This window comes from Miscanthus floridulus, chromosome 14 (assembly GCF_019320115.1).
Source record: "Miscanthus floridulus cultivar M001 chromosome 14, ASM1932011v1, whole genome shotgun sequence".
NCBI lineage: Eukaryota > Viridiplantae > Streptophyta > Magnoliopsida > Poales > Poaceae > Miscanthus > Miscanthus floridulus.
In genome coordinates, this window is record NC_089593.1 from 43412127 (window position 1) to 43484215 (window position 72089).

General features: G+C 44.1%; 1 protein-coding gene and 1 pseudogene across 1 annotated transcript; one reads left to right on the plus strand and one right to left on the minus strand.

Moving 5' to 3' along the window:
• Positions 1–18382: 18382 nt before the first annotated feature.
• LOC136503400 (glutathione synthetase, chloroplastic-like) lies at positions 18383–42489 on the minus strand (annotated as a pseudogene).
• A 621-nt stretch (positions 42490–43110) lies between these two features.
• Positions 43111–43842, plus strand: LOC136503401 (uncharacterized). The gene has a single exon (XM_066498491.1). It carries the CDS (start codon positions 43111–43113, stop codon positions 43840–43842), a length of 732 nt encoding a protein of 243 aa, XP_066354588.1.
• The last annotated feature ends 28247 nt before the right edge of the window (positions 43843–72089 follow it).

Consider the following 72089-nt stretch of genomic DNA (forward strand, 5'->3'; position numbering starts at 1 on the left):
TGAGAAGCATAGGCAATAACTCGACCTTCTTGCATGAGCACACACCCTAAACCTGTACCTGATGCATCATAGAACACATCGAAAGGCTTTTCAATGTCGGGTTGTGCTAGAATAGGAGCTATAGTTAGCAAGGTCTGTAGGGTGTGAAAAGCAGCTTCACACTCCAGACTCCAATTAAACTTTTCATCCTTTTGGAGTAGTCTGGTCATGGGCTTAGCTATCCTTGAAAAATCCAAAATGAAACGATGATAGTAGCCTGCTAGCCCTAGAAAACTCCAAACCTTATGAACCAAAGTCAGGACCTTCTAATCCATGACCTCTTATACTTTAGTTGGGTCTATAGAGATTCCGTCTTTAGATAAGATATGACCCAAGAAAGGTAATTTCTTCAACCAGAATTAACATTTGCTAAATTTGGCATATAATTGATGCTCCCTCAATCTAGATAAGATAATTCTTAGATGCTCTGCATGATCTGCCTCATTCTTTGAGTAAATCAGGATGTCAACGATAAACACGACCTTGAACTTGTTGGGCTCAGGCATGAATACCGAATTCATGAAATACATGAAGTAGGCAGGAACATTTGTCAGTCCAAAAGACATGACTAAATACTCATACAAGCCATACCTAGTGGAGAAAGCTATCTTAGGTACATCTTCTGGCCTGACCTTAATCTGATGATAGCCTGACCTCAAGTCAATCTTAGAGAATACCATTTGCTTTTGCCAGTTGATCAAACAAAATATCGATATGGGGCAAAGGAATACTTGTTCTTAATGGTGACAGCATTGAGTGGCTTGTAGTCCACACACATCCACAATGATTTATCCTTCTTCTTTACAAACAAGGCTGGACAACCCCATGGAGATGAACTAGGTCGAATGAGACCTTTGTCCAAAAGTTCTTGTAACTAGATTTTAAGTTCGGCTAACTTATTTGGTGGCATCCTATAGGGTCTTCTTGAGATGGGTGCTGTACCTAGCACTAACTCAATCTTAAATTCCACATCTCTATCAGGCGGTAAACCTGACAACTCCATCCGGAAATACATCAGGAAATTCACAAACCACTGGAATATCATAGAGAGTAGTGGCTTGGATAGCACAAGATAAGTTTTGAAGATCATAACTCTGGGGAAGTGGCACTAGAAAAGCATTACCCCCCTTTGGTTCTCTCAACATAATTGTTCTAGTGGTAGTGTCAATAAGAACTCCATGACCGCTCATCCATCACATCTATGGCTAGTTCGGGCAATACTATAAGATCCATAGTGTACTCCCTCTCTTGCATAGAGATGAGCACATCTCTCACTATTTGATTTGTAGAAATAGTAGCCGCTGAACTTATACTATAACCACCCTTGTCTACCTTAATTATCTTTTGATCATGCTTAGATGCAAATGTTTGGCTCATAAATGAATGAGAAGCTCTAGAATCAAATAAAACAATGGCGAGATGTTTGTTAACAAGAAACATACCAGCGGTGACAAGTTCTCCCACAGGGATTTCTTCCATAGTTGTGTAATGCATGTATCTAGGACATGCCTTAGGATTGTCTTGTTTCTAATTACCTTGGTTTTGATTGTCATCCTTCTTGGGATGGGGGCACTCCTTGGACTAATATTACACCGAAGTTACATCACTAGTATGAAAGTTCAAACTACATGTCCATTACATAAATAGCAGGGATACAACTAGCGCTTCAAACTAGTCACTAAATGGCTCTACTCTTCTACATGCTCGCTATCGAGGTCAGAGATAGCATCATCCTCATCCTCTAGATCCACTTCTTCTTCCTCCCAACCATCATCTTCAACTAACATCTCTAGATCTTCTTCTTCCTCATCAAGGAGTAGGTGCAGTTGGTTGTTCAAATCATGCACCTCATGCTGAAGATCAACCACCATGTTCTGGGTATGTACAAGCTACTGGCACAAGTCCCTTTCGACTCGGTCCTACTATGCAGCTAAGGCTTTGGCATTGTTCCATGCTGCTTCTACCATTACTACACGGTTGATTTCTTAGATCCACTGGCGCATAGCAGTGAGTGCCTCAGCACGAGCGGCCTCCAGCTGCTCTGAGAGTCCTGCTAGCATAGCCTAATTATCAAGTCTTGCCTCTTGGGCAGCAGCTCTCTGCTGATCGACCTGTTCCATCTGAGTGTGGAGATTTCCCAATGCTACATAAGCTTGACTAGAGTCCCAATGAGCCTCACTTGCTACCTTTTTGTGCTTGCGCACATGCTTCCTCAGTTTATGATGTGCAGCTTCAGCTGTCATGAGCTTGGCCCTGCAAGTGGTATAGGACTCCTACCAGAAGTCTCGTGTATCCTGATGAGTATAGAACATCTTCATCACGGTGAACATGACACTCACAGCGGGACTAGAACTATCTGCCCGCTCATCCCAGTTTTAGATCAACGCATTGTGGTTGCGCTGTGCCCATACTGCTATAGATGGATCCACCCGAGGAAAAGTACCAGCGGCACTGCCGGTAAGCTCATCCCCGTGCTGCTGATATATCTGACTCAACACCTCAAAAGCCACTACTTGGCTAGCTTCCCAAGGAGTTTTCCCTTCAAAATCCGCCTTCCACTCCTACCATATGGGTGCTTGGGTACGAGCATGTATGGATAGCTACACCTCATACCATGGCTGTCCCTCTAGGTATTCTTTATTCTAGAAATAGAGGGGCGGTTCGGCATACCCCACAAAATGCAGGACCCTCCAAAGTAGGGCAGGGGTACCAAACATCTCCAGGAAGGTCTCTCTCCCAGCTGATGCTGCCATCTATACCAACAAAATGGTGCAACTCTCATGAGAACAACGTTATAATAGAAAAGGGTTACTTAATCGAATAAGAAACTTATAAGGGGAGGAACAATGCAAGTATGTAATAATAATTTATCATGATGCATGCACGTTTCATACGTCCTCACAAACTTAGGAGAATTAAACTTCTAATGGCATACATGCGTTCTCTCATATATAACATAACTAGTCAGGCTACACGTTTCGCTGTTAGCATACCTGCACAAGAATTTCATTTTAGCCCAACCCCACAATTATATATGCAGAAATGAAAATTTGGGCTCTAGGTTGCAATCTAAATATTTCCATATATATATATACATACATATATATATATATATACATATATATATATACACATATATATATACACATATATATATACACACACACATATATATATATATATACTTCCGTATCAAAGCTACCTAAAAGTAAATACGTCCATATATACATATAAATATGCATATACAACCGTATCAAAGCTAACCCATAATTAAATACATGAGTATATATATGAGACATATATATACTTTAGTATCAAAGCTACCTCTCCCCTTAGACCGCACACTCACATCTTGCGGTCGTGCCACTCATCATCTTACCTTGGGCGTAGAGGCATTTGATCCATATATTACCACTCAAGTGAATGGCATCCATACAATAGCACACCGTATGGATGATGAAAGTAAAAATCCCCAAGTTAGTACTTAATTAGCTACCTAAAATCCTTAACTGGGCATAAAGGAAGTGATCACTAGCACACTCTAGATTCAAACTTTATATTTAAACACCTATATATAGCTATAAGTTTCTAAAAACTGGTTTTGGAAAACAAAAATCTTTGTTTTAAATACACATGTGGCAATTAATGTTGAATCTTGCTTTGATGCCAGCTGTAGCTAGAACCGTCCAATTTATAAGAGCACAACTACAATGGTGGCCCGCAAGCGGTCACACTATCATACTTGAGCCCATATAAACCCAGTAGTCCTGTCGAGTACCACGAAGGGTCTCAATTAAACATCAACATACAATCAAGATCGTACATGATTCAACAGACATGTCTCATGTTACATCAGTTCACAAATACAATGTCATACATCAGAGTACGATTAAGAGTTATTACAAACCATGTTCAAATAAAATAGTTGTGGAAGCAATTAAGTTTGGAAACCAACACCTCACATCATTGTTCCAATATAGTGCCAGTCCATGATCACAACCACAAAAGCATGATAGAGGGAATTAACGAGAGATGCCTTGATACTCCTCATCCATGGTGGGACAGAAGCAGTTCTTACAGTAGCCATGATAGACTATACCATCTGCAACAAGGGGGAAATAAACATTGAGTACAAGAAGGTACTCAGCTAGACTTACCCATCATAAACCAAAAAGAAAGTGACTCTAAGGATCATGCAAGGCTTTATAAGTGGAGCTAGATTGACAACATTTTGCATGAAAAGCTACTAATTTAGTTATACATTTATAATTTGGTCATCAAGTTTATTATAGCTATTTATCTCTAGATTAGCAATTAACCTATGCCAAACCTCGCCTTCTAGAGCTTCAGGCTGAGGTGCCTCTTGATGTTCCTCTTCTTCGTTGAATTTTAATAGAGTGATCCCCTTAGACGATCCTATATGCATGAGCATGAAATAAGATATCACGAATGCATATATACTAACATGCATGACATGATATGGTGTGATGAAATGCATCCTCATAAGTGTTCTAAACAACATTGCATTAAGGTGATAACTAACTTATATTTTACATTTTCTTTTACTGAGTAGGTGCATATCTCTTCTCTAGTAACTAAACAAACACTTACGTAAAATATTTCTGGACTATAAGACATCAGCCACTTGTTTTGACCATAACTAGCAGTTATACACATATAAATAATATGGTTGTGGACTTTCTAGAAAGCTTATGAAACTGGCTCTAACTTTATTTTAATCATCTTAAGGTGATTCAGTAGTTATCTAGTCTAAACAATTCCATCTTTCAGATCTGTCCAGAGAACAAGTGTTTCTAATAGCATACTTCTAATAGCTATAATTCTCAAAACATAAGGCCTATGATGATGCAAATTTAACATAAGGTAGATAAGTAAGTTATCTACAACTTTGTTATTAACAAGTTCCTACATAAAAATTCATTATCATCATGAAATTATTACCACAACAGAAACTATACATGTAGCCATCTAGTTGAATTATAAAGCAATAATTAACTAGCTGCCTATAACCAATTACTTATAAGCCTAACTAATAGCACCAATATATCATATGCATCATAGAAAACATCATGGTTATGCCTAACTAATTTATTTATATTCATTTATTAATTTCCTTATATAATAAGGTGATTTAAAGGATAAATATTTCAATTACTCAATAAATTCTGAGAAAATGATAGTAGCCTACAAATGACCCTTATAGTCTACTGTACAATTTGTGTTCCATTTGGATAAGTATAGCCACCTCTATAAAAATGACAAGCTACATATGCTTAGTTTAGCAAAAAATAGTTTAGTATAGTGAAAAGTGTCAAGCAATATATTTAATATTTTTATTACTTTCCTCCTAGCACAAGAATACTGTAATAAAAACTTTGCATGATCACATGTTATGTATTTTTACTCCATTTACTTTTACTACAAACTAGGAATTAATTAGGATTAAATATGAAGACCATATTTCAATTATGCCTACTGTAGGTTTAGTATTTTCCCTAGCTAGAGCATGTCAACACAAGACTATAAAATTTGGAATCACAATATTATCATCTTCCTATCTCAAGATATGCATTTTATAAGATATAACCTAATTTAAAAGCACTTAAATTGCTCAGTTTAATTATCTTAGAAAAAGACCCTAACCAGTAGATTTCATATTTTTATCAAATAGTACACTTCAAGATGAATCCAACAAAATTTGGTTCACCCCATTTGGATACTCCTAGCTCTAGATATAATTTTTGCTAGTTAGCAACCAAATTTGTGAAATAAATAAAGAAAATCAAATTTACTCGGGCGCTACAGTTATCATCACGTGCATCTATGGGTACCCTAGGTTTGGTTGGAGGATCACCGGAGCTACCTCGTCGGTGAGCATGGTGGCTCAGCGGTGGTGCTTCGACCATCTCCAGCGATGGCATGCTCAAGCGAGCGCGGCTACTACATCTACAAACCCTAGCGAAGCTCTACGACGTGGATCAAGTCACGGTGAAGTGGCAATGATGATTGGCCGCGTGCACGGCAGCGTGGGCATGGCGGCAGCATGGTGATGTTTTGGCGGGAAAGGGGGTGCAAGCATGCATCTGTCTTCCCCATGAGTTTCCCCATCCTAAGGCTAAACCCTAACACCTACTACAAGAGAGAATGGCGACTAGATAGGCACGGCCACGTTGACGTGCATGGTGGTGGCGCTCTCGGCTCATGGTGGTGCGGCTCATGTTCCAGCAACGACGACGCGATAGAGGCTCTATGAGCGACGGCTATGGCTTCTAGGGTTTATAGCGAATATGAACCAAGAGAGAGAGGTAGGAGGAGTGGTGGATAGGGCTAGCCACGGTGAGCTCGGAGAATGGCGATGGCGGCGACGGCAATGGCCTGTAGGCCTTTACCTTGGCTTGAGCTAAGACAATGGTGGGTCAGTGAGGTGGAGGAGGTAATGGTGGAGCTATGGGTGCGAGTGATTGACCAATGGCATGGCAGCAACGGCACGTGAGCACGACAGAGGTCGGTGGTAATGGCGTGGCGCTCGGCTTCGTTCGGGCGTGGCGAGGCAGAGAGAGTGAGCGTGAGAGAGTGAGCGAGCGTGACACGGTGCCCTTTTCTACCTGCTCTGGCCTAATCGGTGAGTCCATCGCCAGCAGATGGCCTCCATGCGGTGAACGCGCCCTGGCGCTAGTCGGCCACGACGGTGCGCGGCGCTCCGTTCAAATTCGGCCATCAGGCCGACTGACAGCGCGTCTTCACGCACCTATAAATCCTAATCCATGGCGAATCAGTGCAAACTTCGTTAATAGAATTTGTAGAGCTATGTGAGTACTACAACTTTGCTTTAAGGAGCATGGTCTAATTTGAGCTGGTTTTTAAACTACAATGCTCCAAAGTAGGCTACTTTGAAACTGAAAACTAGTGCCACACTTAGAAAAATTTTCTGAGTTACAAACAGCATTAAGTTGAAACTTGTGAGCTCTATTTGACTAAGTTAGGCACTGAGTTAGCACATGACCCTTAAATAAAGTTTGTTACCCTTGATGTGAACTACAACTTTTATTTAGGTCACATAGCCATGCAAACAATCTAAGCTATTGTTCAACTTTGGTCAAACTAGCATCACGAAAATGGCATTCCAATGTAACTCAACACCTCGAAGCAAAATTGGTTCATGTCATGAATACAAAAGTTGTTCCATTTACCATCCTAGAAGTATCTAAGGTATTGTTGTGACCTTACAACCATTTCATACATTGGTCATACATGATTACAAGCATAAGCATATATATATATATAATCAATATTTCATGCGATAATGTATAAGAATGAGATGAAATTTCATATGCTCATGTTCATGAATGCTTGGATGATGCTTGTGCTCATGAAATGCAAGTGCCAAATTCCATGCTTAACACTGGGGTGTTACATGCACCCCCACCCCACCGTCTGCCCTCCCTCCCCCCACACACATAGCTTATCTTTTCCTCATTGCTACTATTTCATCATTGTTGGCTGGTCATTACCGATCAAATCCGAACGTCAATTAAGACATAAAAAGAGGAGAAATAAGCAATCTTGATCACATATGCATTTAATACTTACAAAGTTCCACATGTATTTGGATAACATTATTTTGCAGGTCACAAATACAAATACATGGAATAATTCACCGAAAGGCTCTTTCCGACGCTGATTTGCGCAAAGGAACAAGGGAGACGCCCATCGACTTAGTGCAAACTGGGCAAAACACAATGGAGTAGGGATTTTATCTCTCGATGAATTCTATTTGCACAGACTAGATCTCTTTAATGCCACCTTTTTTATATGAATGCAAAGCAAGTTCTTTCCAATACTACTTCCAAATGCTAGTGCACAGATTTGATCTCTCGATGAATGTTTTTTAATTTTTATGTATATTTGTGAATGAAAAGGGAAAAAACTATCATGTAGGCTTGCGGTTGTTTCTAGGAGAATCTAAAAGTAGTTTAACCACTGACAATCGCCATATTATAGCATTGGATTCGTGGGGCAATAGGTCGGCTTAATACAGACACTATTTAACTTATCCTGTGCCATCCATTCTCATCATCCGATCAATCTGGACCATTCATTTGGCAACAAACCTAGAAGCGCAATGGCCCATTCCCAACTACCCTTGGGTCCTATCGGCACCTTGGCGGTGGTTCGAACCAACTAAAAAACCCAATACGAATCCATTAGTTCTCCCCACCCGTTGTTGCTTCATCTTCATTCTCCCCACCCATGTGCTTCATCTTCATTTTGACCCATCACCTATACTTGCCCTACCTCGAGCACCTTGCATTGTCATCATGGACAATGCCCCAGTGAAGGTTAGATGGATTCGGTCACCCCCCTATTTGCATTTAGTTCCAATTGGTTTTGGGTTCAGGTATCAGTTTTGTTCATATTAGGCATTTCTTCATTGCAACAGATGTCTTACTTCGGAAAGAAGCCATTTCAATGCAAGCAACCTTTCATTTTGGTGGCTAGGGGTGGCACTAGGACCCTAGATGATGTTGTTTGCTACTTGGGGACAAAGCATTCACTAGGACCCTAGTTTTGTTTGTCACCTTCTCGGACCACAAAATTTGACAAAATCATTCAAGACCCTGTTTGTGGAGAGATTTTTGTGCTTTGTAGGACTGGACAGGAAGTAGACATACTTTATAGATACAATATGTCCGTGGATGGAGATGATGTCATCTTCACTATGGTTCACTACCTCTGGCTTTTAGGACCGCATCAACCAATTGAGTACTTTACCAACTGCCTACCCATCCGATATTAAGTCTTAGAATTTATGAAACTTTTATGTTAATGAAGTTTATATATACTGATGAAACCTCTAGATTAGTATGTATGAGTATTGCATAATCGTTGAACTATTACTTCAGTTGAACTATTAATTGAATCAGTTGGTCTTGATTGTGGTCCACGTGTACACCTCTATGAGCACAAAGGATCCAAAATAGGCCTTCTTCTATAGGTGGATAGTACCCTGAACCACCGGTGACATAGCATTTCATCTTGGCAAGAGTGCGAGGGTTTTGAAGAATGTTTTGGAGCCTTGGTGGGAGGCAAAAGCGTAGACAAAAGACCTAGTCCGACATCTTCACTTAGAGTGTGCAACACTTTGAACCCTAACTGCTCCATGCCTGCATCTAGCTCCAACTCTTCCTAGTGGTTGGCACCATCCCAGGGCAGCCATCGTACAAGAAGAACTACTAGCTTCCAGCGGAGGAGGCTACAACTGGAGGTGGCCGCCCATCCCTGTGCCGTGTCGACAACCACCCCTACGCATATGAGCCACCACTTTTGTGTTGCTATGGCTCGAAGATGCCTCGGTGGAATTCATGGAGTGATGGAAACCTAGGACATTGGTACCACTAATGTTGTAGCGTAAATAATGTAACTTGATTTCTTTCTTGTTCATTCTGTTTTTCGCAATGCAAATGCTGAAATCCCGCAGTACTTATGGTAATTTGGTTTTTCATAGCCCGACTTAGATTGCGCGTTCTTTAAGTGGCACGATTCGCCATATTAAAATTTCTAAGTACTTTGATTTTGAATTTACATAACAAGATTTGGGAGCTGAAGGCAGAGGCCAATGTTATAACAAATGAAGAACATCTGTAGGAGGAGGAAGAGATTTCGCCACAGATTGAAGAAATGGCCAGGGCTACAATGAAGATGATGGGAGATTTCATACCTTTGAGAAAGAAATGTGCTTCCTGTTCTTGTTTCACCAATTTTGCACTTATCTTGTTTCTTGGTATGTTTACTGGCAAGTTGCTTAGTTCACCGCAGTAGATTCAAGTATCAATTTATGTATCGGACTAAAATCCGTCACTTTTGTACAACCATTGTGGAACTAAATGCAAGGTGATTAACTAGGTGTTCCATTTATTGAACCGTATATGATAGTAGATCCAAGTATCAATTGATGTGTTGGAGGCATTCGACTTCTCTGGACACTTGGGCCCTAGTATAGGGGCAACCGATTTATTGAACTGTATATACACTCTCCTACGGTCCTACCACACCTTCCTCCCATCCATTCCCCACTCTGCTCCCTTGCTCTGCTTCACCCTTGCTAGCGTCAGATGAGAGGCAGTGTCTCACTGTGCTCACTGCTCCTTCACGTCTAGCCTAGCCAGCGCACAAATCTTCAAGTGCATCAGTCCCTGCTTCTCTGCTCTATCTAGATCTAAGGTAACTACACTGGATCTGCTACTTCACCAGATTCTATATTCCTTTGTATTGCTCTCTCATGCTCTCTGCTCCTTCACCTCCAACCTAGCTACAGTAATTTTGTTGGATCTATAGATGAAAATGCATCTTCTTGTTCTAGAGTTTGTGGCCTTGTATATCCGTGGAGTGTAGCTTTTGAGCCTTATTGTCCTTAGTATCGGTTCACCAAATCAGTGCTTTGTGAACAAAGTCGATGAGCTAAATGAAAGTGTACCAATGGATGTGGATAGGGTTATAGTGGTCAAGGCTTGGGATGACTTGGTGATTAACAATGATCCCATTGAGGTCGACAATGATCTGGAGGATCTTATGGAGATTCACAATGGTCTCATGGAGGTCAACTTGGATCTGCATGGAGAATGATTAATTATGCAACCAACGATGTACATATGAAGGCCTTTTAACTTTTGTATAGTGTCGGCCTAATTAGTATCTGCATTTTATCTTTCGACATGCTTGTTAGCTTGGTAGTGTCCACCTACTTATTCGGTACGAATGTATGCAACTCAAGTTGGATTCCTTTCAATCCAAGAGTACTAGCATTGTGCTTTCCTTATGTTTTCTAAGTGCATGTTACAACTTCCTTTCAATGTAAATCTGTGTGCCTTATTATTCACCATCGAACTCAAGTTGGCTTCCTTTCAATTTGAGTACTAGAATTGTGCTTTTCTTAGTTTTCTAAGTGCGTAGTTTTGCTTTGTTTCAATGTCAAACATTTAGATTGTGTGCCTTAGTGTTCATCACCGTATCATATGGAGGTCTCCGGGTGGTAATAGGACCTAGCCACCGGTGATGGTACTGTGCATTCACCGCCGCTTAGTTGCAAAATTTCCAATCTCATGTTTGAACCCTCCCGCGTGGAACTAATGAAAGTTCAATTCCCGCGTGCCATAAAAATTATGCAGAGAGCAAGCAACCCCTACACCAACATCCCCCCTAACCCCCACCCCTCCTCCCCCCCCCACACACATAATTTTTCTTTTCCTCATTGCTACTGTTCATCATTGTTGGTGGTCATTACCGATAAAATCGGACCACCAATTAAGACATAAAAAGAGGAGAAATAAGCAATCTTGATCACATGCATTTACGACTAACCAAGTTCCACATGTATTTGGATAACGTTATTTTGTAGGTCACAAACATAAATACATGGAATAATTCACTGAAAGGTGCTTTTCGACGCTGATCAACTTAGTGCAAACCGGGCATCAACTTAGTGCAAACCGAGCAAAACACCATGGAGCAGGGATCCATGTCTAGCCCATGGCCTGCCAGACGAAGGCGATGGTGAGTGGCAACAGTCAAGGGGCAGATGACCCCCTGCCAGCGCTGCTCAGCCGTGCCTCGCTCTAGTGGTGGCATGCCCCCATGCTGAGGCAGTGCATCCCATGCTTTCGCACCAAAGATAGATAGAAGCACTGCCTTGCCCTTGTATAAATAGAGGGGTACCCCTCCCTCTCTCAACACACTTCACTTGAGCATCACCTCACACACCTCACTCTCTAGTAGTAGTAGCTTTACTTTTTAGTAGCTTTAGGGCAGGGCAAAGCTACCTTGGAGAGCTTGGCTCCTTGGAAGAAGAGACCTTTGGGTATGAATAGAGATATCAGTTCTTCCAAAGTTATGCTCTCATATGATATTTATTGTCATACTTATGAACTAGAGTATAGTTATTATGTTATAATTTTGATATATGAACTAGTCTATAGTTTATGTATCATGAAAGTAGCACACTTAACTTTATGCTTAAACACTCATATAACTTATATAATCGAAATTAGAGCAAAGTTGAGGTGGCGGTTCATCGTGCCATTAGGTGTGCCCAAGTTCTTTATCTGTCGATCCGTAGGGTCGGAGACCCGGAGGGATTTGGGTAGTTTTGTATATGCAAGCATGGTGCTTGGGTATGGAGAGATAGGTGAATGCATTGTCCCTTTCCATGGTTGAGGGGTAGGCAGTAGGTGGTTTCAGCCCTGTCCATCCCTTGTAACCCCCCACGTTCGACTGGGGTGTAGGAGTCTAAATTGTCACATGAGGTTGCTGGCAGACTGGTAGTCGGTGGCCTCCCAACCTGCTTCACACTTAGCCCTAAGACTAATTATGTAACTTGTATGATCATTAACTAATCTTTGTATGACTATACTAGACCAATGCCTGCTCGACTAGGATTATTCTTTTATTCTTTCTTTTCTATTTTATCCTTTGAGGCATGCCAAGTGTGTGGCCACTATCTTGAATCACCATTCTTACCCCTGTTATAAACATTGGTGCACTTGCAAACATTATTATTCAAGTTCATATCCATACAAGACTCTTAATCAAATGCATTTCTTTGGGAAAATATAAATAATGATATCTGAATACATCTAGGTGAAATGTTATAATGATAGCTCCTGGGCTTGCGGATAAATATCTAAAATTGTTAAGGAACTATCAAGGCTATTACTTAGTGGCATTGCTAAGCATTAGTGATGACGCTAAGAAATACAAACAAGCATTTCTGGCACCGTTGTCGGGGAAGGATTCTATCTCCATACTTGGTGATTGCATTTAGAAATGCCAATAGTCATCGCCGCTCCTGCTCATCAACACTGCTCAGCTCTTGCTCCGCACTAGTGAACATCGCTGGATTGCCCACATAGATCCACCAGCGAACGAGTTGCTGCTGTCACCGACATTGCCAATCATGCTCACCACCACCAAATCCAAAGGCAAGTGTAGTAAGGCCTTACTTGCATCGTCTTCCCTTCTCCTCAAAACATCTCCTTACTAATGTTTATTGATGTAATTCCATGGTAGGGCGGCCTCATCTCTTCGGCTGGTGGTGTCCTTCCAAATGAAGGAGGCCTCCAATATGAGGAACGCGGTGGACAACCTCTCAGACGATGTGCCTACTGACATCTTCTACTACCTCCGCGCCTGGTCCTTGTGCTACTACAAGTGTGTCTGTCGCTCCTAGAATCGTGTCATCTCTGACTCCTATCACCGTAAGAAGCTTTCATAGACTATCATCGGCTTCATCTATGGCAACTGGTGGAAGGGCAATCGCCACTTCACTAGCTTCACCGGTGAACAGCCCTCCTTGTCCTTCTTGCCTTTCCCCATTCAAAAAGTCCTAGTCTCAGATTATTATAGCAGCCTCGTCCTTTGCTGGTGTGCTAGGCCTGATGGATTACGACACATGTATTGCCATGTAGCATCCATTCTATTTGTCAGCTCGCTTAGGTTTCGACCCAACGTCCTCGCACTTCCATGTGATTGAAGTTGTTGTGGATATGGAGGGAAAGACATGGAGGACAATTCATGAACTAGGTGGTGCTAAAATGTCTATCCATCAAGTTCAGGGTCACCTATGTGTGGGATGTGCTGATTTTCGCAATAGGTCTTGGCTTTTAGTGTGGATACTTGAAGACTATGGTACCAATAACTAGAGTTTAAAGCATGTTGTGGACACGGAGGAACTGTTTGGACACATGAATATTAAAGTTGGTTCTAAGCTTTATGATGAGAAGTACAAAGTGATTACAGTTCACCCCGAATGGAGTTTCATTTTCCTTGTTGGGAAGGATAGAACATTGATTCCATATGACATGGACCGCAGAAAGGTTCATGTCCTCCATGCCCATGTCATCCGCTTTTGTAGATCAAGAGGGCGTTTCTATATGAATAGGCCTTACTATCTTCCTTATGTTCCCTTATTCATGGAGTCATTAGCAAAGCAGTAAAGGTGCATTTCCTGCATTTTGTCGTCACGACAGTCTTTGTTCAGGTAGGGAGTTATTTTCATTCTATGCATGTATAGGCCAATTTTGGCTTGTTAACTAAAGGAATGATATGTTCAATATTATTAATTCTGTTGCTTTGTTCAGGCTGTGGATCAGATATGAATAAGAGGGGTTCCATGGTGCATTGGCTACCAATCCGAAGGATGCACTAATTATATTCATTTTGCCTTGTAAGCAGGAGTACCACATAGAAGGAGCACAGCTATGTCATTTCGTTATGTAAGTCTGTATACATCAGTACCCTTAGTATGCTCTATGTATTGCTTGTGTTTGGACATCAGTTGAGAAAGATCTTATGGTAGCGTCCATTGTTATTGTAAAAAGTACTCTTGTTTGTGAACATGATCTATGAATGTAATGATTATATATCTATATGATTTGTGTTCATGAAGCTATTAAGGGCCCAGCTGAATTAGTAACTATTGTGAAACCGGATGAAATTCTATCACCGTCGGATGTAAGTGTCATTCATTGTTTTGTTATCACCACTGTCCCTATACGTATGATGCGACAGGGATCAAAAGTATATCACCGCTGAATCCTTTAGTAACCCAACACTGACTAAATGATCATCAAAGGCGGATCATGGTGCAAGGCGATGGTGACCATGACCTTTGTACTGGCGGATCATACGTTGAAGCGATGGTGGTGTTAACCTCTACACAGGCGTCTCGGATGTCGAAGCAACAGTGAGCCCACACCACTGACAGTTGGGTCGATATACAAGGTGACGGTATTAGTGACCACTACACAAGCGGTTGAGGTGCCCACACGATAGTTTTGATAGCCTCGACACAGACAGATCACTTGCCAATGCGGCGGTGTTAGTGTACATCCATAGCCGGATTATGCTCCAATGCGATGGAAGTAAGGACCTAATCACGGACGGATCATAAGCCAATACGGTGGTGTTAGTGTACACTGTAGTTGGACCTAGATGACGACGGTGAAGGCTATGACCATCATTGTCCACAGCTTACCGTCAAGGCTGAAATGCGACTATGATGGGGGTTACAACGTGGCTGTGAAAGGTCCGAGTGTAGTAGTGTAACCTTTGGCCACATGCCTTGCCTTCTACATTTCAATAGTACCATCAGGCCTTAGCTTCTTATTGAAAATCCATTTACATGCTACAAGCTTCACCCATAAGGATGATCAATGACCTCCCAAGTTCAATTAGACATAATAGAATCCATCTCTCTCCTTACTGCTTCCTTCCAATAGTTAGAGTCATGAGAAGAGTATTCCTCTATAATGGTTCTTGGTGTGTCATCCATGAGGTATATAGTGTAGTCATCACCAAAGGATTTTGTAGTCCTTTGTCTCTTACTCTTTCGAGTAACTTCATTATTATCCCCCTTAGGATTTTCCACGGATGTTTGCTCAAAGTGTTCTATCGGCACAAATGGAACATGGGAACCTACAGGTTCTTGACTCGATGTACCAAGTTCATCACCTTTCATAAGAAATTCATTCTCAAAGAATGTAGCATCCCTAGACACCATGATTGCATCGACACACATGTCAAGTACTCCAAATTTTATGATTAAGAATCTATAACCCACTGATAGGATCTATATGGCTATAGGGGGAGATGAATAGCCTATGAATTTTTTTCTACAAAACCACAACACTATTGTAAAGTGATTAGTATAACAAGAGATCCTAAAATCCACAACTTGCTCTAGCTCTACTAACACCAAAGCAAGCCTCTACACAATCCTAGTAGCTTTGAGTTCTAAACTAGAGCACAACACCACACAAGCTACACTAGAGAGCTACTAAAAGAGTGCAACTAAAAACTAGTTACCACTACAACTACAACCTAGCTACTCCAGCTTGCAAGACAAACAATTACCACACACTAGCAAGTAAAGGAAAGTAATGAACAAGTGTGTAGAGAGCAAACCAACGAGGGCAAGTGATAGACACAAGATTTATCCATGAGGTTTGGTTTGCTTGTCTGCAGCCTATGTCCTTATTGTGGTGAGTCCCCAAGTGATGATTCATGTGCTAACTAGCATGACAAACTAGACCCACAATTTGGGTGCCACAAGAATTAATCAAATGGTCCACTCTAACTGGCCACGAGCATTCCACTAGAGTACCCCTTTGCACTCCGCAAGGTGGGATCAAAACCTCTCACAGTATCACTGGTCAGAGGCGAAGAACAATCACAAACTCTTCCTCAACGACCACAGCTGCTCCAAACCATCTAGGTGGCGGCAACCACCAAGAATAACAAGAAATCCGCAGCCCAATAGAAGAACTAGTGCCACCATATGCAAAACTCCAAATCAAATGTACTAGATCTCTCCCAATCTCATTTTGGATGAAGCACAAGTCAAGAGATGAGTGAGAGGTGTTCTTGGATGAACACAAGTGTGCTGTTTTGCTTAGAATGCCAAGAGATGTCACCAAGAGCTGGCCAACACCTATTTATAAGCCCCTCCAAGCAACTAGCCGTTGGGCCTACAGACTAGGCACTCTGCATAGGCATCAGATTGTTCCGATGCGTACTAGAGCTTGCCATTTGATTATGGGCTATGGCAAAATGGTGTGGTAGCTTATATCCAATGCTTCCTTTTGAGGACTCATTTTTGGCTTCACGAGCGCCCACTTAGGAAACTAGCCATTGGGCTCCTCCAATGGCTAGGGTAGAGTATACTCCGATGCCATGCTACAGTCAACCATAGGATGAATTCCTTCTCAATCTGATGGTTATGCAGAGAATTTTAGAAATGAAACTTCGCCATCGGAATGTTCCTATGCCGAGCATTAGAACAATCCGATTACCTACGACTATGCACTCTCTCTGGTACAGCTAACACATATTTCGATGGTTTCCTAGGGTTAACCATCGTAACAATCGGATGCCTAACCCTAGGCACTAATAGAAACCTCACTACATAGCTTGTATTCTGATGGTCCCTGAGTGGACCCATCGAAACAATCTGATGCCCCACCAGAGTCTGTGTTCAGCTCCGTTTCAACCCCTTTTTCAAATGTGCCAACTCAAATGTGTCCAACATATGTGCAAGTGGAATTGGAAACCCCTGAGCCATCACCATGTTACGACACCTTCCTCCCCTCCTCCAGTACTACTGGCATCAAGGACAAGATGGTGACAATGGAAGCACCGACGTCAACTGATGGCTTTAGAATTGAAGAGGTGGTCCAAGACATACCAAGCCCAATTACCCCCAAGCACATTGGGAAGCCTAATGCTCAGTTGCATGGCCCAAAGTGGCTCCGAAGGCGAGAAGGCATAACACAGTGCCTGCATGCTCCTTCTTGAACTCGTGCTCATCTGTGGGAGAGGATAGGCTGGAACTACTTGGCCTTAGGGTCCTGGGCTCCTGGCTGCGAGGTGCGGCTCGATACAGGCTAGTCCGGCGATCTTGTACTAGATACTCTAAACTCCTGTGACCTATATGTAGTACTATCGTAATCAAGTATCTATTTTCAGAAGTCGTTTCAAAGTCAGGTTGTGAGTGGCGGTCTTGGGTAATGGTACAATGGGATTGGCCATGGAGAAAAGGAACAAGAAGACACGATTGTTGTTAAATTGTTCATCATAAACCATTTTGAGGTATGTTTACTGTATGGTGGCAAATGCAACAAAGTTTTGGTCCATATGCTACTAATATAGTTTCCTTCAAGAGCTTGATCTGTTTATCTCAAAAAAATTATCAACCATTTATTTTGTAGTGCATTGGTTTTACAGACATTCTTTTAAAAATGCTTTTATTGCAGTTAGAATACACAGGGTGCGTATTCATCTCCTGTCGCAAAAGCTGAACTTCCACCAGCAGTTTTCTCAGGTAGCATCTGTCTCCAATTGACCAATTCTAACACTATACAATTTATCGAACGAGGAAGGAGAGCTGCATGTCAATCTGCAGTTTGTAACTAAATAAAGTTGTTAGAATGCATTAAGTAGAGTCAGATTAATAATAAAACTTTATAGTAATAGATGTGAGCATTTTCTATATGCTTGTTTAGTCCAATTGTAATAGATAAGGAACTAGAAAATTTGAGCATTATTATGCATCTAGAACTTAAATGATATACAAAAGAAAAATTAAACATTTCATGTCATAGGTAAAAGGGATTTAATTTTCTATGCATAATGCTCACGTTTTAGATCTCTATGCTATGGCAACTAAATTAAACTTTTAGGCTTCCTTGTAAAAAAAATTGTATGGTGTTAGCATATTTCCTTTCCTAAAAGTAAACAACTTAAATATTAAATGAAGCCATCTATTACCTCCTCATGTCAAGAAGATGCTGTTCAAAAAAGCATATCCAGAAACCACACCACCTTCATTTAGTGTAGCTGCCTTTGTTCTCATCAAATAACCACACTGGTCATTTATGATTACCTTGTCAGCCATAAAACTCTCACTGGACAATACAACTATATGAACTACTAGAGTGGTTTGTTTATGATTTTGTTACCGCAGATAGGCTCCAAAAACCCCAAATTCAGAAACCGCGTTTTCCTTGGCACATGTACCCTCGGGAACAAGATAGCAAGGTGATGCTGGTGGAAATATCCTTTGCATTAGGATGTATGCTGCAAGCTCAATTCCTCCATCCTTTCGCAGATGAACCAATGTTTCACGGACATTATCACCATAAATATTATTCCCTGTGCATGGCATTACACATACCTATTCAGTGATGAATGCAGAATAATTTGACTACTACACATTTCAGACAGAGGCCATACCTCCACCCTCCCTGTGGGGTTTAAGGACAAAACAACTCTGGAGATTCAATAGCAGACATTACTATACTATCATTTTCCAAGTTCCAGAGTCCTGCGAAGCATTGCCGTACTTTTTTTATGTCACCTTTGTTGTCAAAGAACCTGGTAAGAAGTGCATGATGATAAGAGGAAAAGAACTACTGTTGTATGAAGACTGAAATCTTAGACGGGCATAATGAATAGCTGCTACATATTATTTTGATAGTTGATAATTACAGAAATATAAAGGATTATCTCTCATCGAAGGATTTTTTTTATTCCATTTCATCTGTTTGTTCATCTGCAAAGAGCAAAACAACTTACCTTTCAAGCACGTATTCCTTTGCCAGTTCCTGTTGAATCTTTTTTGTCCCAACAAGATAATATGATATTGAAGGGCACTTTATTGCAGAAGAACGCTCAATTAAAGTTGTTTCTCTCCATTCCTACATATCGAGTGATACTTTTGTGAACCACAATAACCTCAATTACAGTTTATTTTTCGCATTGTGATAACAGCATTCCAAGGCAATTGTTTTAGCCAACAGAAGGTAAAGGTGATATAGTTCATATATCGAAATGATTAGAAAACGTACTGCTCTGCTCTAAAGTAGACAAGAGCAACCGGGCACCCATTTCTACATGGAAAAAGTTGAGATGGTCACTTTTTTTTTGGAAAATAGGTTTCCCCTGCTTTATTTGCATAAAGCGCAAAATATTTAGAGTACATTACAGTGTATTCTAGGCGCGCCCGCTGATCAAGAAGGTCACTTCAATCATCCGATCTTACATTCCATATAAATTTTCATGAAGACAAAGAGAACGTACTTACATGACTAGTGTTCCATCAGGTTGGAGGTTCCCTTCTGCTTCTATTGCCGCAACAGTTTTGCGGATAGTTCTCACCCCGTACGTGTGAAACAGAGTTAAGAGAGAGATTTTTATTTAACTGCTTGGTGTATATGTATTAGATTCAGATACAGGATTTATAAAGGTTTGAATGCTATTAAATTTTCCATATCAAATTAGATCCTCAAAAAAAGTTATGTTTGGTTATATTTGAAGGATATGTTTCTTTCAGGGCAACAGTGATCCAATACTGATCATACATATATCTCTCTTCTTGCTGAACAACCACCAGAACTACTGCACTGATAACAGAAACTTTAGTTAGTTATAAGACTTAAAGACTTGTTTTGCATCATGTCATAGCAACCTTGGATTGTTGTACTCAGCCCATGCTCTAGCTAACGCTTCAGCATGCTGGGTGATTGCTGTGTTTCCAAGGACACTTGCTTGATCCAAACCAAGTTCCCTCTCGTGCATCCTAACCAGGTTTCTGCACATTGCACATTACTATTTTTTGAAACGAATTGCACATTACTATTCAAGTTATCTTTTGGCAATAGGGAAATGATGAGAAAATAGAAGGCAAAACCTTTCTACTAAAAATGACAATCAAATAGAACTCTGGTGAATGGTGATGTGTAGACTTTTAGAGTTCTAATCCAAGTGAATATTTTCACTCCCGTCTGCCTGATTGTGAAATCAATGAATAACTGTGTTGACTTTCATAAGGTTGTAGCCAGGATGACAAACAAACCATGATGTACTATGTGCTTACGGTGGGGAAATCGCTCTGTGACTTTGACGTGACACATTCAATTATATCAGTGACAAATTTGCACTTATCATGTTGTGTCATTCCAAACATGCATGACTGTAATTCAATAGAATTTCACTACTACAGATAGCATTTGTAGGGGCGGCTTAAGACCATTTATAGGGGCGGTTTGGCCAGCCGCCCCTACCAAACCGTCTCTACAAATCATGTATTTGTAGGGGCGGTTCCCAGACCGCCCCTATAAATCAATTTGTAGGGGCGGCTGGTGCTACAGCCGCCCCTACAAATCAATTAGTAGGGGCGGCTAGTGTTACCAGCCGCCCCTGCTATTCGATTTGTAGGGGCAGCTGTAGTACCAGCCGCCCCTATAATACCTATTTGTAGGGGCGGTTCTGTCTAGAACCGCTCCTACAGTACATTTTCCGGCAAAAAAAAAATCAAATTTACAATTCAAATTCGACCAGAACCGCCCTGTTTGTTTCCGCGTATTCCCACGTTCGTGTTACGAGTGAGCGATACGTTCCGAACCGCATTCGCTCAACGTCCTACCGAACACCCCACGACCAACGTTTCGAACCGCGTTCGCTCAAGAGTATTATATAAACTACAAGCATAAGAGTATTATATAAACTACAATTACAAGTCTAATTCACAAGAATATATACAATCCATCATTAAATAGACATAATTCACAAGGTAAAACCAATGTCAAATTCTATACACATTGTTATCAACGGCCTAGAGCTAGCCTTTCGGTCTCATGAAGGTGTTGGTACTAAGGATTTCTACCTAAGTTAGACTCTCGGTCGTGCCTTTGACGTGTACAATCTGGTCCAATATGAAGTTGCAAAGGTCGCCGACGAGCTCTAAGAGTTGGTCATCCTTGTATGGGTCTCTTTTCATTTATTTCTCTTCTTTCCACCACAAGAGAACAAGTTTTGGTTTAGTATTTCATACCATGTACGAAGTTTTTATACTACGGGTGAAGAGGTTCAAACTTACCCTTAAGGGGTGTCTCCTGTAGGCACCGGTGTTACTCATCATAGAACATACATAGTATCCACAATGTACACTTTCAGGCTTCTGCTTGGGCACTGTGTGTTTTGCATATGAAAATGTTAAGTAATGCTTTTGACAACCATGTAATGGAGTACTGAAGAAGTAAGTTACACTTACCGCATATAGTGTTTTTATAGCCAGCTTTTCCTTCCTTGTTGGATCATGCCTTTCGTGATGTTTAGTGACATAGAACCTAAACGTCTCTGAGTAACACCAGCCCATCGGGAGTTGTGTAGTCTATCCTCCACTGCATGAACTCAGGCTTCACGGTATGCACCTCGACCCTAGTGTAGTCCGGCGATATCTTATTATTGTGGTGTAAGCCACCGGGAGGATGTGCCACACCCATTGCCACCTCCATCACAATGTTTTGCCAGCCACTGAGAAACACCAAGGTGCACCTAGTTGGTTCCCGTATGCGATCGACAGGGGTTGTGGCTGCAGTGGAACCTTGGCTGCTAGGAACTTTCGGAGGGCTGCCAACTAATGTCAGTTCTCCTAGCAGCGTCATTAATATCCGTGGCTCCGTAGACAGTCCTTGCTCCTCCAGCACCTTTGCAACTAGAGCCTTCACTTGGAGCTCAAGATTAGTCTCCCAGTCTCTACCATGTTTCTTATACATATGCATGTCCTCTTCGAATGCTTTCTTCCAGGTCATCCTTTTCCCTAGCCCCCTGGTGCGGCTTGTGTGCTCCTTGTTTCCCAAGCCAAGGCTAAGCTCGTCCCTCTCTCTGGAATGATTGAATGAGCCCTTCTCCTTGTCTTTAGCATATTTTAGTATCCTTGATATTGCCTCTTGGGTCTCCGGCTTATCAAACTTAAAATTACCGTCGGATGATTCTGTACTCCTCGCATATATCCAATTCCTTGAGCGTACCTTCAAATTCGTCACATCAATATTCCCTGCAGCTGCGGCCTCTTTGTCCATCTTCCTAAACTGCTCTTCCTTGGCATAGTAGCCACCGGCCTAGATGATGGTGGTGTTTGTTCCTCTTCGCCAGCTCGATGTTACGGGCACTGAGCTCTAATGCCCCTAGTGAAGTCTTCTGAGCCACGAGCTCCTCCCATTGACTAGGAGTTATGTTGTCGAACTCGTTGAAGGGAGTTAACCCCTTTTGGATATACTTCTTCTTGAGCTCCGACCTCCAACGTCAGAATGACTCCCATCATCCTGAAAGCATTTTTTTACCAATTCGTGCTTACCGTCCAGAAATCTAAAATTGAGCTTCAGCTGCCTATCCCATAGTTCATCCTTTTTCTTCTCTGGTACCTCTTTCTAGTTAGGGATTACTGGGTTCAATCTATCTCTAACTAGGGCCCCGATCGCATTACGGAATCATCCTCTTAATTCCTTCGGCTCAAGGATCTCCCCTGCTGGCCCGACCTCCGTTATCACATAGCATGCCTTATCTGGATATTGATTTGCTTTTCTATCCCCTCGTTTCCTCTTAGGCTTGGTAGTTGTGGTTGTGTCTTGAGGTTGTGGAGCAGAGGCCTCAATGTCCATCTCTGTGGCTGTTGCCTCTGCTCTCCTTTCCTCTACTCCGTCTTGTCTTGTCCAGCGAGATGTCGCGGACGTCGACGTCATCTTTTCTGAGTTTTAGAAGGGACCTGTATATACGATAGGTCAAAGTGTTAGCAGAGGTAACACGGCCAAAGCTTTAGCAAAATTTATAAGCTAAGGCTTTATCCCTACCTCCTCATTCGGGTCAAAATCCTTATCCAAATCTTCCTCTGTTGGCCTCCTTCTGGCTTCATATGGGAAAGGATCCTTGGGACTTATATATCCCTCTTCTAAGTCATCATCATCATCCTCCTCTTCTTCTTCGCCTTTAGCAGCCTCTCCTGCTCTTCTTTCTGCTCCCCCTTCCTCCTCGTCACACTCCTCCTGAGTAAGCATCACTTCTAGATCCTTTTCTAACTCGTTATTGAACTGTTCCTGAGTAAGTTGGTCCTCTAGTGCTTGCTCCTCATAGGTTGGCTGCTCATCATGCTCAGAGCATCGGGCTGCACTGTCTGGTGTCCGCAACATTATTTCGCGCTTTGTTCTAATAGATACAAGAAAGTGTGCTTTAGGTATGCAAGAAGGTATAAGAAATCAAAAAGGTCTATAAACCAAAGTAGTCCTATAAAACAACAATATATTAAAAAAATGAGTAGTAGCAGTAGTAGAGGCCTTAGAAACGTGTCAATCATCATTTGATCATGAACTTGGAGCATCAAGGCATCATAACAAAGAAGAGAGGAGAAGGTAATGTAGGGGTCGCTGCTAATGATGCCAAGTTCCTCACAAGTTCTTGATCATCAGCTCATATTTCATATAATGTATGGACTTAGACAATTTCATCATCGGCAAAACAAAGGAGAGGAGAGGAGAGGGGAGATTTGGCAAAAAAAAGCAACAGCTGCTTAACAAACATAGAGAGGAAAAGGTGTAAAAAAAGCAGCTGCTGCTTCCCAAACATAGAGGATAGGAAAGGTGGTAAAAATAGAGGAGAGGGGAGATTTGGCAAAAAAAAAGTAGCTACCGCTTCCTAAAAAAAGCAACAGCTGCCATACCAAGGGGACCAAGCAAGCAAAGCCCACAGCATGCTCTGCACAGCCATCTGCTCAAGTTATTAACTGAACTGAGATTCAACAAAAAAAATTGAAATAGTTCACACTTGTACAAATGAAAGCACAGTCAACACACACAGCCACATCAAAAATGGAAATGAATGAAACTGAACAAAAAAAGACTACTAAAACTAAACCACTAATAACTATAAGCTAATGGAAACATTTCAATAAAATCTACAAGACCAACTTAAGAGATAACACAAAGACTACAATAATTAACAATATCGAAGACATGTGAGAAAATAGCCAAAGCAAGCCATTCTAGGGAAGAATAGGGGTTTGATTCTAAGGGCAACAAATAATTTGTAGCTAGGGAGGCTATAGATTCTAAGGGAAGTTGAAATGTCATGACATATTTCAGATTCAGACCACTAAGGGAAGTTGAAATATCATGACATATTTGCATCAGTATTGTAACACCCCCTGGTGTTTAGCTTCCACATTTGCACTACATTTCATGAACATGAGCATCATGCATCCCTTCGTGAACTTATAGCACATGAAACATAATTTCGAAACATTGCAACATGTTGTATATTTCATGTGTGTTGTTCTTTTATGAAATGTAAAGTGTGCAACACTTAAGTGCAACATGTGCCACTCACTTAGTGAAACAAGGTTAGTTAATACTATGCAACGAGATCATGAAACGTGTGAAACATGACTATGAAACATTTGTAACATTTCTTGTGTTTTTCATTGTTTCAGTACATACCTTGATTGATTCTTGTGTGACCAATGCGTGGTGTGGCTAGAAATGCTTGTAAGTAACTTAGTTACACATAAAATGTCTTTTGGAACATTGTTCATGTTGGTCACTTTGACTAATTAGGTTTCCAAAGTCATGGTTGACCAAATTTGACCCCTGAACCCTTTTGTTTGACTGCTTAAAAAGTGTGGTTTAGGATGTTTGCATGTCGGAGCAACCTAAAGCAAAGATTAGAGAATTATGTAAGGAACAAAAGTTATTTTATGGCCATCTCATGAAAATGTGCACAACATGTTCAATTTGGACCCACAAGCCAGAAATCAGGGCTAATTCTTCACTTAAGAATTTTTCTAAGTATTGATTGCAATTACAGTTTGAAGGAGCTGACTTTGGCTCGATTTTACTCTGTATCCATTGGGAATTAGTCCTTGGCACTTAAATAGAAATTGAAGATGGAAGTACGGGCTACAACTTTCATGTTCATTGTTTCCTCTAAAATGTCACGGTTTAGGAGTTAATCGGTGTCAATGTTCGCCTGTCAGTCGGACTGGATGAACTCTGAATCGCGTTTTCAGAAAACCTTCAGTGATCATGGCCGACCGGTTTAGAAAGGCGATGACGCATGTGTGCCGCGTGTCGCCGCTCGCCTGAGCACGCTGGCCACGCGCCATGGACGCCCTGGCACGGCCAGCCGCGTCTTGAGCACCCCGCGCGCCTGCCCGACGCACTCAACCGCTCTAGTTCGCCTTTCTTCGCCTCCACCCGCGCGTTGCGCCAAGCAAGCAACCATCCGCCATTGCCAGCCGCACCTTCGCCTTCGCCTAGCTTCCATGCCTTTGCAAAAACACGTTGCCCCGTTCACCTAGAGCTTCGCCGTGATTCCCTTTACCATCTCCACCTCACCGTCGAGTCGATCGTGCCTCGGTAAGGGCGTATTCACCATTTTTCCCCACCGCAGCCATGGTAGGACCTCGCCGGCGTTGTCGCTCCACGCGGACAACTGCCACCGTGACCCTCCCATCCCTCCTCTGCCTTACGCTAGATCCTAGGTGCACTGCTGATGCTCGTAGCGCCTTCTGTTCTGGACGTAGCACCGTAGCCTCGCCGGAGCCAGCCGTGCCGTGGCCGAGCGCCGCCGTGGCCATCGCCACCCCCGCTAGCGGCGTCAGTAGCTGCAATAGAAGGTTCCCCTAGGTCCGCTTAGGTGAGGCGAACATGTTGGCACCTTTGCCTTCGCCGGAGAAGCCACCGGCGGCGAACTGCGCCACCGGCCGTTCCTTCTCCCCTGCCCTGTCTCGCTGACGCGCGGGTCCCTCTTGTCAGCGCCGCGGCTGAAGCGGGAGCCCAGCGTGGGCCGCGCCATTGTCTGGGCCACGCCAGCGCGTGTTCTTGGGCCGCCATTTCCTCGGGCCAGCCCAACATCAGTGAAATGGTTTCCTTAATTGTTTTGTTTAATTGTTTTTCATAGTTTGGTGTATAGATTCAAAAATATGTAACTAAAGTTTGGTAGATCCAAAGGATATGGTTCCAATTTTGTGAAGTTCCTAGTCATGTCTAGTATTTAACAAAAATATTATATGAGCACATGTTTTAGAAATTTTTGATGAATTAAATAGGACTTTGAAATGTTTTTTTGGATACATGCAAACTTGTTTGAATTTTATCTTGAGTTTCTGTGATCCAAAAATTGTGAAATTTTGTGGGTAAGCTAGTATTGCTTAGTAGAAGCTCTGGTTAAAATTTGAGAGACATTGCATGTGTAGTTTTTGAGTTATAGATTTTTCCTCTTATCATTGGTAGATACTTGTGTGAATTTTTGTAAATTATCTATGAATACTATGGCCATGAAACTTGGTAGGTAGTATCTTGGTACCTTATAGATGCTAGGAAAAATATGAAATCTGTTGCTTGACACTTTTCACTAAGGTTTCCTAATTATGTCATTTTAAGTCATTCTGCCTTACCATTTTTGTGTAGGTTGTTATACTTACTCAAATGGTGTGAAATTTTTATGGTAGTCTACTTAGAGTATGTAGTGTCTACTGTAATTTTTGTAGAATTAATGGTGTAGTTTTCATATATGTTTACTATTTCCACTAATTAATTAAATAAATTAAGAAAGGTATTAAAAGAAATGTTTTGGGGATGAACACCCTACTTTCTGGTGTGCTTGTGATATGTGTGATATGTCAGTAAAGTTGGTTTTGTCCAATTAAGTGTTTATATCATAAGTTAATAATTATTTGTTGCATCATGTCCCGCTGGACAGATCTGGGGACTTTGGAAAGTTCCCCATGATAATTTGGTTTTATGTGATTGTGATGAATACAAAAGCTGTAGATAACTTATGTATCTAGCTCCTGTCAAAATTTGAGGGCATTTGGCCTAGTAGTTTAGAAACTATAGCTGTTTAAAGTTAGGTTCCAGTCTTTGCTTGTTCTCTGCCTTGTGAGGACAGAGTTCTATTGATTTATGAGTTCAACCTAGTAAAGGTTAGAATCATGCTTTGAGGTCTGAAAATGTTTTGTAGACAATTTTATAAGCTTTCCAGGTTGTCTTGTTGCATATCAATTGGATTTATAAATCTCCAGTTATGGCTAGTTTACTGTACCGATATATAGTCTCCATTTGGTTGTAATACAAATGCTTGAGTGTATGCTTGTGCAATGTTCTCATTGATTGTTTTAGGGATTAGCCTAACTTGAGAATATGCTTAGGGGCAGGTGCTAGGTCATTAATGGAAGATGAGCAATTATACCTTAGGTTATATAAACGTGGTAAGTGAAAGTGATTTGAATAGGGCTTAAGTTGGAATATGCAAACTACAGCGAACATGTGCATTCCCCGAGCATCCCCGACATTCGTACATGTGCATCCATGATATTTATCTTGCGCATTCATGCAATAGGTGTGCCGGAGGGAGTGACATTGCTGGAGTTCGAGGGAGCCAACCAGGAGGAGGAACCCGAGGTGCAGGAAGCCGACGAAGCAGTCGCCGCGGAGGAATTGCCCGAGTGCCCTGACCACCAGCCTTCCTCGTTCCTGAAAGGCAAGCCCCGGAGCATATTAAGCCTCCTATGTTTTCACAAATACATTGAGTATCTTTTCTTGTTGATGATGCATTAAGTATAGGAATTGGTTGAAACCAATTGCTGCATTATATATCCTTCCTTGTCCAGATATCGCACTGGAATCCTATTTAAGTTCAGGAACGGGTTAAATGCTTAGCCATGCTTAGTGCGGTAGAAGTCAGGTGATTTCCTGTCACCTGCGAGCTTTAGGATGAGGTGGATCACGGTTGGCTATATTTGCTATCGTGGAAAAGAACCATGTGAATAATGAATTAAGACCGGGATGGGTCTTGTGTAGGTTTGAACATAGTGACTCTGTCTGAGTCGTTTAAGGACCGATACGCTGTACGTCCTCATGTCATGTTGAACGCAGCCTAACACTTAGCTGCCCGGATAAGTCGTTCCGACCGCGAAGCCTAGTAGCTCGATTCAGGCCGGGAACGCGAGCAGTGGCGACACTCTGGAGGTAGTAAGGATGTGCGGAGAGCCATTGGCATAAGTCCAAGGCGGGTTAGAGTCCCGAACAACCTTGGCAGAGTGGTTCTCTGAGAATGCCGATCTGTTCAGATCCGCGACTCCTGAATTGTACCAAAGGTGACTTGTTGCGACCCTGACGGGGGAAGCAGGGTTTGTGTTTAGGAATACCCCTCCAGCTGGATAGGAATCGATTCGAATCGCCGTCTCTCCCGGATAGTGAGAACTTGACTGAGCAGCGGCAACGTAGATTCAATTAACTTAACAATATGGTTAAATGGATGATGATAAGGTTGCCACAATGAATACCTGATATGGTTATTAATGTTTGCACCCTAATAAAAATGATTGCTTAGTACAGGTGCTAACATAGATGATAGGTTAATGGCTAAAAAGTCACTGCTAGTTAGGTTAAGAGTTGATCATTATTACTTATGCCTTTCTGCAAAAAGAAAGTGTCAGCCAGCTCCACTACATTAAGCTATGCATAAACCTTGGTGTCATTTGTTTGGTTTTCGATGGGTAAGTCTAGCTGAGTACATTCCCGTACTCAGGGTTTATTCCCTCTTGTTGCAGATGACCTCCTATATCAGGGATTCTGCAAGTATTGTCTCCACCCGGCGGGTGATGAGGACTAGATCATGGGCATGATCTCCTTTCTCTTATCTGAATGCTTTTGCGGTCTGTGATCAGCAAACCAGTATGTGTATTTGAACTCGGTGTGTGAGTCAAACTATTTGCTTCCGCATGTTTACAAGACTTGTTTTGTAATAACAATGACTCTGTGATGATGTAACCTATTTGCGAATGTATGCGAAATGTTGTAACGTACGATATGTTATGTTGAATTACTGTGATCTTGGTTGCATGCAAGTTGGTTTGAAATCCTTCGAGATTTCGGTTGACTACCGGGTTTATATGGGCTCAAGTTCGAGAATTTGATCGTTTCGGCGATTGTTTTTGTACTTGTGCTCTTATAAATTGGTCGGTTCCGTGACAAGTATAGTAGGGCTACTCAACTCACAAGCTAGCTCACTATGCTTGATTTGCTTGTTGACGAACTGATGCATAAATGGATGCAATCAGTCTTAAGCAGTAGCAGGCTGTGTGTTGTAGTGATTATTTCAGATTCAGACCATGCACTTGTGGTTTACACAATGGGTTCCTTAGTATACTTGTGTAGGCTTAACACAAATTGTGTGTGCCCTTTGTAAGCAAAGGAAGAAGATCAAGCGCTGCTACTACGAATTATTAAACATAAAAGATGCTCAATTCGATACATCAAAATATGACATTGTCTTTACCACCTATCATTGATTTTACTGCCTCTTGATATTGCATAGATATAGTTCTACCTCTTGATATTACATAGATATAGTTTATGTTAGAGCATACTATCTCTGCCTGTTCTGTTCCTGATCTTTTGTTTTTTTGTTGTGCTGCAGATACATTCCACTGCAAATCTACTGGATAGGAACAATCTAAATAAAGTATGACACGAAAACAGGATACTTTCAAGTTACTGACCTGGGAAGGATTGCCAGTTATTGCTATATTAGCCATGGAACTATTTCAACATACAATGAGTATCTGAAACCTACAATGGGTGCTATCGAGCTGTGTCGACTGTTTTCTCTCAGTGAAGAATTTAAGTATGTAGGTGTTAGGCTAGATGAGAAAATGGAACTAGCAAAGCTTTTGGACCGTGTGCCAATTCCTGTCAAAGAGAGTTTGGAGGAACCTAGTGCAAAGATCAATGTTCTGCTGCAAGCATATATTTCTAGGTTGAAACTGGAAGGCCTTTCTCTTAGTTCGGATATGGTCTACATCCAACAGGTAGGGTTATTTTTTTCCACACATACTCTATAAATTCTATCTGTTTGACACGACGCAGTTCAAACAAAATATTAGGAGTTCATACAAATTACTAAATTCAATCAATCAATTCTCATATGAAATTTAAATTTCAAAAAATATAAATAAAGTATCATCCCAAGGCAAACGTAGTCTCAACGTAACTATAGTTTCACAAGCAAAGTTCATCACATCAATCAAACTGGACCTATGAATGGACCACAGTACAGTGCTCAGCAACAATGAGGTCACGATTGTCGACTCCTCTTCTACCCAATATTGCTTAATGAGATCATTATTATCATCGGAAAAATATCATCTAGAACATTCAAAATGATAATCAGAAGTTCATTCAAAAATTAGGTTATAGTAGCTACAATTCACAATTCCAGCAACCCCTCCACAGATTGTTACTTATGCTGAAAAATCACAGTAATGACTCAGGATTTTGAGAAATATGAAGTAAGTACCGACTCTGCTTTAGGATACATCTGCTGTAGTGCATCTTGAATAAAGCCAACAACCCACATTTTTATAATGCTTTGATGGCCCCAAGGCAATAACTAGAGCTATTTGTACTGGCTCACAAAAATGCCACTACAAAAAAAAAGTGCAGCCCATATAAAGCTTTTGTATACTAGTGTGGTTTCTAGAGGCGATGCTCTCCTCAAATTGTTTTTGTACTAGTGCTGCCAAGTATGAGCTTGTTAAGCTTCTCTGCTATGTTTTGATTTACAGTGTTTATGTTTCAATTAGCACAACTTTTGGCGATCTGTATGTCAGTGAGATGGAGTGGGTGAGGGATAGTCTAGGCCAGGTGAGAAAAGCCTAAGCTGAAGAATTTGAGTATTTTAGAAATTGGTTTAACCACTAGCAGAACTTGAAATTGCGTAACTAATTATAGAAATTTCATAAAATAGCAAATCCAATTTCGATAGCATTTTTATGTTGTTATCTATCTTATAAAATCCATAAATCACCACAACAGCTTACTATGTTATTTATTTTATTTAGGCTAAACTATTCACCTAGAAATGCTGGGAAATTCAGCATGGTATAATGTAGGTAAAATCATGTTGCCAAAAAAGATTTAAGGGCAACAAATAATCTACAGCTAGGAAGGCCGGGGAATGGAGAAGGGGTTGGGAGTACCTGTAGAAGAACTGACAGAGAGGGACGTCGGCGGCTATGCGCGGTGGCCGGGGATCTGGACGCCGGAGAGCACGGGCAGCAGGGCCGCCCGTCGTTGGAGGAGCGCGGATGCCAGAGAGCACGGGAGGCAGCGGCGGTAGAAGTAGATGCCAGAGAGCGCACGCGGGCCAGCGAGTTCGGTGGTCGAGGTCGGAGAGAGAGCGCCGGTGGCGGGGACACCAGCTAGAGCACGTGGCCGAGCCGGCGGAGCTCAAACCCTAGCTGCCCCGGGCCATCGAGGTCGAAGAGAGAGCACGTGCGGGCCAGCGAGGTCAGAGGTACAGGTCCCAGATAGGGAAGTGGCAGGCCAGCCGGCGCTACGAGCTCGATCTGGCAAACCCTAGCCGCCCCGGCAGCCTGCGGAAAGGCGGTGGTTGGGGAACGGTGGACGGAGGTGCAGTTAGGTGAGGATGGAGGAGGTCAGAGAAGGCGGTTGTAGGCCACGGAGACGGCGGTGGCGGCAATGGGGGCGGCGGAGAAAAAAATCGGCAGCCTGCCGACGTCTGAGAGGAAGAAAGCGCCTAGGACTTAGAACAGTGGACGGAGCTCTTGCTTATATACCACAGGTTATTTCTAGGGGCGGTTCCTGATACAGCCACCCCTACAAATCGATTTGTAGGGGCGGTTCCTGAGTAAGCCGCCCCTACAAATATTTTTAAATTTATTTTAATTAATAATTTTGTAATTTATATATAAAGAACACAATGTAAATTTATATAATACTTTTTTATTATTCTATATATGTATAAATAAATATAAATATAAACAATTTCATGATATATATATACAGATATAATTTATATTTTCTTCTTTACAAAAAATAATATTTTAAAAATTTAAAATTTGAATTTCAAAACAACAAAGAGAATTTTAGGACACTAAATGACCTCAAATAAAAATTTTGTAAACATCAAAGTTATAGAACTCATCAAGATGTACAACTTATATTTTGGTCATCTTTTCATTTAACCAAATTTGAATAGTTCAAATTTTGAATTTCAATAAATATCAACTTTAAATAAGATTTTGAAACCTTAAATGGTTTCAAATAAGAAAGTCATGAACATAAAAGTTGTTGAACTCAGCACTATATACAACTTTTATTTTGGTCACTTATTCATGTGACAAAGTATTAGTAAACATTGTTCACAAATTCATATATGACTCATAGTTTCATGAAGTATACGAGAGACATGTTGATTTGTGAACGATGTTTACTATCACTTTGTGAGATGAAGAAATGACCAAAATAAAAGTTGTAGATCTTGATGAGTTATACAACTTTGGTATTCATCACGTTTTCAGCTGAAATCATTTAATTGTTGAAAATCTCGTTAGAACTTATCATTTTTTTTAAATTTAAAATTTTGAATTGCTCAAACTTTATCAAATGAAAAGAATGATCAAATCAACACAGTAACTTGATAGGGCATGATTTTAGAAAATTTTAGGAAAAAATCATCACATTTGGAGTTAGTATGAGGGAGAAAGACTAGTTACAAATTTTACTCAGAGATTAAAAAGAAAAATCACAACTGTTCGTGATGATGAATGATGAACAAGTGTGATTTCTCCTTTTAATCTGTGGCTTAAACTTGTAACTAGTTTTTCTTCCTCGTACTAACTCCAAATGTTATAGTTTTTTTCCTAAATTTTTCTAAAATCACGCTCTATCTTTTTAATCTAGTCATCTATCTTTGTCACTAATTTTGAACAATTCAAATTTTGAATTTCAGAAAATGATAGCTTCAAACCTAAATTTCAACCACTAAATGATTTCTACTATAAAGGTGATGAATATAAAAGTTGTTGAACACGTTACTATCTACAACTTTTATTTTGGTCATCTTTTTATTTGATAAAATTTGAATAGTTTAAATTTTAAATTTCAGAAAATGACAGCTTCAAACCTGACTTTTAATCACTAAATGATTTCAGCTGTAAAGGTGATGAATATAAAAGTTGTTGAACACATCACTATCTCCTACTTTTATTTTGGTCATTTCTTCATTTCATAAAGTGTTAAGTGATTTCATAAAGTTTTAGCAGTAATAGAGTGGATATTGAAATAGATTCATCTAGATGTTGCAAAGGGTAGTCTCACACACATGCATAAATATAGTCTCACACACATATATAAATATATAGTCTTACACATATACATAAATATATAGTCTCACACGTATGCATAAATAAAGTCTTACAAACACGCACTTACACAAACACTCCACGTTCAACAACTAGCTAGCCAGCTGTAACGATTTTCCCCTTGACACCTTTTCGTTCCCATGGCAATATATTTTTGGGTAAATTCTTTTCCACAACACTGATCTTCTTAGGAAATTCTATGAATAGTAACATCTCATCGTAGTTATTGTAAGCTTCAACATCATCTACGCCATCAACTCTGATAATGTGTTGTTTCCTGGCGGCAACCACGTGCTTTATCTTCTTCTTCGGGGGAGGTTACTTTGTGGGTCATCTTGTGAGACACATGAAGCGAGCATCCAAGGGTCATCTTGGTAGCCTAGATTCTTGAGGTCCAGGACTCTCAATCCAATCTCGTTCAGTTGGTGTTGTTTGATCCAGCGGCATCGAAACAGGGCCACCGTTATATCCCTTCCATAGTCAAGTTCCCATATCTCTTCAATGATTCTAAAGTATTGGATCTTTCTCCCCAATCCATCGAGAGCCTCTATTCGAACGCTGTTATTTTGGTTCACATATTTACTATCCTTTGCGTGGATATAGTACGTATACCCATTGATGTCAAAAGCATTCCAAGATGTCACTTGTCTCGGTGGCTCCTCCGCCATCCCACCGATGGTAATAGAGTCTATGGTTTCTCTAGGCGGTATGTTTTGGTCCTTCAACCATGTAGTTAGTCATTGCTTATGCTGTTTCATGACCCAATCATCCAAACTACCATTTCTCTCCGCTATAATGATAGCCAAGTGTTCATCAATATATGGTTGCATCAGTTGTGTACTCTACAAGACACTATAATGCACCTGACTCACCTCTTTGTGATCATGGTCGATGAACACTTTTCTACCATTGGTGCCCTTCCCAGCTAGCCTACCTTTTTGATGAGAATCGGGTTTACCAATCCCTTTCTGTACTTTTAGGTACTCTTGACAGCACTCGATGACTTCTTCAGTACTGTAACCCTCTATCATGGAGCCCTCTGGGTATGCTCGATTATGTACATATCGACTTAGAACCAACATGAACCACTCGTAGGACCATATTTTATGCAAGTAGCAAGGGCCTAGCGCCTGTATCTGATGAACCATGTGAATCATGAGATGTGGCATTATATCAAAAAAGCAGGAGGTAAACACATCTCTAGTTGGTTTTGTGTCTCCACCACAAATTCATGTAGGTCACTCAGCTCTTGCTTGACAATCATCTTCTGTGAGATCTTCAAAAAGAAGTAGCACATGCGGGTGATGGCCATTTTCAAGAACTCTGGCTTTATAGCCCTAATTGCAATAGGTAGAAACACTGTCAACATCACATGACAATCGTGAGCCTTACAGTGTGTTATTGACAAGTCCTTTATCGACACTAGCTTCTTCACATTTGCTGAAAACCCAGTCAGGACTTTGACCCCCCTTAGGAAAGTGCATATAGCTCTCTTCTTGTTTGGTGTTAGGTTGAAGCACACCACGGGCAGAGTGTATTTTCTATTAGCCTCAGGTACTGGGTGAAGCCGTGGCATCACGTTTAGCTGCACCATGTCTTTTTGTGCTTTCAGACCATCCTTTGACTTGCCTGTGTCCATCAAGGTAGCAATGAGACTCTCAAAGATATTTTTCTGCACATGCATAACATCAATGGCATGGGGGACCTCCAAGTCTGGCCAATAAGGCAGATACTGAAAGAAGATTGATTGTTTCTTTAAAGGTACGCCTTCGACAGGAGGTGTGCTTCTATCTATGTTCGTCCCATCTAGATTCTTCTTTCCATAGACGACGCGTATGTTTTTCACCATTCTATATATGTGTTCTCCATTATGACGTCTCTCTGGAGGGGGTTCAATCTCTGGGGTGTTGTCATAAAATCTAAAGAATAATTTATTGTGGTACTTGTGACTTGTCGTTAAGAAGCATTGGTTCCTTAGGTAAACTATCTTCTTGGATGCATCTAGGTACACCCATGTAGTACCATCCAAGCAAACCAAGCATCCTGTCTTCCCTTTGATTTGTCTGGACAAAGCAAATAGCGCGGAGTAATCATTGGTAGTAACAAATATTATTTCTCTACATATGAAGTCCTCCTTTCGGAACACATTGTACATCGGCTCCCCATGCCTCCATAGCCTCTCCATTTCTTGCATCAAATGCTCGAGGAACACGTCTATATCAATGCCTGGTTGTTTAGGGCCAGAAATAAGAATAGTGAGGAGAAGGTACTTTCTCTTCTGATACAACCACGTTGGGATGTTGTATATGGTCAAGATCACTGGCCAAGTGCTATGGTCGCTCATCCTCTCATTGAAGGGATTCATTCCATCGGTGCTCAAGCCAAATCATACATTCCTTGGGTCATCGCTGAATTCTTTGTGCTTCTCATCAAACCTTTGCCACTGACTACAATTAGTCAGGTGTGCAATCTTATCATCATCCACCTTGCGCTCATTATCCCACCATGTCATGAGTGCGACTTTTTTAGGGTTTAGGAAGATACGTCTCAAGCGGTCGGTCATTGGCAGGTACCACATTACCAAGGCAGGAATTCTTCTCTGCTTTGCATCGTTGTCTAATGGAGTGCCCTCTGGGGCTGAGATTCTTGTACCACCTTTTTTGTACCCTTCTTATTCATCTTTTTTCTCGTGGTGGCTTCATCCCCACCGTAAAGGTCATTGTTCTTGTACCGACTGGCCCCACACTGGGAACATTTATCCAGTGACTTGAACGTTTCGCCATGAAAAAGTATATAGTGGTTGGGGCATGCATGGATTTTTTTCAACCCCCATTGTCAATGGACTTATGACCTTCTTCTCTTGGTATGTGTTGGCGGGAACTGAGTTTGGTTGTGGCAGCACCCATGACAGGAGATGCAATAGATCATTGAAACTATAGTCTGACCAGCCGTACTTAGCCTTCAGGATGAGTAGCTCAAGCACAAAATGTAGCAATGTCTAATATGTCGGACAACCCTTTTCAACACCATACATAGTCTCCTTCGATGTTTTTGTCACACTTTCTAATTTTTCTAGACTTTTTGGGCTATTTAGTAAAATCTCTGGTCCAAGGGCTCGAATCATGTCCTTCAAATCATCTCCATCCCCGACACGTGCTCCACCATCATTATTGGCACCACCTTCGTCATTACCATCCCAACCACCAGCATCACCACCTTGTTCATTGCCAAACTCAGAATCCATTCATGCATCAAGCTCTGCTGAATATTGGGACAGGGATTCTATGGTTTTGTCATCGTATTCCTCCTCATTCTTGTCGTTAACAATAACCGTTTCACCATGATGAATCCACACTATATAGTCCTCAACAAATCCTCGCATAATCAAACGTGATCTGATGATAGTCACATATGTCCATGCCATACGGTTCTTGCAATCTTTAAAGGGACAAATAATTGTATCATTATTCTCTGTCAATGTCGTTGCATGCTTTTTTGCGGCTTCAATAAATTTATCCACCTCTTCACGGAAACCTGCCTTGAACCTTAATGAACCATACATCCAAGAGTTCCTGTACTCCATCTTTTACAACAACAATAAAACAAACATTAAAGGACTAATTCAGATATATATAAAAATGAATCAACTTAATAATTTTACTTGAGAATAATTGCATATACTTCAGATATAAATGAATATAAATCAAATATAATTACATGAAGCATACAAACACACCATGGTAGGGGAAAATTAATTAATAGCCCATTTATCCATAAATAATTAAAATACATATTTGTTGATTACAATAAATAATTTCAAAGGCAACAATTAGCAACAATTATATTTTACCTAATATCTTTCATACAAACCCTAGTTCAATTTCATCAAACCTAAATTTACAAAAATAAAATTAATAAAAAAACCCCTAGATCTAGATCTACATGCACATGAAACATCTATAAAATTAACTAATTGTTCACTAAAATCAAGAAACATGGACAAAATAAGGGTAGCATCTTGTTCCCCTACCTAATTTACCCTAGTACATTCAAAATTTGGGTCTAATTTGCTTTATAAGTAGCTCAAGCACCATAGAAGAGAGAGAAAAACAAAACTCTAATTACTCACTAACCAACCATTAAAACTTTTAAAAAAGTGTGGAATAATATTTTCTTACCTTCTACAACCTCTTCACCAAAGGATTTGAGACCAAAACATTCTCCCTTAGTAGAGCAATTTTTGGGAGGTACCCAAGGCCTCCCCACCTTTCTTTTCACGGGTTGGAGTGAGTGACCCAAGGAGGAAGAAGGTGCTCTAGTTTTTTTTATATGTGGATTATTTGTAGGGGCGGCTGGTGATTGGGCCGCCCCTACAAATAGCAGGTAATTATACGCCGGGCATTTGTAGGGGCGGTTCAATCACTGGCCGCTCCTACAAATAGAAACACTGGGGGCGGCTGGTGAGTGAGCTGCCCCTACAAATCAGACCCATTTGTAGAGGCAGCTCCATCATGAACCGCTCCTACAAAAAATTTGTACCGTTGCTATAAACCGTTTTTCACATAGTGTTTGATATTATTCTCTTATTAGACCTGTGAAGCTCTGATACACCACAAGCAAGCCCATTGGAAGATGTAGAAATGGTGTTGAGCTCCACTTGAAGAAGCAAGCCAGTTTCTCCATCTATGTAGTCTGACCTGGTAAGACCTAAACGTATTTCCTGAAAGATTTATACATAATTAACCATTTGTTAAGTTAGCAAGAATGCGAGATTATGAATTTCTGTTAATTGATGAATGCAACTGAAAAAGGCCATGTTTACCTCCTCCTTCAGTTCCATCATCTCCGAGTGAATATCTAAAAGCCTTTTAGTGAATAAATCGACCTCTTTCGTCCTGAAAGAATTGTGAGTTCCAAGTAATCAGAGTAGCACTGAAAGAGTTGATATCTTCAAAAGAACAGTTTCAAGGCCTTTTTTTTGGAGAAGGGTGGCTTTTAGGTAACTTTCAGAGTTTTCAGGCACTTGAAACAAAGCATGCATGCTAGGTTATTACATCTTTTGACTACTTTATGATTACATTGTTCTCCTAAAAAATGCACTTCATTGACACATAAAAACAGGTAAAAGTAATCATGTTTTGATTTGGCACTGAACTTATATCCAATTCAAAAAAATTCGAAGTTTCATCCATCATTACTGAACTATTTGACGTTTCAGATAAATCATTTTATGCAGATTTTTTATTGTTGGGATTAACCATTTAAGTCCATAAGAGAATAACCTTGCCAAAGTCTGTTGCAAGAACTCCCCATCCAAGCTCACACGATCAACAAGCTCGTTGAAAAGAGGAGCCAACTCAAGCGCCTGATCCCAATAAAATTTTGGAAATGACATTGGCAAAAGAGAAAATGGAGCGTGTAGTAGACCAACACCGGGTGCTTTTCCAGATCTCTGCAACACACGGTTTGTCGATAATCAATACAATTTGCCATGATCACAATTATAAAATTGTATTCAACTGAAATGTTCCAAACTAGATTTTTAGGACTCAATTTTTTAGATATCCTCCAGGATTTACCGGCCCAGTCGGCGAAGATGCTCATAGGGGGTTAGGGTATACGTGTGTGCGTTCATAGGAGTGAGTGTGTGTGTTGTGAGTGTCTAAGTTGTATTGTGCAATCGCCAAAAAAAAAAAAGAAAAATACACTCCATCAACAGTTCTTTCTTATTTATTCTAAAATATATATAGGACATCATCTCCGGCATGTACCAAGCTGCCGACCATGTACTAAATAAGTCGCCCCTTTATTTTACGGCATCTTAGCTAATATATAGAACCTTCAAATGGGAATCTTAATTGCCCTCTGTACCTCCCAAGATTCTCATACATGAAAATAGTCAGGTTGTGGCCATCCATCTAGCACCATAACTTACACTCAACATCCAAACTGAAATAGTATTTTCATATTTGAAAATAGTGTCCGGAGAGATCCAATTTCAGGGAACCTCCAGATGAAAACGACAGTAGTACTCAGGAACAGGGAGCACCAAGAAAAAAAAGAACAGCACCAGGGAGCACCAAGAAAAAAAGATCGGTGGCGCGGCAGACCCTGCCACGTCACCGGTTAGCAGCCCCGGTCGTCGCCACGTCATCCTCCTGCCACCATGCATGACTTGGCATAGGCGTTTCGCTGCGCTATGGCATTAGGCACGGCCAAAAGTGTTAGTTTTGAAGAAAAAAAAACAGTGTTAGATTTAAAATTAGTTTACAAAAAGTGTTAAAAATAAAAAAAGTTCTCCATATATGTTTCAGTATAATAATTCAACTTTTTCATGTATAAAAAATTTAGAAATTTTGCCATAGCAACAAGCACTATTCCAAAACAGCAAAAAGCTAAGAAGACACCCAGTTCAGTCACGTGGAGATAAAACGTGTCTCTAATGTTCGACCACATACGCGTCCTGTTGAAATGTCTCTATGATGTGTTAACTTGGTAAATGTAGATCTTTAGGGAGCATATACCACAGACGTGGATGAAGAAAACGTGTCTATAATATATACTCCAGACCCATCTCTAATGTAGGTGCTAATTCACAGACTCGAGAACCAAATCCGTCACCTGCTGAAGGGAACGGACCCAGAAAAAATTATGCAAGGGGCCTTTGTTGAGGAGAGGGGCGCCGTGTTGGTGGATGCAGGTGCATAACTAAATTGTGATGTGAGAACTCCATTCAGAGAATACGAGCTTGGTGTGGATGTGGAAAATCCCGATTAGGGCATCACAAACTGATTTTTGGTGGGGGCAATCAAATCTCAGTTCGGGAAGCACGGGTTTTTGTCTTAGATACGAGCTCAATATGAGTTGTGATTGACAATCAAGCGATTTAGATTTTGACAATGAAGTTTGATCTCATGGTGGCAATGCTCGAATAGGGCATCTCGTGGATTTGATTTGGTAGCATTAGAGCTCCATTAGACTTCATTTGTGCTCAATTTTGAAGGCGTTAGAACCCGTTTTACCCTCCTGCATGCTTGATTTCAGAGATGTTAGAAATCGATTTTGGCAACTAGATGACCTAAACTAGTGGCTACCGTGAAGGTCCAGATTTCAGCTTGGACACATGCGTGCCTTGGAAAGAGGAAGAAGATATCAGCGAGTGAACCTTGCTTGCGTGAGAGAGCCAAATCGGCTCTCCTGCTTGAGCAAGGACTTTGTTACCGAGTTAGCGTGCTCAAACGTCTAACTTTGCCTTCCATTGGCAAGCTCTCGTCAAGGAACCAAGCATGGTCAAGGTATGCTTACATTTGATTGTTGTTGCAGTGAAGGATAATTCCATACAAAGGAAGATAGCACATGGTTGCTATGGGTTCTCGCACTAGAATTTTTGGTCTCGTGTACGTGGTGATGATTTTCGAGTTATCAATTAGGGTACTAAGTGAAGAGCTCGAGGAAAATGATTGTCCAGAGATACGATGCTCCTACATTTCCAAATTGTCCCAAGTAAAGCTTTATACTATTCTTCATGGCGTGTTCCAGAATGTCTATTTTATTTTTCCTTGTAGTTTTGAACTATGTGAATAGATTTATTTTCTTGTTGAATTTTTATTGTCCCCTGTGAATTATTTTTTATTTTAACTGCTCATTTGTGTCGCTGTCAGCCAATCAGTGGCCGTGTGGTACCGGGCTATAAGTTGTATTTTATCTGTTCAATTATTATGTCACTGTGAGCCCATCAGTGTCGCTGTCAGATCACTAGACTCCCTTTGTTTCTAATCCACCGGTACCAAACGAAGCGTGAAAAGCGAAACGTAATTCCCGTGGAGCACATGCGTGAAAGCGAAACAAATGAATTTTTTATAACCAAAGTGCGGCCAAATTTTTTTATGGTGAGGACAGGACAATCAAATACGTACAAACATATGTCCAATGGGCCTAATAAAACAGTAAAATACACCGGAAAGCAAATCTCGTGACCAGAATGTTTTTGGCTCCCAAATTCAACAAACCTTTCCACTTCTAGCAAACAAGATTTAAAGAGATAAATATATTACCTTTTTTTAATGAAATGTGCAGATGTTTTAGAACTTATTTTCTTTGTTAGTTAATATTTTTATTGTTAATAACACAAGTAAAAAAAAAACAAATTTGGATCAGACTCAATGTATGAAAAATATTTGTGGCCCTGGAGCAAAACAAAGATGAGCCCCCTATATCCTGATAAATAAAATAACTAAATTAGTTTCCATTATATGACGGGTATAATTTTCAATAATAAGAACTATAATAGGTAGTTAAGAACCTTCTCAAGCATTTATTGAATCACTAGGCAAGAACGCACACTATTATCTTAACTGAGAAATTAGATGATAATGAGAATTGAGAAGGCATGTCGGCAGAGAAGAAAAAGTAAAATTTAACTTATATGGAAAGAAGGGTTATGTTAATCATTTTTCAAATTAGATAGTTGTATAAAAATTTTATTTGAAATCCCCTTGCTTTTGCTTTTTATTTTTTATTTTCTTTTAAGTTGAAAATGCGGTGACGGGAGTCGACAGAGTTCGGACTGCTAGGCGGAAGGTGAAATTTTCCGGGACCCATACCTGCGGTGACTAAATTCGCGAAATGAAATTTCAAGGTCCCGCCAGCCAAAACTCGTCCCTTGCGCCCCCACCCAAAGCTCTACACGGCCAGCCAAAACTCGTCCCCTTTGTCAAAGTTTCGCTCGCCCAAACCCAGTCGCCGCCACCTGAATCCCACCAATGCTCCGTCCCAAGCCTCCAATCCGCCCCCACCCAATCTAGAAGCTGCACGAAGGAGGAGCTGCACCAAGGAGGAGCATAGGAGATGTGCCACGAGAAGCTGGGGAGGAGGAGCATGGTGGTCTCGCGGAACGGCGGAAATCAGCCGTGAGTGCCTCGACATCGCCTTCGGCACGCTGGGCCATGATGACCCCGACGTGGACAGGCCGCCACCCTCATCCATGGCAGCAATGAATCCCTGAACCACCTGGTAGGTTCATACCCCTCCCCTCTTTTTCGTGCTCACCACGTGTTCGATGCATTGCTCCTGCCGGCCGGTCTCGCTCTTCTCAAGGCTGGTTAGGCAGAGCAGCAAGTGCTAGTAAGGTGGGCTGTAAGCAAGGCATGTAATCCTGAGTTCCTGCTTATTTCCTTTTTACAGATAGAGTTGAGCTTGGCATGGAAATTCTCCTCCCGAGCGCGTCCTTGTATGGTATACGTACGTGTACATGCACGTATAGTATGGTGGACGGCAAGATTAGCTTGCTTGTTCCTCACGTATGCATCTTTGGATTTCCTTTCTTTTACTTTCTAGACTATTCTGTTCCGCCCGGTGGCCGTGGAGGGCGACGAGGTCGCCGCGTCTCGCCCTCGCCAGCGCCGCGTAGAGGGCGCCGCGAGGTCGTGATCCACCGCACCGCGGATGACGCCGGCACTAAGTTCCCCATGCTCACACGCACCAACTACCAGGAGTGGGCGATGTTGATGCAGGTGAACTTGGAGGCGGCGGGGTGGTGGTATGCTATCGAGCCGGAGGAAGACGAGGAGATCGTCTACCGCCATGATCGTCTGGCACTCGCCGCGATCCTGCGATCCGTTCCACTTGAGATGCTTGCAGGCCTTCGCGAGAAAAGGACGGCAACAGAAGCATGGGCGGCAATCAAGCGGATCCGTGTCGGGGTCCAGCGGGTGCGCGAGGCTAACGCGCAGCAGCTCCGGCGTGAGTTCAGCGCCCTGGTGTGGAAGGAGGCGGAGACCGCGGAAGATTTCGCGAACCGCATCACCGGGCTCGCCGCTGATCTATGTCTCCTCGGCGACAACGTCACCGACGCCGAGGTCGTGAGGAAGATGCTGCAGGTCGTGCCGGAGCACCTCGCTCAGGTGGCGATCTCCATCGAGACCCTGCTCGACATCAACAACATCTCCGTCGAGGAGGTGACTAGCAGGTTGCGTGCCGTGGAGAAGCGGCGCAAGCCAGCACCTGTCCTCGACAACCAGGGCCGGCTGCTTCTCTGTGAAGAGGAGTGGCTCGCCAGGCTCAAGCTCCGCGAGTCTGAGGAGAAGGGCAGCGGGAGCAGCTCCAGCGGCGCCAGTAGCAAGAAGCGCGGCGGCCGCGGGTGTGGCCATGGGCGTGGCAAAGGCGATGGCTCCACGTCACGCGACAGCAACAAGAGCCAATCTGGCAGTGGACAGGCCCTCAACCGCGACTAGTGCAAGCGTTGCGGCAAATACGGTCATTGGGCCAAGGATTGCCGTAGCAAGCCCAAGGCCGAGGTTCACGTCGCGCAAGCTAAAGAAGACTTAGAGCCGACGCTGCTGATGGCCCGAGCCACCGTCTTCCCCAACACTCCGTCCGAGCGCCGACCCCTGCGCATCATTGAGGTGAAAGTCTTCGCGCAGCTCGATGGCGAGACGGAGCGTGACGACAGCCTGTGGTACCTCGACAGCGGGGCAACCAACCACATGACGGGCTGCCGGGACGCCTTCATCCACATGGACATGGCGATCCGCGGCACCGTCAAGTTCGGCGACGGCTCAGAGGTCACGATCGAGGGATCCGGCACTGTGTTGTTCGAGGGCAAGACTGGCGAGCACCTCCCGCTCACAGGAGTGTACTTCATCCCGAGGCTGACCACCAACATCATCAGCCTTGGCCAGCTCGACGAAGGCGGCTGCGACGTCCATACCAAGGATGGCGTCCTTCGGATCCGCGACGACAAGGGTCGGTTGATCGCACGAGTCCAGCGCTCGGCGAACCGGCTGTATCTGCTACGCGTCAAGATTGGGCGACCACTCTGCTTGGTTGCACGTGCTAGCGACAGCGCGTGGCTGTGGCATGAGCGCTATGGTCATTTACACTTCGACGCCCTGCGCAAGCTCGAGCAGCGGGGCATGGTGCACGGGCTGCCCCACATTGAGCACGTCCACCAGCTTTGCGTTGATTGCGTTACCACCAAACTGGAGAGGAGTCCGTTCTCGTCGCAGGCGAAGCGGCGGGTAGAGGGGTTGCTGGACTTGGTCCATGGCGACCTGTGCGGCCCAATCACGCCGGCCACACCCGGTGGCAAGCAATATTTTCTTCTGCTGGTTGATGACAAGAGTAGGTACATGTGGGTGACGCTGCTCGCTGCCAAGAGCGACACCCTCGCCACCATCAAGAAATTCCAGGTGAAGGTGGAGGTGGAGATAGGTCGGCGTCTGCGTGTTCTGCGCACTGACAATGGGGGTGAGTTCACCTCTGTTGCGTTCGAGGAGTACTGCGCTGGGCACGGCGTCGAGCGGCAGCACACGGTACCGTACACACCGCAGCATAACGGTGTCGTCGAGCGGAGGAACCAGACTGTCGTCACCATGGCGCGCAGTTTGCTAAAGAGTCGGAACATGCCAGCGATGTTCTGGGGCGAGGCGGTAGCCACCGCCGTCTTCCTGCTGAACCGGGCGCCCACCAAGGCCGTCGACGGCATGACGCCGTATGAGGCTTGGCATGGTCGCAGGCCAGATGTCAGCTTTCTGTGCACATTCGGGTGCGTGGCGTACGTCAAGGCGATGAAGCCACGCATGAAGAAGCTCGACAACCATGGCACTCCGGTTATCTTCATCGGCTACGAGCCAGGCGCCAAGGTGTGGCGCTTCTACGACCCAGCGACGCATCGCGCCGTCGTGTCCAGGGACGTGGTGTTCGACGAACCGACGTCTTGGAGCTGGAACGACGAGGGCGAGGACTTGGAGGTCGCTGCGGACCTCGTCGTGGAGTACCACGCGATGGAGCTGGGTACTGGGCGCATCGACGTCGACACCACTGCAGGCACACCAGAGCCCCTGGCGACAGCAGCCCCCGCAGTGATCCCCGGCACACCCGTGGCGGGCACACCGGTGATGTCACCCGCTGCACCGACCCCTCCTGTGACTCCAGCACCAGCAACAACTTGGCTGCCCCAGCCCGAGTTCGTCTCGCCACCTCCGAACATGGAGGAGTACTTGGACGCTGATAACGATGATGATGTCGAGCCGAGGTACCGCACCATCGACAACATCCTCGGAGCGGCATCATCGCCTAGCCTCGTTGCACGTCAGGTAGCTGCTGAGCTCCATCTGCAGATCGAGGAGGAGCCAGCCACCTTCGCTGAGGCTGAGAAGCACGAGTCTTGGCGTCGTGCCATGATCGAGGAGATGGACTCCATCGAGAGCAACCGGACATGGCGTCTGGTGCCCCTTCCACCCGGTCACCAGCCGATCGGGTTGAAGTGGGTGTACAAGGTGAAGAAGAACACCGCCGGTGAGGTGATCAAGCACAAGGCGCGGCTCGTCGCAAAGGGGTACGTCCAGCAGCCGGGCGTGGACTTCGATGAGGTCTTCGCGCCCGTAGCTCGTATCGAGTCAGTGCGGCTGCTGCTAGCACTCGCTGCCCAGGAGGGGTGGTCGGTTCACCACATGGACGTCAAGTCCGCGTTCCTCAACGGCGAGCTAGTCGAGGAGGTCTACGTCAGACAGCCTCCCGGCTTCGTCGTCGATGGCCATGAGGACAAGGTGTTGCGCCTGGACAAGGCGCTCTACGGACTTCTTCAGGCACCGCGTGCGTGGAATATAAAGCTCGATGAGACGCTGGTGGCGCTTGGTTTCAGCCACAGCGCGTCGGAGCACGCTGTCTACGCTCGTGGCAAAGGCGCTTCTCGTCTGCTGGTGGGGGTCTACGTCGATGACCTCATCATCACCGGGAACGACGCCAGCGAGATTATGAAGTTCAAGCGAGAGACGAGCGCCAGGTTCAAGATGAGTGATCTGGGCTTACTCTGTTTTTATCTTGGCATTGAGGTGCGTCAGGGTGGCGACGGCATCAAGCTGTCTCAGGCGGCGTACGCGCGCAAGATCCTGGAGCGTGCGGGTATGGCGAGCTGCAATCCGTGCCATACTCCTATGGAGCCCCGTCTGAAGCTGTCGAAGGCTAGTACAGTTGTGCCGGTTGATGCCACTGAGTACCGGGGTCTTGTCGGCTGCCTCCGGTACTTGGTGCATACTAGGCCGGACATCGCTTTCGCCGTCGGCTACGTCAGCAGGTTTATGGAGAATCCCACCACCGAGCACCTCAACGCGGTGAAGCGGATTCTACGCTACATCGCGGGCACGATCGACTACGGCTGTTACTACAAGCATGGCGGCAAGGAGTTGAAGCTGCACGGGTACAGCGACGCCGACATGGGCGGCGGCATTGATACAAGGAAGAGCACCACTGGCGTGCTGTTCTTTCTTGGCTCCTGCCCCGTGACTTGGCAGTCCCAGAAGCAAAAGGTCGTCGCGTTATCGTCCTGCGAAGCGGAGTACATTGCAGGGACGACAGCGGCCTGTCAAGGTATATGGCTGGCGCAGTTGCTTGCAGAGCTGAAGAGCGAGCAGCGCAAAGCTTTCCTGCTGAAGATGGATAGCCAATCGGCTATAGCCCTCAGTAAGAATCCTCTTTTCCATGACCGAAGTAAACACATAGATGTGAGATTTCATTTCATTCAGGAGTGTGTTGGAGATGGGAAGATGGACGTTAAGCACATTCGCACTGAGGAGCAGATCGCCAACATTCTGACGAAGCCGCTCCCGCGAGATCATTTTTGCGAACTACTTATAAAGCTGGGCGTTGTCAAGATCGGCGAGGAACTTCAGGCTTAGGGGGTGAAATGTAAGCAAGGCATGTAATCCTGAGTTCCTGCTTATTTCCTTTTTACAGATAGAGTTGAGCTTGGCATGGAAATTCTCCTCCCGAGCGCGTCCTTGTATGGTATACGTACGTGTACATGCATGTATGGTATGGTGGACGGCAAGATTAGCTTGCTTGTTCCTCACGTATGCATCTTTGGATTTCCTTTCTTTTACTTTCCAGAATTAGCGTCAGTGTTGTATATAAATAGTTGGCTAATATATTGAGAAAAGCTGTCACGGTTTGTGCAGCACCAAAAATTCCTGAGTCTTATTTGTATCTTAGTGTTCGTAAGTGTGTTCATCGGAAGAATTCCGGTCGCCGGAGAGAGTTCCGGCTGACATGGGCTGCAAAAATTGGGCCATCTCAAAGCACCAGCAGTATCTTTCTCTGATTCGCTGAAGATTTTTATATTTGCAAATGCATAATTTGTGAGTAAAAATACAAGATGGATTAAAAAGGGTGAGGTAACTTCTCATACTGCATCTGTTGCTGAATAGATCTTCATTGTCTGTATAATAGAAGGTGTGTTCGTGTATGGTTTTGTGTTTTACATGTCAGTGCTCTTGCTCTGTAGAATAGGAGTGCAGTTTTATGCCTTCGGTGATTCTGGTTTTGTGTGTCCAGGCTTGCCTACAATGGCTCTCTTCACTTTTGCGAGTTGGTGCTTTGCCTTTGATCCCACGCTAGACAACAAGCGGTGTTTTTATGTGCGTTCTATGCTGCTCCTGGTGCTTCAATTTTCATCGTTGCTTCATGAAACTGTTCTTTATGTCCTTTATCTTCTCGTGATAAATCTTCTTGGGTCAGAATCTCTTTCTTGGCCTAAAGTTGCTGGTCCCCTTCATCAATCTCTTTAGGAGATTTTTGCTCAGTACCAATTTCCTAGTGTTCCTAAAAACTAGATTCCCCTAATTTTCTGGCTCCATTGCTGTTTCGTTGTCAGCAGTTTCATCTTGCTTATCTTGGTTGATCTGCATGTTTGGACCGTCAGCCTGAATTTTGACTGCTGTTGGAAAGTTTTCTTCAGATATTTTCTTTTCATGGGCCAAAATTGTCTGAGTGTCACAAACTGGTTCAGTAATTTGTTGCTAGCTCATTAGATGTTACTTCAGAGCTCATGATTTTCTGCAGATTTACATGTGAACTGTCTACATTCTCTGCAGAAACTTCATCTCTGCCTGTGTTTGCACGCTGCTTCTCTTCTTTCTTATCTACTTCATTCTCCAGTTGAATATCAGAACATGTGGGGTTGTCTTGTTTTGCAGACATTGGGTTCTGAACACTCTTAGTGTCGCTAGACAAGTCATTTTCATCGGTCATTCCTGATACTGTCAACAAAGGTTTCACATGTTTGAGTGATCTGTTTAGTTATTGTCCATTACTGATAGATGACACTGGGAGTCATGGTTTCACATGTTTGAGTGATCTGTTTAGTTATTGTCCATTCTATAGGACAGTAGAATACATTTGTTTCTATGCAGAAATTTTGCAATGACCTTGTTTAGCATGACAGCATGACAGCTGTTGGAACTCGGTTGCTCTGTAACTCTTGCTAGGTACTCTTCCTTTCTCTTGCTTAACCATGCTTTCAACTTTTCCTTGTGGCAGCAGCTGGACGTAGGGCATCGATCGGCCCAAACCAAGATAAACTGTTGCGTCTTCTCAGCGATTCTTGTGTTCTTGAGTCCACCTGAGCCACTGCAGACACGTACTCTGACACCAACTCGAACAACAATGCTTGCCGTGGTTTTGACCCTGTGACAGCTGGCGCGGTAGGTAGGGAGTAGCGTCGAGTGCGATTCAGGCTCTTCGGGCTAGAGACACCCGCCTCGTCGCCGGAGCAAGCGGCGCCACCCTAGACGGTGGTGTCTGCTTTCCTGGCGAGTTCTTCATCATAGCTGGCGCCTTCGCTCTAGGCCAGGTCCTCAACTTTGAGAGCTTGGCCTACATCACCAACTGCTATGGCGAGCTTCATCTGCTCGATGGGGCTGCGCTAGCGGGCAATGAGCCCCTGGCATCGCCCCCACCGTCGGGCCTCCAAGGAGCAGATCTCGAGGTCCTAGGCCGGTAGATTCAACACGGTCTGCGTCTGCACTCCACCATGTCGGACCACCGCTAGATGTTCTACATGCTGGCCTAGGTCCACCACTAGATCGCCACTGGTGAGGTGCTCCTGCCGCCCGACCGCTTCTGCTACTACCTTCCGGACCTGCCCTTCGGTATCCAGAATGCGGTGGTGTCCTTCCAGCTAGAGTTGGAACACTTCGCCTGCCGTGAGGCGCCACGAAGCGCCATCCTCTCTAGAACTACGGGGGTTGATGCCCCTTCGCTATGCACCTTACTCAAGATCGTCCCAGGCAATGGCCTAGAGTACAACTCCAAAGACATTGACTGTTACACCCCACATCGACGGCGATGTTCCCACCGAGGAGCCACCCGAGCTCACATCGTCGGACCAGAGTCCCTGTAGCCATGCGAACTACCTTCGAGAGAAGGCCGCTCGCCTGCAGGCTCTGTAGGTGGACCTGGAGGCCACCGAGAAGCAGGACTCCACACGACAATGAGCCGTGTTGCCTCTCAGCAACGATGACGATGCCTGCATGGGGCTCCCAACACCTTGCGCTTTCCCTGAGCGGCCTACAACATGGCGGCCACTAACTGCCAGCTAGAGGATATCTTCGACATGCTGGACCTAAAGACCAACGAGTAGCTGCACGAGGCAAGGATGCTTCTCCATGTCGCCCTCAAGCAGCAGGCCAAGAGCTCTGCTTCCAGGCGTCGCGCCAGGCCATCCTAGCCGACGACCACCATCAATGGGGATCGCTCTGACACCCATTCCCCGCCAATAGGCGGGAGCGGTGGTGACTCCTCCGATAGCAGCTCTGACCGTCTGTGGACTAGGGGCGCCAAGCCTTAGTAGGAGCGAAGGCATGAGCTTTCCCCACGGTGGCCCCCCACGCATCACCAGGTCAAAGGTGGCTACGACATCTAGGACATGATCGAGGCCAGGTGCCACACTGAGGCATAGTCCCGCACTCCAGAGCGAGGGGTAGGGGGTGGCGCCCTGTATCACTTTGACCCCTAGGCGTTCGAGGCGGTGATCCAGGCGGCCCCCTACCCTAGGCAGTTCTAGCCGCTGACGCACATCTCCAAGTACGATGGCAAGACCAACCTGGACCATTGGCTCAAGGACTACCACCTCACCATGAAGGCCGGGGGGTCGGATGATGACTTTGTTGTCTAGTACTTTCCCCTGCTTCCGTCGAGCTCGGCCAGAGCTTGGCTCAAGCAGCTCGAGCTAGGCAGCATAAGCTATTGGGGCGACCACTGCTCCGTCTTCATCAGTCACTCCCAGGGTATGGACACTAGGCCTAGGAACTCATGGGACCTCCACAACTATAGGCAGAGGGCCGATGAGACCCTCCGAGTGTACATCTAGGGCTTCTCCAAGAAGCGCAACAAGCTCCCCAACATCACCGACGCCGACGTGATCAACTCCTTCATCTGTGTCACGACCTACGAGTCCCTCGTCCACGCACTCAACCGTGAGACCCCGTGCACGATGTGGGAGTTCCTAGACGTCGCCACCCAGTATGCCACTGGCGAGGAGCCATCCAGGCCAACTTCGATGGCAAGGCCAAGGCTACCGACCACCTTTGTGATGGGGACGGCGACAATGACCCTGCTTCATCCTAGCGTCAATGCAACAAGAGGAACATGGACCGGAAGCGCCATGGGGAGGAGATGATGGCCGCCGCTGACCGCGTTACCAGGCCTCAGCCCCACGGGCGTGCCTTGAGCACTTCGAGAAGGCGCTTCAAGCCCCCTACCCATTCCACGAGGGGTAGGAAAAGCACTTCCTCAAGGACTGTGCCACCATTAGTGGTACATCTGTGGGATCCTCGGCTAGCAGGGCAAGGCCTAGATGCCAGCCCCAAAGGTAGCGAGCCTGCAAATGCCACCTCGGAGGATGATGCCAAGTTCCCCAACGCCGATAGTAGCCTCATGATCTTCAAGGGCTCCCACACATATGAATCTCACCGGCAGCGCCGCATCACCGAATAGGAGGTGAACGCCATTCACACCCACCTAGCCCCTCCTAGGTGGCTAGCCCAGTTGAGGGGACCTCTGGCCCTTCCCCCACAAGGGAAGACCTTCGCCACGCCAATTGCCTAGGGGCCCAACGCCTGACCCAGACCACGTCGTCCCCGCCTCTCTCCTCGACCAAGCGCCTAAGAGAGAACACAAAGCTATGCATGACTTTACCTCTCCTCTCGCTTTCCATCATCATACTCTACATTTCTAAATCGAGTGACAAGTTTGCTTTCTGGTTGCCACTAATCCCTCCTTTCGGTAAGCGCAAAGTGTCGCACATGCACCACTCGTCGATCCAACTCGACCTCCTCGTCTTGGTCCATTTGCGTTCCTCGGCTCCCTGACCTAGCGCCAACGCCTATGCGCCATCGAAAGGGGTCTTGTACCTTGGCCACCCATGTCATGGACAAGGATCTCGAGGGAAAGGAGGCCCCAAATGCCGATCAGAAGAGGGTCGAACGCACCCAAAAAGTAGAAAAATAGGGGTGGCAAAGAAACAGCAAAACAAACAAATTTAGTATTTACAAAAACATTAAATTGTTCCAGTGTCAGCACCCCACAGTTCGACCACAGAACTCATGCTGGTTGATCTCTTTTCTTTCACATGAACAGAGGTGGCACCGCGCGCGCAACCATCACCCTTCGCGATCCGGAGAAGGGCCACGAAGGACCGCCTCTAGTGGGTGTTGACGGTAGTTAATAACCATTATAAATCGTCAATATAACATGCATAAGGGCATAAATATAATCACCAACGAAGGTCTAGGGGTGTAAATTAACAAATTTTCATGAGTTTTGGTGAATGTATTTTCTATAGGGTTTATCCAAAAAACCGTCGAGGTGGACCTACACATCAGATTTAATCACACTTATCCATAGCGAAATGGACACCAGAAGACTCTAGAAGACTCAAGAGGACTCCATGCTGAGGTAGAGGGGTAGAGGCTGCCAAGTGGGGCCGGTCAGCCCCACCTGTAGGCCACCCGATCCCTTGGGCCCACATGTCAGCCCATTCTTCGAATGTCGGTTCTCCACCGCCTCCTAGGTTTCATCTACGTCGTCCTTTAAGTCAGTTTGATCCAAGGGCTCACGTTGAACGCTCCGGGCTATATATACCAACCCCTGCCGCCCCCAGGCATCATAACTCTAGTCATCAAGTCATTTGAGAATACAGAAACCCTAATCATCCTCAGAGTTCCACCATATTTTAGGGCATAGCTAGTTAGGCTAGGTCTAGAGGGAGACAAGCAGGCTTCGCTTGGATTTCTGATCTTATCAAGGGCGTGGTTTGGTATAATCTTTGTACCCATTTCTTTTATACCTCTATTATTTTTATATGCTAGATACAATTGTTATGACAATATTAGTATTCATCTTATTTATGTTCTTCGTTATAATGTTCATCGTCTACTTTGATTGTATGCTTAGTAAAGTTGGATTATCATAATGTTCATGCATAAGTTTGTATAGCGCTCACTCTAAAGTACCATGGGTGAGTGGTCGATATTGTGTAAGCGTGGTGCTTATACGTTGTTTACTTACGGATACACCTTATATTCTGGGTCATGTGGTAGATCGTGGATGTGACACTCCCGTTGAGTCCTTTGTAGTCCACTCCCCAAATATAGGCGCATGTAGGGTCCGGTTACGAAGGAAGAACAAGCTCTGTTCTTAATCTTCCTTAGTAATATTCCTTATGTGTAGATATGAAGATGATCTTAGCAATGACTACTAGGTATAATTGCACTAATCAATGTATGCTTTGACTTGTAATTAAGAATTACTTAGGAATTATTCCTCTAATATTCTACCTGACCATGCTATTGCCATAGAAAGGAGTACTCTGAGTGATTTATCATTATCATTGATCAATACTTATCATATATCTTATCCTATGACTTACCCCTGTTATGAGTAGAACATTGGTTATGGTTTACTTCTTCATCAATACTATAAGTTATCAATACATGTCTGTGCCAGACCTTCCCTGTAGTAAAAATATAAATAATGATACCAGGAATACTCCCTGGTGAAGTGCTACAATCGTATAATTATCTGTGCGCTTGCAGATTCCTTTCATATATTCATTTCTATTCTTTCTAGTCACATAAATTAATAAAGAACGGCTTAGCATTATTCTAGTAGTAATGATATGTAGTACCAACAAGCATCTCTGGCATCATCACTAGGGATGACAACCTAGTAAAGTAATGTTAGGAGATATAGGTTTATAATAGGTGGCTACTAAACAAGTGACAAGTTAATAAATACTAACACGGGGCAATCGCCAGAATGGCATCAGCGACCTCCTCTAGGTGGGGCATCAACAGCGCCATGTCGAAATCCCTGATGCACTTAGGGAGTCCCTCTGCCACTTTGTCGATGTCCACCAAGTCAGAGAAGCGGAAGTGCACCATGGTCAACGCCGAGGCTGCACCCTGCCGAATGCCATCCTCCACGACCTTGCGAAAGAATGCCGACGTGGCACAGAGATGCTCGTTCACCTCCGCTGCGTTGTCGCACACCACCACGAAAAAGAGGGCCTGGCAAGCCCCTAGAGCCACGACACAAAGCTCCCTCGACTCTATGCCACAGGACTCTAGGTTGACCCACCACCTGCCTGCCTCCTTCTAGGACTGCGAAGCTGCTCCATAAAGCAGCGGACCTCCTCCCTCGACTCTACATCAACAAGGACATGGAGCATCAAGACCAAACACCGGGAATGCGACCCACCGGCTAGCACCAGCGAGAAGTAATAGGGAAAGGGGATGATCCAAACATTCAAGCTTCGTCCTTAAACGGGCTGCCTCTGCCTATGCTGCATCGCGGATGTTCTCAGTCATCGTTGCCGCCAACCGTTCCTCTTTGACCTCCCTCTAGGCATCCTCGGTGGCGCCGAGGGCATCCTCCCGCTCTTTCCGCAGCACATCAACCACCGCCACGGGGAGTGTGATTGAGGCACCACGCGAGAGCACCCTCGATGAAGGAGCGTGCCATTCTGATCCAACCACTGATGGAGAATTAGGTAGTAGGTGGGCCAATGTTGATGAGTCTCGCTGTTGCTTTTCAAAGAACTGACCTCGATGAATTTCCTCCTAGGGAAGCCCCCTATACATGGCAATGACCCCAGCGTCAGAGGCAGCGATGAAGACAAAGAGAACCAAGGGTGACTCCTACCTGTCCCTTTGAGGGGACGATGGGTGGGGCAAACTCTGCCCACGCCTAGCGGGACTCCTCTGGCGCATCTAGGACCCTCCACCGACCTCCACCGCACAAACCACCAGAGCTGGAAGCACCACTGGGGCCAGGGCCACCACCAGAGCTGGAGCCACCACCGGCGGCAGACCAAACACCAGTGCGGGCGCCTCCAACGTCCCCGTCTAGGGCGTTATCGTCCTAATCCACTCCTCCCTAGAAGGGGAACAGGGGGCTCCGACACCATCCCGGCGAACGGGTGACCCGTGGGAGGAGGATGTTCGGCGTTAAAGGAGGGAGGCCCGATGCCCTCCCCCAGGTACTTCACACTGATGGTTCCGATCAACACGCTGAGCTGCTCTACCGAGATGGGGTTGGGGAACTCCATCATCGGGTCGGTGATCACTTGATGCAGCCACAACGGGTGTGCCCGCTCCCTTAGTGGGAGGATCTGGCGCTAGATGAAGGTGCGCACCACCACCAGCCCGGTCAGCCCCTGCGTCCTCAAGGCCTCGATAGCCTCCATGAGGGTGGGGATGTCTGTGGCCTCCTCCACCAGGGGGAACAACTGCCACGACTCTAGGGCAGCGCCTCCCATCCTCTCCTCCATGAAAGAGGGCAGCATTAGAACCAAGTTGGGGAGGCAAAACCAGTTCTCCCGCTAGCGTGCTGGGCCACGAAACCCCAGTAGGTGGGTGAGGGCGAGGGTGAGGTACCGGCCAAGAGCATACGGATGCACATGGATCTAGCCACCCCCAGCCGTCGGGAATGCACCGCCGAGAAACGATGGCACCACCTATAACACCCACCTCCATAAGGTGAAGTGGGGGGCGATCCCCAAGAAGGCCTCGCACAGCGCGATGAAGGTCGTGATGTGGAGGATCCCTTCTGGCGTCAGGTTGTGAAGATAGAGGCCGTAGAAGAACAGAAGCCCCGCATGAAGGGGCGCAGGAGAAGGCCGAGCCCTAGCCGATGGAAGTTGGTGAAGGAGACAATCTCCTGGTCTTCGGGCACCGGCACCAGCGCCCCAATGGTGGGAGGACGCTAGCCCACCGCCAAGGCATTCTCCGAGGCTAGACCGTTCTCTTCCATCCTCCGGATCACCACCTCAGTCACCTCTGAGGGCCCCCATTCCGCCATAGGGGGAAGCAAGCAGAGCCAAGCAATGACAAGAAGGCGTACTAGGGCAGGCGAAGGCTAAAGTTTTTTGGAAGGGGAAAGGTTTTGTTGGAAGCAGAAAGTAACACCCCCTCTCTACCCCTTTTACTTATGCTTTAGAACTCCGTGAGTGGTGGGTGCCGCACTACCATGATACCACGCGTGATCGTACGACGTAGCGGCGGTTGCCAAACCTGAGGCAGAGGCAAACCACCGTGTCCCTGTTGGCCTGACCCTGTTGAGCCAACCCACATGATGAGGACATGACACCCATGCATATGACCATGTTTGGCGCATAGTATGGAGGGTTAGGAGGCCAGCAAGGGTGTCCAAGTCAAGAAGAAGGCCCGAGGCTAATTCGGTTCGAGTCTCTGAGGTGGAGGCCCAAAGCAACTAAAGTTCTAGCCCGTCTCGGAGTCCAGGAGCAGCACGTACTAAAAATGATGCCCAGGTCGCATACAGTGTCCGTTTTGGGCGTTCTTTATATGGATGGAAAGATAATTTCATGGAGCTTCCAATGGCACCAGTCCCACCTTAAAATTTGATCGGAGTCAACGGAAATCGTAGAAACAAGTGGACATCCAGAATCTATCAGGGTGCTGCTCCACCATCGGCGACAACTTAATTTAGAGGTGAGCTCATTTAATGGGAACGGGGATCCTGATCTTCCGTCAGGTAGTGACAACTATCGTTGTGGTGGAGAATGACACACCGATCCGGCTTCAGATCGAAAGATTGAACCCTGCAATCTTAGCACCACAACTCCTCTGGTTATCAACCGAGACACGGATCCGGTTGACCTCACCAAGAAGGCTAATCCCTGCCTGCGCAACGAAGAACACAAGCAAGAACAAGAAAGAAAGCAACCAAATTACAGATGATTGATTAATCTCACGACGTTGGGGTCTCACAAACCGATGAACGGCGAAACTATTCTTGACAGATTAATCTAAGCAAAACTCAAAACCTAATGACGGCGATGGCGTATGATTATAATGGTCTTAGGGTCGTCGCCTACCCTGGACGCGCCCCCTAATGGGCCCAAACACGATACATGGTCCAACGGACCAAAAGACGGTGTCGTAGTACCCTGGCAGATTCTGGACGCTGACTTGTTTTGATGATTACTGTTGATTCTAAAGGGCTTTTGATGTGAGACCACTTAGATTGGTTTCCTTATCAAATTAGCTTTCCAACCATATGTGGATCGTCGAAAACGGAGTCCGTATACGTCTAGGGTGTCTAGTTTAAGGCAGACTGGTCCTGGAGGACGAGGCGGACTCGAAATCATGTTGGACTGGGCCTCCGGTTTCTGTTGGACGTCCTTGTTGGTCATCATCGCCTCCACCTCTTCCTCTAAGTCCCTCATGACACTCTCCAATGTTCCTATTTAATATAACATCATTAGGTAGCAATCTATTCTCAAAAGTATGAAAAGGATCACTTAAGAACGAGCTCACCTCTAAATTAAGTTGTCATCGACGGTGGTGCAGCACCCTGACAGATTTTGGACATCCACTTGTTTCTACGATTTCTGTTGACTCCGATCGAATTTTAAGGTGGGACTGGTGCCATTGGAAGCTCCATGAAATTATGTTTCCATCCATATAAAGAACGCCCAAAACGGACAATGTATGTGACCTGAGCATCGTTTTTAGTACGTGCTGCTCCTGGACTTCGAGACGGGCTCGAACTTTAGTTGCTTTGGGCCTCCTTCTTGACTTGGACACCCTTGCTGGCCTTCTAACCCTCCATACCATGCGCCAAACATGGTCATATGCTTGGGTGCCATGTCCTCATCATCCTCCCCTTCTTGACGAAAAGCCGTCCTCGGCGTCGATTGTGCGTGAAATTGATCCTGCACAACATAAAGGAGAACAGGGTTGCGAAGACAAAGGGATCTGAAATAATTGTGAGAAGGAACATGACCATCTTTCCAAGTTTGTAGCATGTCATCTCGCATAAAAATTTCAGCAAGCATGTAGACTCCATGATCCGAATGCACACGATGTATGTCAACACTATCCTGTAAAAGATTAGAACTAACCAAAGACAATGCAGGAATAGATGGTCTAGCAGACATAGGTAGCAACCAACAATGCTCCCCTTCTTCGAAGTGAACTTGTTTCTTTGAGGAACATGAGAAAATGTTTGTATTATTATGGCTGCCCTCTAAACATCCATAATCTTGTACAACAAAAGAAAATTTCATATTACTACGAATGTATACTCGATGTATCAAATATTGTCCCTTATTGTTATATTTGCCAATAACATGATATGTGTGTTTAGAAACCCAAGGCAAATCAACAAATTTAAAAAGGCTCTCCTCCAAACAATCTAGGTTACACAGAACATCAAATTCAATGTAACCCAAAGTATGTAAAGAAGACACCAATTTGAGCTCACCAATTTTAGTAGCAATATGAATAACATGTTCATTTTTAGCACAAGTGACTGGTTCCAAAATATGTAAAATTGAAGTATCATCAACCAATTTATCTTTATCACAAAGAACATCAAGCAAATTATCATGGGACAAAGAGAAATCAAGAAAGGATTCCACTAACAATTGCTCTATGATAGCATGGTTTGTGAAAAAAATAGTACATTAAGACAATTTTCACCTTCTGTGAGTGTAGCACCATGGGCATTACCTGTGTTCTCAGCAGGAGTAATAGGTGCATTGTGAAGTGATGGTTTTGAATTTACATATGAGGTTGTGAGATTCTCATTTTCCTCCATGTCATCCTCTCGCTTATGTACATTATCCTGCAGAAGGTTAGTCATAGCAAGAGGAATAACAACAAACTCTTCCTCTAAATGGTGCACCTCATCATATGATGTCAAAACAGGAGGTGGATTAACAAAGGTTTCTCGCATAATGAGTTTTATATCATTCCAAGTTTGAGGTTTATTAGAAGGATCTAAAGACTCCCACCAAGATAAAGCAGAATGTCGCAAAACACTAGCTGCATTTTTTACCTTCCTCCTTGGACACATAAAGCGAGTAGCAAATATGTTATCTATGGCAATTTCCCACTCCATGTACTCATCAGCACCTATACCATCATAAGTCGGTGGGTACAAACAACCTGTCATTGTTAAAAGACAGCAAAAGACAACACAAAAGTATTATCCCTATCAAATGACTATATGGTTGCAGTGGTATCACTTTTCACCGCAAGTGGAAGCGTCTTACCAAGCTCTTACAAAGTTCTTACCAACGCAAGCAGTGGACGGTACAACCGTCGGTTGGTTCATGATACCTGTGAGGCAGTGGTACCAAGATTGCAAGGGACTTTATCTGTACTGATCTGAAGTATATATGTGGAGCTTGGGAGGCTCACAAAGAATAATATGTATATCTGGCACATAAGTCAATAACAGAATGTAATGCTGAATTATAGTCCAAAGTACTTGTTCTCGTTGCTGGTCTAAAATGTTCCAAGTACCAGGTGTGTAACAAACAAGTATGGTGGATAACAAGGTGACAGGGGTGTGAAAAACAAGTATGGTGGATGGCAACAGCAACACAAACAAGAAACCAGACAGCACATGCTAACACAGCTCACTTTGGCCTTCTCTATGTGCTCCTCTAGATATTATTTCTCTTTTGCCCCTCTCTTTTTTCTATTTTTTTGGGTTGTCGTTGTTTTTTTGGGAAATTTTGACTTTTTTTATTTTTTTATATTTTTCCTTCACTTAGGAGCACAAAAGAAGAAACCACAGAAAATATAAGCCTAAACAAGTGAAAGGTGTGGCCTGTGGAAACTTCAGAAGATGTGCTCAAAAACGACAAAAAGCATGTGACCATGAAAAGAGGATCTTGTGACCAGTTTTTGACCAAAATAAAAATTTCTGACCCGGCAAAGTGAGGATCGATGGATCTAAATTTTTTTTCTGATCGATTTTAATATATGGAACGTCGAAATCGGAGTTCGTATGCGAAAACTAGACCAGTTTTAAGAACGGACTCCGAATTAGAGGACAAAATGGGAACAATGCGAGTAAAATTGGTCACACCAGCAAGGATTTGATGGAAATGATGGGGGAAACACACGAACTGGACTCTAACACGACCTAACCAGCAATAAGACCTCGACCATGATACAAACTCAACACGACGGACTCTGAAACTGAAATATGCAAAGGCTACGGCGCAGAAGCTTCTAGGATAGGAAAAAACAAGTATGGCACTAGTCGATGGGACTAATGCGAAACACTCAAAACTAGGGAATAAATGTGAACCTGACGGTATACCTTAGATCTGATTACCACTTAATGGGAACGGTGATCTTGATCTTCCGTCAGGTAGTGATAACTATCGTTGTGGCGGAGAATGACACACCAATCCGGCTTTAGATCGAAAGATCAAACCCTGCAATCTTAGCACCACAACTCCTCTGGTTACCAACCGAGACATGGATCCAGTTGACCTCGCCAAGAAGGCTAATCCCTGCTTGCGCAATGAAGAACACAAGCAAGAACAAGAAAGAAAGCAACCAAATTGCAGATGATTGATTAATTTCACGAAGTTGGGGTCTCACAAACCGATGAACGACGAAACTGTTCTTGACAGATTAATCTAAGTAAAACCGAAAACCTAATGACGGCAGTGGCATATGGTTATAAAGGTCTTAGGGTCGTCGCCTACCCTAGATGCCCCCTAATGGGCCCAAACACGATACACGGTCCAATGGACCAAAAGACGGTGTCACAGTACCCTGGCAGATTCTGGATACTGAATTGTATTGATGATTACTGTTGATTCTGAAGGGCTTTTGATGTGAGACCATTTGAATTGGCTTCCTTATCAAATTATCTTTCCAACCATATGTGGATCATCGAAAACGGAGTTCGGATGCGTCCTAGGTGAACAGTTTAAGGCAGATTGGTCCTGAAGGCTGAGGCAGACTCGAAATCATGTTGGATCGGGCCTCCGGTTTCTGTTGGACGTCCTTGCTGGTCATCATCGCCTCCACCTCTTCCTCTAAGTCCCTCATGACACTCTCCAATGTTCCTAATTAATATAACATCATTAGGTAGCAATCTATTCTCAATAGTATGAAAAGGATCACTTAAGAACGAGCTCACCTCTAAATTAAGTTGTCGCCGACGGTGGAGCAGCACCCTGACAGATTCTGGACGTCCACTTGTTTCTATGATTCCCGTTGACTCTGATCGAATTTTAAGGTGGGACTGGTGCCATTGGAAGCTCCATGAAATTATCTTTCCATCCATATAAAGAACGCCCAAAACGGATACTGTATGCGACCTGGGCATCGTTTTTAGTACGTGCTGCTCCTGGACTCCGAGACGGGCTCGAACTTTAGTTGCTTTGGGCCTCCACCTCGGAGACTCGAACCGAATTAGCCTCGGGCCTCCTTCTTGACTGGGACACCCTTGCTGGCCTCCTAACCCTCCATACCATGCGCCAAACATGGTCATATGCATGGGTGTCATGTCCTCATCACCACATGTGTCGCCCACTCAGCGCACACCTCATGGAATCTGAGGGGATCTGACTCCCCTCGGGCCCACCAGCTACCATCGATGGACTAGATCCACGAGTACCAAGTGTCGTGGCTCCTCCTTGCACTATATCTACTCTACATGACCCTGACGTCCCATCTCCTAGATGAAGTGGGATGGGACGAGGGTGCACGCCTTAACTCCTCCACTAGTGATGATGGCCTAGACGCCATCAACCGCCTACGCAAGGTGTCAGCGGAAGGGACGTGCCTAGAATCCACCACTCCCGCTGATAGGGAGGCCCCAAAACAGCCTTGGGGGTTGCGCCAGATCCCCAGACGGAGCAACCTGACCCCTAGATCGATGGGCGCTCGAGCGACGCATCCCCTAAAACCAACCGACTCCCCCGAGTTGGGGCGAGAGTAGCTGAGCAGTGGGCCCAACGAGGGCCCTTGTCTAAAGCTCAACGCACTCCCTGCACCCCTATCTATGGCCACAGAAGGCTAGCTCCAGAAGGTTAGCTCGAGAGGACCAGGACCTACTACCATAGCCCTATGAAGGGCATGGTGGTCCGGATGATCGGTTGGCCCTAAACCAGAGCCCAGATGCTTTCAAACACTGGACCCATGGTAGGCCCTAGTCAAAAAGGAGGGCATCCCCAAGCCTAAGGATGGTAACTCCTAGATGAGTTCACCGAGCCATCACTCGAGTCAAAGACCTGTGCGACACAAACTGACAAAGGGATCAGCACCATCATCGCCCAGCCTCGACAGCCAAGCAGCACCCATCACATGGGAGAAGATGGCCCCAAGCAGGGCACAACACCCATGATAGCGGAAGCCATCCCCGCCAAGGAGGGTTCATTCACCAGAAGATCAAATTCAGCCCTTCGTCGCCATCACGCCAAGTGAGGCCACAAAGGGCTGGAGGGCTCCTGATGAGATCCTAACATATGGGTATGTTAAGCCTTGTGTCCAATGGTTGCTGAATGAGCAAGACCCCCCAACCGACCCCTCTAGGATCGCCCAGGGGCTCGAGGGCTATACCCATCGAGTACACTCGCACGCACCCTCTGAGAAGAAACCCTGCTGGCCCTGACTACGACGCAACCTATGCTTCGGGCTTAGGGCTTGCCCAAGCCCCTAGGATCTTGATCTATGCCAACACTCTGGCCTGGCCCATGGCTCCTACCCGACAAACGAAGCTAGACAAAGCTCGGGCACAAGAACATAAGCCATGAGCTACCAAGGCTTGGGGGATCACCTAGTGCTACCCCTTGGGCATGGCATTGTAGGTCACATTTGGGGTGTGACACAAGAAGACAAAGCTTCTCTGTGACCTCTAGGGGCTTAGGGGCTCCTGGGCCCATGCGTCAGCCCCTATAGCCGACCTCCTTCACCACCAAGAAGACTCGAGGAGGTCTACCTGGGGGAGGCCGATCCAAGCCAACATAGCCTGACATGTAGGGTGTTAGAATAGTGTAGCCGGACAACGCCCAAGGCTTGTTCGGCTCCACGACACCACCACAGTCCATAGCATGTCGCTACATGGCCTTCCTAGACTCCAGCGCATGTGGACCGTAGACTAGTTCCCCCAAACTGCCATGTACCTGACCTATCTCATTATATAAGGGATAAGGTCAGACCTAGGGGGAGAGGATCTCTAGACAGATCATTCCATTCCATTCCTTGGCCGCCGCTCAGCACCAAGAGCAAGGCAACCCATAGAGGGGCATCGAGAGCTTCTCCACTGCATCTTGTCATCTTCCTCCTCTCTGACAAGGGGTAGGCACCACCGGCGGAGAGGCAACCTTAGGATTAGCACCGAGCTAACCCCCTACCAAATCTCTCTACAACCCTATTGTAAGCCCCAATTTTGGGTGCTTTTGAGTATAAGGATCATCAGCTGCTGGACGTAGGGCACCGATTGGCCCGAGCTAGGATAAAACGTTGTGTCTTAACTATGATTCTTGTATTCTTGAGTCCACCTGAGCCACCAAAGACCCATACTCTAACACCGACTCAAATAACAATGTTTGTCATGGTTCCGACCCCACGACACCAACCAAGAGGATCGGTGCCTGCTACCGAAGTCCCCCTAGAAGGGCGTGGTGCACTGGGCAATCAGGTGGCCCCGAGCCAGAACCTAGACAATCTCGATCAACCGACCCATGGCAGGCTTCAACCAAAAAGAAGGGTGCCCCTAAGCCTAAAGTTGGTAACTCCCAAATGAGTTCACCAAACCCTCGCTCGGACCATAGACCTACGCGACATAGGACCAAAAGAAGGGTCAACGCCACTACTGCCTGGCCCTGACAACCGAGCACCCCATCGCACTAGGGAAAAGGCCCCACATAGGGAATCACACTCTAGTCAGCGGAAGCTACCCCCATTGCGGCTAAGTTTGGTCACCAGAAGATCGAATTTAGACCTTTGTCATCATCATGAGCAAGTGAGGCCATGAAGGGCTCGAGGACTCCTGACGAGATCCTAGCATATGGGTATGTTAAGCCTTGGGATCTACGGTTCCTAACAGAAGAGATCCCTAGCCGATCCCTCTAGGATCACCTAGGGGCTTAGGGGCTATACCCATTGAGTACGCTTGCGTGCACCTTTAGACTAAGGAACTTGCCTGAGCCTGAGCACGCCAAGGCCTCTACTCAGGGCTTAGGGGCTCGCCCGAGCCTCAGGCTCCTAATTGATGAGAAACCTGGGCCTAGCCCTCGACTCCTGCCTAGCCTATGATGCCAGCCAAGGCCTAGGCACAAGAAAACATGCCCCAAGCCACAAAGGTTTGGGGGCTTCTCGACACAGCACTCTAGGTATGGCCTTGCCGGTCGCTCCCCCGATAGGTCATAGACGGGGCATGACACAAGAAGACAAGCTTTGCCTTGGCCTCAAGGGGCTCGGGGGCTCCTAGGCCCACGTGTCAGCCCCTGGAGCCAACCTCCTTTGCACCAAGAAGACTCTAGAAGGTCCTTTTGGGGGAGGATGGTCCAAGCCGACATAGTTTAACATGTAGAGTGTCAGAACAGAGTAGCCAGATGACGCCCAATGCTTCTTCGGCCCTAGAACACCGCCATGGTCCACAGAGCGCCGTTACAAGACCCTCTTGGACTATGGTGCATCTAGACCATAGACACGTCCCCTAAACCGCCATGTACCCAACCTATCTCGATATATAAGGGGTAAGGTCAGGTCCTTGAGGGGGAGGATCATCCTAGACAAATCATTCCATTCCTCACCATCCATTTGCTCCTGCTCAGCACCGAGAGCAGAGCAACCCAGAGAGGGGCACCGAGAGCTCCTCCACCGCATCTGTCGTCTTCCTCCTCTCTGATGAGGGGAAGGCTCGATCGACGGCAAGGCAACCTCAGGATTAGCACCCAGCTGACCCCCTACCAAATCTCTCTCTTCCTCCTGTACACTCTATTGTAACCCCCTGATTTTGGGTTCTCTTGAGTATAAGGATAATCAGCTGCTAGACATCGGGCATCGATCGGCCCGAGCCAGGATAAATTGTTGCGTCCTCTTTGTGATTCATGTGTTCTTGAGTCCATCCGAGCCACCACAAACACATACTCTAACACCAACTTGAACAACAATGCTTGCCATGGTTGTGACCCCACGACACCTAGCTACTTTTATCCTTGATGAGGCCATAGATGGACACCACGCTATGTGTTAATTACCATGTATGGTTGATAATTATCAACAACAGTTTAAATCCTACATCTCTATGTCCTAGTTACTACTGTCAGCGTATCATCTATTGTCAAAAGTACTCTTGTATGTGGACATGATGTATGGATTTGACAAATATATCTGCATGCTGTGCCACGTAGCTATCATGGTCCATTTGAATTAATAATTATTGTCAATACCGGATACATTACCATTTTGTAATGGTCATGATTTTGTATTTAACTGTCGTTCTTGTGTTGTCAACACTAGCGCATCATACGACTATGCGACTATGAGGAAAGCCTCATTACCGTCACACTGTACCATTACCCGGTGGTGAAGCCATCATCAACAATGCTGGTCCAACCTATGATGCGGCGGGATCACAAAATCATCACCGTCATGTCGATTAGTAAACTGACACCTAGTACATCCCCATCAAGGTTAGATCGTACTACAAGGTGATGGTGGTGATATCCTCCACACAGGCAGGTCATGGTAAAATGCAACAAAAACAATGACCTGATCATGGATGGATCATAAGCCAACACGACGCTGTTAGTGTACACCCACACAGGCGGGTCATGCTCCAATGCGATGGAAACAAGGACCTGATCATGGACAAATCATAAGCTAATACGACGGTGTTAGGGTATACCGACATAGATGGGTCGTGCTTGTTGACGGTCACTAACACCAATTATAAACTGTCAACATAACCTACATTTATATTTAGTTCCATCGCCAAACATAGATATAGGGGTTTAAACTAATGAATTCCACGAACGTTGGTGATTTCATGACTGCAGGAGGATTTATCCTGAAAATAGCTCCCGAGACCACTGTCATACACTCCAAACAAGCAAACCGATGACAACAAGTGATTCCACCCGCAAAAACTGTGAAAGACAAGTCTAGAAAGTTCCAGAACACACCACGCCGAAGGTTGGGCCAAACGGCCATGAAAGTGAGCCGACCGGCCCAGCCCATAGGCCAACTAGCCTACCATGGAGCCCGCTCGCCCTCCACTGCCTTGTACTCATTCCTAAGATCTACACCATTGATTTTAAGGAGGTTTTAGGTCGGTTTATCCAACGGTGATCAAGGGAGTTGATGCGGATCGATGACATGGTGATTCCTTGCCCCCTACTCCACCTCGATTCCTTGCCCCTACTCCATCTCAATTCCTTGCCCCTAATCCACTTCGGCCTATATATAGCAGCCCCTACCCCCCTCCCAGGAGCCATCCTAAAACCCTAATTCATATTCTCCTCATCAGGATCAGAGCCACCTATCAATAGAAAATTAGTCCTCCATAAGATCTAGTCTTATAAATAATAGTGAGATAGAGTGTGAGGGAAGAGTTTGGAGGAAGTGTCGCCCTGTCGATGCTCTCTCTATGGCTTGTACCCTGGCGGAATCAAGTTCTACTTGAGCTTGTTCTAAGGATTCTCTAGTAATCGACTTCTAATTCAAGTAAGCATCGTGTTTATATTGTTCATCAGGTTCATAACTCTTTGAGTGCTTTAATCTATATGACGCTCTAGGTTAAAGTAGTAATTGTAGGTGTAAGCATGGTGCTTAGACCGAGTTACTTATGGATGTACCCTATATTCTGGATCGGTAGTAGCTCACGAGGGTGACTCTTATAGCTTCGTTGAATCCTTTGTAGTCCACCTCCCATTTGTAGGCCTATCAGGATTTAGTTACTACAAGAAACATACTCTGCTTGTGTTTCTTTTAGTAATATCCCTAGTTAAACAATAGAAGACATAGCTTACCGAAGTTAGAACTAGAAGACCTTTGTGATCTCCTCTATACTCCTATTATTTTAAGTCTTGTTGCTACCCCAAGTTAAGTTAGACGTAGTTACTCTCACATGTTTCTCTATGGATATGATACTTGGAATACTTCCAGGTAAAAGCTACAACAATATCCGTGTGCTGGTGGATTTATCTGTGTGCGTTAAATATACCAACAAGCTTTCTGACGCTGTTGCCGGGAAAACGGTTGCCGAATTAACTACGAGGCTAGCTTAATCTTTTATCTTTTATTCTTTCTTTTATTTTATTCTTTTTCTTTCATTATGGATTCCACTCCTATCTATCAATACACTGCACCTATGAGCGCACGCCTAGAGCCACCAAAATTTGTAGAGCCTATCCTAACACCTGGCTATGAGCTACGCCTGTGTTTTACAAAATTGATTCGGGAACAATCCTTCTCAGGAGAAGGCCATGAAAACCCATACTCACACCTACAAGAGTTTTAACAGACCTGTGCATGCTTGCGTATCGCTGGAATGTTTGACAAAACCTTAAGATGGAAGTTGTTTCCATTCTCTTTGACGGGAAGGGCTAAACAATGGTATAGTCAAACTATAGGAAGTACGCAAGAAGATTGGGAAACGTTATGCTCGAAATTTTGTTTACGTTTCTTTCCTATCTTTAAGGTAGTTAGCCTCGGAAAAGAGATCCTAAATTTTAGACAACTAGAAGAAGAATCTCTTGCCACATCATGGGATCATTTTAATGACCTCATCATCACTGGCCCTAACCTTGCCATTCAAGACACGTTGCTTTTTCAACATTTTTACATAGATATTAGCAAGGATTCCATGGAATCCCTTGATGCAGCCTCTAGAGGAGCTTTCCTTCATCTATCTACTAGTGAAGCAAGGTCTATGCTTGATAAGATTAGTGGAAAAACTCCCTACACTAGCATTCATTCGTCCGATGATTTGGTCGCTCCAGGTGAAGGAATCATCTCTCGATCAAGAAGAGGAAGTTTTGATAGCCAAATCACATCCACTCCAATTCCAAGATTTAGCTATCAATCCTAAACCATCAACACCTCAAAATCCTCCAAAGGAAGAAAAAATTCAACCTTTGGAAATCCCTTTTAAGGATGATTTTTTGATGCTGATTTTGGGATAAGCTTATTGCTACATAAGAGGCCTTCGAGCGAATATAATCCAAATCCTCTTAAGAAGAGATCTCTTAGGAAGCATCCTTATTCCCATGTAGGACATTGGGAAGAACTCAAGGGTCACATGTGAACCCATCTTTAAACCCATCCTTGATCCTGATGAGTCCCCTTATGATCTTTCTTCTAAGTCTCATGATGATCCTAGAAATCCATTAAGACAACTGAAGCATAGGAGTCATGAAGACCACAAGGATGATCAAGAAGAGCAACGGCAATGGCTGGAATATATTAAGAACTCATATGCTATTGCTAAAAAATGGATGGACAAGGATGAAACCTTATGGGCAGAATCCAAACTTAATTCGGATCCAAATGGTGAGCTTAAGTCAATCTTCTTAATAAATATGACTCATCCAAGTTTGGAGGAGACCTTAGACAAGATCAACCTAAGAGTCACCAATCCATGGGAAATCTTGGACAATAAAACGTCCAATCAATGTCATAGGCATGGAATGATGGTGACAATGTTTTCGCATATGGACATTCATGAAGAATCACCTTTGGAGTTTAAAAAGGAAGATTACATCATTGAGCATGGAAGCCATTTCATTAACACCTCATCGAATCCATGCTCGCATAAGAAATCTCCTAAATCATTTGGTCTCTCTAACATTGCCACACACAAGATCTTCAATCCCCTCATACTCCCTGTTCATAAAGACTTTGAAAGGGTGGTTGTAGATGCATATGTTTATCATAAATATTGTAAATCTCGTTGGCAAAAATTTTGAGATAGGCACCCAAAGATTGGTGTTGGAGGGGAAAGCACCTCACCAATTAGAAACAATTCAAAGTTTTTCCAAGGATGAACTTCTGTCTTAAAGAAGCACTTTCAGGAGATAACATGAGCCTTCACCTTTTGCTATAATGCCCTTGTGAAATGAGCATAGAAATATAATTATGAAAATATTCCTTCGGATATTTTTGTCACTAAGCATTCCAGGTTTGAAGCAAAAAGAATGAAGGATGACAATGCCAGGTATGTCCAACCAATCATCATGCAACATTGAATCACATCCATCCAAATTTGATTTTGCCTTGCAAAAATTCAAGTGTGGGGGATGAACTTCTCTGAAAAATCTTATGCCATGTTGCTAATTCATCTTGGTTGTCTCTACCTTTAAGCCATACTCAGTTTGCTAAATAACAATCATGCTCTTTCATCTCTATTTGAATAAATCTCTATAATGCTTTCATGCTACCTTTGTTAACTATACTATGCTTAAGGTTTGGAGTATGATTCATACATCTTTTGAATTAAGCATGGTGCTTAATTTAGGAGTGTTGATCTTACTTCCAAAGGTTTTAGTACCTTCCTAAATCAAATTAGACGTGGTGTCTAGGTTGATTTTTGAGCTGATAGGATGTTGTAGTAGATATTGGATATTTGGTTGGACTAACCCCTACAGGAAACTCTCAATTCAATTTGGGTAAGTCACGAGATGAATTCAAATCAGAGATGAAGCAAGGCACATGATGAACTCCAATAACTTTGCGAGAAGAAGACACAGCTCATTCATCATGGATGGAGGAACTCGAGCCTACAGCTCCAATAACATGCAACTTTTCGCGTCCTCATCTCCTAGATCTGATGATGCAAAGAAAAGCTACATACAAGGAGAGGTCTTGATCAATGGACCTAATAAGCCCTCACCAACAGGAGATCATTTGTGAAAACAAATCATTGAGACATCAAACAAAGGGTGAGACAGAAGGTCTAACAAAATGGCAAGATCGAAGAGAAGAAAGACGGCATGCCAAAAGGATGAGAAAGGAAAGGTGTGATCTAGGAAACAAGAAGCTCATGAACAGCTTAAGCTGCGAGACTAGCCGAACAAGGAAAACTTCAAGCAAAAGGGAAGGACCATCACGAGTCATCTACCCTTTGTCATATGGTGTCTTCATGCTCTAATGATAAAGGTAATATCGTAAGGTAAATGATCATCATTTAAAAGCTTTTCCTTGATTTTGGTAGGCACATAAATAAGAAACAAACATGTGTGGGTTACAACTCCATTACTTGATCTAACCTGACTAACTCAACATGTTTAGTTCTTTAAGCTTGTTCCTAGCACCACTTTCTTGATCTCATAGTTTTGACCAAATGAGCTAAAAAGTTGCACACCTTATCTCTGGAAGATGATAGTCATAATCACGTAAAGAGTTATACGTTATGGACTATCTTTTCATAGGTTAAGAAATTCAACCCTTTTGACCAAATGTACTTAAATGATCAATCTTCTGATCTTACCACCCATGTTGTAATTGAACAAAAGCACATAAGCATCAACTTCATCATATTCAATGTGCCTAAGGTTAGAGAAGAAGAATAATTTTTTGGTTTTGTTGGTGTTTTCTCACCAACAGAGCCCATGCACTTGATCTCTACCTTGTCTCATGAGCAGGACACACTTCAAGCAAAGTATGGGAGTTACTTTATTCTCTAAATTTCTACAAATGTTCTAAACCTATCAAACCAAAGTCCAAACTCAAAACCAAGACGGGTTTGGCGGAAGGAGGTGACATCACCATTAAAGGCGTCATCACAAGAATCCTCCTCTTCAGAGCAAACTGAGGTATTTGCTCAATAAACTTCACAAGGAGAAGTTTGGTTCGAAGAACTTAAAACACCGAACCCTCACCGAAAGAGCTAGCTTGGGGGAGAAGCACTCCCATGTATCCAGGTAAGTATTCTTTCCCCTTTTGTTTTAGTTTTGGTTTCTTTTAATTGGCAAAAAAATGATGAATGAAAAACAAAATAAAAATGTATCTTTGCTTTTATAGTAATAATGTGTGATCTAGTAAAATTGAAAACAAAATAAAAAGGTGTGTCTAGTTTGATTTAGTTTCTTTATAAGAATTGTTAGCAAATAAAGAGGACTCAGAATAATCTCTTAAACGGAAATGATGAATGGTTGCTCTATTGTAATTCCTTTTAAGTATCTAGTTTTCAGCCTTGAATTCTTCCGAGTTTTGGATACGACTGATTTGATATAAAAATTTACTCTGAACATGAAACTCGTGGGTAGAATATGCTTGATCTAAGTCTAGGTAATTGATGGATATGATATGAGAAGGTCTAAGATACTATTTATCTTCTTCCAAGTAACACTAAACTTCTGGAGATTTACTTTCTGAAAAACACAAAAATGCTATATGATGAGTTCCTATATGTCAAAGCTTGAATTCCTATCAGAGCCATACATGTTATTTAGGCTAGGAAAACCTGTACATATATGTTGTTTGCTTTTGCATTGAGTTTTGTCAAGCTTTGTTGACCCTTATGAGAGATTTGTCATGCTCTTAAAATCAAGATCACATACACACCCCTAGATATGCACTACTCCTACACTGGGGGTAGGCGCAAAAACATGCCTTTTATCTAGATCCAACCAAAAATGTTTTACTCCTACACTGGGAGTGAATACAAAAAAAATGTTTGATAGGTTTTCCATCCACTCAAAATAAATGCTCCAAAGTTCTTGTTGATATCTCTCTCAAAGTTTTGTTGCAGAAAAGAGACATTGGCTATGTAAAAGTAATTCATAAAAAAAGAAAAGAAAAAAAGGAGTTGAGAAAAAATGGATAAGTGTCCGAGATATCTAAAACAATGGGTACTTAGATGTCCGCCTGAAAAAAAGAAAGAGATGAATAAGATAGCCCCTGTTCTCTTACAAAATTATTTCGAAGTTTCAAAAGAGAGATAAGTTTTCAAGGAGCCAAGTAGAATTAGGTTAGCCACCATATATATCCACCATTTGTCCACACACAAGCACATCTTAATTTGATTGTATGATTCAACTCTTTTTGGATCTGTTGTATGACTTTACAATATATGCATTGCAAGTATGCTCTAGTTTTCTCCCTATACATAAATTCCACATAAGCTTTAGTTGTAGGAAGAGAAAAGGCATAACATCATTGTTGCTTTTGTGAGGATCCACAAATACCACATATATTAAGACACCTGAGAGTGTCATAAAAAGGAATCTCTGAGTTTTATTTTGAAAACTTATAAAAACTCTAGAACAGTGGTGAAACAAAGAACTTGAGACATAGTGCTTGACTTGATCATTCTGTCTTTCAATTGCTTAAGACCCAAGTGAAGGCTAAGAAGCCCTATGGGTGAAGGTAATATGGGTAAGTTTGAAAGTTAGATCAGTTTATTCTAATTCGAT

What these genes read in the sequence shown, in the direction of transcription:
- LOC136503401 (XM_066498491.1), top strand. Translation starts at nt 43,111, where the DNA reads ATGTTGATGCAGGTGAACTTGGAGGCGGCGGGGTGGTGGTATGCTATC.